General features: G+C 42.6%; 1 protein-coding gene and 1 pseudogene across 3 annotated transcripts; both read right to left on the bottom strand.

Annotated features, from left to right (window-relative positions):
- Positions 1 to 5,173: 5,173 nt before the first annotated feature.
- LOC308627009 (AP-3 complex subunit sigma-1-like) lies at positions 5,174 to 6,156 on the bottom strand (annotated as a pseudogene). The gene has a single exon. The product of its transcript is annotated as an AP-3 complex subunit sigma-1-like (transcript).
- A 41,879-nt stretch (positions 6,157 to 48,035) lies between these two features.
- Positions 48,036 to 70,756, bottom strand: SLC14A1 (solute carrier family 14 member 1 (Kidd blood group); the record flags this gene model as incomplete). Of its 2 annotated transcripts, none has more annotated exons than XM_081252237.1 (9): positions 48,036 to 49,344; positions 51,297 to 51,346; positions 56,050 to 56,184; positions 56,390 to 56,537; positions 59,456 to 59,648; positions 61,396 to 61,524; positions 64,071 to 64,260; positions 65,263 to 65,419; positions 68,344 to 68,484. In XM_081252237.1, 9 exons carry the CDS (start codon positions 68,482 to 68,484, stop codon positions 49,171 to 49,173), a joined length of 1,317 nt encoding a protein of 438 aa, XP_081108363.1. In that variant the 3' UTR covers positions 48,036 to 49,170. The 2 variants fall into 2 exon arrangements, with proteins under 2 accessions (XP_081108363.1, XP_081108364.1); XM_081252238.1 differs by lacking the exon at positions 48,036 to 49,344 and adding an exon at positions 70,693 to 70,756 and having other exon boundaries at positions 50,955 to 51,346; positions 68,344 to 68,468.
- Positions 70,757 to 72,089: the final 1,333 nt, after the last annotated feature.

The following is a 72,089-nucleotide window of genomic DNA, read 5'->3' as shown; positions in this document are numbered from 1 at the left end:
GTATTTGTCTTTTTCTGTCTGATTTATTTCACTTAGTATAATGCCCTCAAGATTCATTCATGTTATCGAAAATGGCAGGGTTTCCTTCGTTTTTATGGTTGGATAATATTTCATTGTATATATACACCACATTTTCTTTATCAGTTCATCCGTCAATGGGCACTTAGGTTGGTTCCATATGTTGGCTATTGTGACTAATGCTGCAATGGATGTAGGGATGCAGATGTTTCTTCAAGATAGTGATTTCATTTCCTTCAGATATATACCTAGCTGGATCATATGGTGGTTCTATTTTTAAATTTTTGAGGAACCTCCATGCTATTTCCATAGTGCCTGCACCAATTTACATTCCCACCAATAATGCATGAGGGTTCCCTTTTCTCCGCATCCTCGCCAACACTTGTCTTTTTGATAATGGCCATGCTAACAGACTTGAGGTGGTATCTCAGATTTGCCAGTTCTTCTTGTAATTGCAATGCAGGGAGAGACTTTGTAAAACGGCTGGTTCCGTCCCACAGTCCAGGCTGCAGGTTCCTGGTGACTCCTCTAGTGCTTTGGAAAAAAAAAAACTTTTAGTTTACATCCTTGGACATCTAACCTCTTGCAAACACAGATTTAATAGCTGAAAAATATGATATGTATATATATATATATATATATGCTTATCTGTGTGCAGCTTTTCCCCCATTTTTCTTGGTCAGTTTGCTCTTCTTTCCCCCTTTCCTCCCTTCCCCCTTCCACATCAGTGTCCTGCACCCACAATCAGGTAACCCGTGTTTATAGCTACTATTCATCACCCTGCCATATTTCTTCATATAATGCAATGACATATATGTGTGTGTATATAATATATATGTAAAAATACATGCATATTCTTATATTTACATATATTCAAACACAATTACATATACAGCATTTTGGTGTTAATTTATTAAAAGGACTCAAGTTATGACCAATTGACTGCTCGGTTTTATTACCTAACCATGCTTTCTTTTCTTCTTTCTTTTTTTAAAATTGAGGTATAGTTGGTTTACAATATTATTTAAGTTTCAGGTGTATAACATAGTGATTCAAAACCTTTAAAGGTTATACTCCATTTATGGTTATTATAAAATATTGGCTATATTCCCTGTGCTGTACAATATATCCTTGTATCTTGTTTATTTTATACATAGTAGTTTGTACCTTTTAATCCCGTTCTCCTATCTTTCCCCTCCCTTTCCTCTCCCCACTGGTAACCACTAGTTTGTTCTTTATATCTGTGAGTCTGTTTCTTTTTTGTTATATTCATTCATTTTTTAATAAAACTTTTTTTATTGAATGAAAGATATTTTAAATTCTTTAGCACTTCACAATTTACAGAAGTTTCACACACATGATTTCATATAATCCCATAACAACATTTTATTTTAATCCCCTACCCCTATTGCACCCCTCCCCCTTCCCTCTTCACACTTGTAACCACTATTTTGTTCTCTATATCTGTGAGTCTGTTACTTTTTTGTTTTATTGACTAGTTTGTTTTATTTTTTTAGATTCCATATATAAGTGATATCATACAGTATTTGCCTTTCTCTGTCTGACTTATTTCACTTAGCGTAATACCCTCAAAGTCTAACCACATTGCTGCAAATGGCAAAATTTCATTCTTTTTTATGGCTGAGTGGTATTCCGTTGTATGTATATATGTTTGTGTGTGTGTATGTGTACACACACACATATATATATATAATTACATATATGTGTGTGTATATATACATCACCTCTTCATTATCCATTTATCTGTTGATGGACACTTAGGTTGCTTCCATATATCTTGGCTATTGTAAGTAATGCTGCTATGAACATTAGAGTGCTTTTGTCTCTTTGAATTAATGTTTTTGTTTTCTTCAGATATATACCCAGGAGTGGAATTCCTGGATTATATTGTATTTCTATTTTTAGTTCTTTGAGGAATGTCCATACTGTTTTCCACAGTGGCTGCACCAATTTACATTCCCACCCACAGTATACAAGGGTTTCCTTTTCTCCACATCCTCATCAACATTTGTTATTTGTGATCTTTTTCATGACAGCCATTCTGGCAGGTGTGAAGTAATATCTCATTGTGGTTTTGATTTGCATTTCTCTGATAATTACCAGTATTGAACATCTTTTCATGTGCCTGTTGGCCATCTGTATATCTTCTTTGAAAAAAATGTCTATTCAGGTCTTCTGCCCATTTTTTAATTGGGTTGTTTGCTTTTAGATGTTGAGCTACGTGGGCTATTTGTATATTTTGGATATTAACCCCTTATCAGTCATATCATTTGCAAATATTTTCTCCCATTCTGTGGGTTGTCTTTTTGGTTTGCTTATGGTTTCTCTTGCTGTGGAAAAGCTTGTAAGTTTAATTAGGTCCATTTGTTTATTTTTGTTTTTATTTTCATTACTCTAGGAGGTGGATCCAAAAAGCTATTGCTGCAATTTATGTCAAGGAGTGTTCTGCCTATGTTTTTCTCTAGGAGTTTTATAGTATCTGGTCTTACATTTAGGTCTTTAATCCATTTTGAATTTATTTTTGTGTATGATGTTAAAGAATGTTTTAATTTCATTTTTTTACGTGTAGCTGTCCAGTTTTCCCAGCACGATTTATTGAAGAGACTGTCTTTTCTCCATTGTATGTTCTTGCCTCCTTTGTCATAGATTAATTGACCATAGGTGCGTGGGTTTATTTCTGGGATTTCTATCCTGTTCCTTTGGTCTATAAGTCTGTCTTTGTGCCTGTATCATACTGTTTTGATTACTGTAGCTTTATAGTATAATCTGAAGTCAGGAAGCCTGATTCCTCCAGCTCTGTTTTTCTTTCTCAAGATTGCTTTGGCTATCAGGGGTCTTTTATGTTTCCATACAAATTTTAAAATTATTTATTCTAGTTCTGTGAAAAATGCCATTGGCATTTTGGTAGGGATTACATTGAATCTGTAGATATGTAGACAATGCATAGATTGCATTGTCATTTTAGCAACATTATTTCTTCCAGTCCATGAACACGGTGTATCTTTCCAACTGTTCATGTCCTCTTCAATTTCTTTCATCAGCGTCTTATAGTTTTCTGAGTACAAACATTAGTTAGATTTATTCCTAGGTATTTTATTATTTTTGATGGGATTGTAAATGGAATTGCTTCCTTAATTTCACTTTCTGATAGTTCATTATTAGTGTATAGAAATGCAATAGATTAATGTATATTAATGCATATTAATTTTGTATACTGCAACTTTACCAAATTCATTGATGAGCTCTACTAGTTTTCTGGTGGTGTCTTTAGGATTTTCTATGTATAGTAAGAGTGACAGTTTTGCAATATGAATTCCTTTACTCTCTCTCTCTCTCTTTGTTTTTTTACCATGCTGCGCAGCTTGTGGGATCTTAGTTCCCTGACCAGGGATTGAACCTGGGCCCATGTCAGTGAAAGTGTGGAGTCCTAACCACTGGACTGCCAGGGAATTCCCTCCTTTTATTTCTTTTTCTTGTCTGATTGATGTGGCTGGGACTTCCAATACTATGCTAAGTAAAAGTGGCAAGAATGTGCATCCTTGTCTTGTTCCTGATCTTAGAGGAAATACTTTCAGCTTTTCACCATTGAGTATGATGTTAGCTGTGGGTTTGTCATACATGGCCTTTATTATGTTGAGGTATGTTCCCTCTATGCCCACTTTCTGGAGAGTTTTTATCATAAATGGATGTTGAATTTTGTCAAAAGCTTTTTAGCTTTTTCTGCATCTATTGAGATGATCATATGGTTTTTATTCTTCTGTTTGTTAACATGGTGTATCACGTTGATTGATTTGCAAATATTGAAAAGTCCTTGCATCCCTGTGATAAATCCAACTTGATCATGGTGTGTGATCCACTTAATGTATTGTTGGGTTCGGTTTGCTAATATTTTGTTGAGGATTTTCGCATTTATGTTCATCAGTGATATTGGCCTGTAATTTTCTTTTTTGTGAAAGCTTTGTCTAGTTTTGGTATCAGGGTGATGCTGGCCTCATAGAATGAGTTTGGAAGCATTCTTTCCTCTGTAAGTTTTAGGAATAGTTTGAGAAAGATAGGTGTTAACTCTTACCTACATATTTAGTAGAATTCACCTGTGAGGCCATCTCTTCCTGGACTTTTGTTTGTTTGGGGAGTTTTTTTTTTTTAATTAGTGATTCAATTTCATTACTGGTAATTGTGCTGTTGATACTTCCTATTTCTTCCTGGTTCAGTCTTGGGAGATTGTAAGTTCTAGGAATTTGTCCATTTCTTCCAGGTTGTCCATTTTATTGGCATGTAGTTGTTTGTCATAGTCTCATGATTCTTTGTATTTCTGTGGTGTCAGTTGTAACTTCTCCTTTTTCATTTCTGATCTTATTGATTTGGGCCCTCTCTCTTTTTATCTTGATGAATCTGGCTAAAGGTTTATCAATTTTGTTTATCTTCTCAAAAATCAGCTCTTAGTGGGACTTCCCTGGTGGTGCAGTGGTTAAGACTCTGCACTCCCAATGCAGGGGACCCAGGTTCAATCCCTGGTCAGGGAACTAGAACCCACATGCATGCCACAACTAATAGTTCACATGCCACAACTAAGGAGCTGGTGAGTCACAACTAAGGAGCCTGCCTGCTGCAACTAAGACCTGGTGTAACCAAATAAATAAATAAATAAATAATATGTTTAAAAAATCAGCTCTTAGTTTTACTGATATTTTTGTTTTTTTAAATCTCTATTCTATTTATTTCTGTTCTGATCCTTATGATTTCTTTCCTTCTACTAACTTTGGGTTTTGTTTGTTCTTTTTCTAGTTCCTTTAGTTTAACTTTATGTTGTTTATTTGATTTTTTTTTGTTTTCTGAGGTAGGCTTGTATCACTATAAAACTTCTCTCTTAGAACTGCTTTTGCTGAATCCCATAGATTTCTTTTTTAATATATAAATTTATTTATTTATGGCTGCATTGGGTCTTTTTTTTTAACAGTGATAAAATATACTTTTATTTACTTGGTTGAGTCAGAGGGTCATAAAAAAATTATTGCTAAAGTAGATACCAGGCAAACAGAATGGTGCTTTAGAAGTCCAGTTACCTTGGAGTTTATTTAAACTAAGAGAAAAAGGTCATAATGTTTTCATGTAATACATACTTCATTCTTTAAATAACAATTCTGACAAATAACAGAAAGAATTAAGGAATGCTGTATTTGTGATCCATACAAAACACCAACATTTTGGGTTATACATAATTTAAAGAAATGTCCCAAACACTTTTCAAAATACTGTAGTAGCCAATACATGGAGGCATGCCTTAGGTGGCCATAGGAATGCAGTTTAGAAAATAAAGAAAAAAATCACACTGTAACTACTCAATTTCTTCAAAATCACTGAGCAAGAAAAGCAACAATGAACTTCCATACTGATTTTACATAACTTCTATACAGTACCTTGACTTAAATCCAAGAGCAAAAGTTAAGACTCTCCTCCTCTATTTTTAGTAAACAACTGCATGGTAAACTTAGATGACATTTCCCCTGGATTTTACCTGGGAGTGGCCTTTTAAATTTTTTATTTAAAAGAGGGCAGGTTTGGCACTTTTATACTGATGTCACCAATGTTAATATTTCTTGGGTTCTCAGGAAGATTCATATTCTTTACAGCTGATACAGCACGGGCTGGAGATCCCAAGCCAGCCTCAGATTTCTCCAGTTTATTTTGTGCATCAATTTGTGTAACAATCTCATTCATGTTGGTCTCCAATACCATTCCTCCCATCACCATTTCTGCAAGGATATTGTGAACCTCGTCTACATGGAAAATTAAATCCAGTTCACAGACGTTTTCAAAACACTTGTCTAATGTTTCCACAAATACTTGAATTAGATCTAAAATTCCAAGTTCACTTTCTGAAGAATCCACCCAGAAGACAAAATATAATGTTGCATAATGTCTATAAATCAGTTTGTTGTCAGATCCTCCAACTAATAATCCTCCTTCTAGGAAATTACAAACATTTTCATCTCTCTTAGACACTAAATGGAAAGTCTCCCTGATGATTTGCTGTTGTGTATCTTCACTGTAGGGCTGGTAGAACTTGGAGAGCCACGGCTTCCCGTGGTGGTTAAAGATGAGGATCACCTTGATCATGGCTCAGCCGGGCCGACCAGGTGGGAACTGGGGGCCAGGGTGGGGGCGGGCACACGAGCCTCACCTCAGGATCTTGCTGGCGATCCTTCCCCACCCACCCCCTCCCACACATGCTGCATTGGGTCTTTGTTGCTGTGTGTGGGCTTTCTCTAATTGCACTGAGTGGGGGCTACTCTTTGCTGTGGTGTGTGGGCTTCTTATTTCAGTGCCTTCTTTTGTTGTGGAGCACAGGCTCCAGTAGTTGTGGCACGTGGACACAGTAGTTGTGGTACATGGGCTTCAGTAGTTGTGGCTTGCGGGCTCTAGAGCATAGGCTCAGTAGTTGTGGTGCACAGGCTTAGTTGCTCTGCGGCACGTGGGATCTTCCTGGACCAGGGCTGAAAACATGTCCCCTGCATTGGCAGGCGGATTCTTAACCACTGAACCACCAGGGAAGTCCCTGAATCCCATAGATTTTTGGATTATTGTGTTTTCATTTCCATTTGTCTCTAGGTATTGTTAAAATATTGATTTCTTCAGTGATCCATTGGTTGTTCAGTAGCATATTGTTTAACTTCCACATGTTTCTGTTTTTTTGTAGTTTTCTTTTCCTTGTTAATTTCCAGTCTTTTGGTTGGAAAAGTTGATTGATATCATTTTAATTTTCTTAAGTTTAGGGTTTACTGAGACTTGTTTTGTGGCCTGTCATGTAATCTATCCTGGAGACTGTTCCATGTGCAGTGGAAATGGAAATGAAAGGAATATGTATTTTGCTGCTTTTCCATGGACTGTTCTATCATCTTTCATCTATCTATCTATCTATCTATCTATCAAGTCTATCTGGTCTAGTGTGTCATTTAAGGCCAGTGTTCTTATTGATTTTCTTTCTGGATGATCTATCCATTGATGTAAGTGGGGTGTTAAAGTCTCCTACTATTGCTGTGTTACCATCAATTTCTCCTTTTATGTCTGTTAATATTTGCTTTGTGTATTTAGGTGCTCCTATGTTGGGTACATATGTATTTATAATTGTTATATCTTCTTTTCAGATTGATCCCCTGATCAGTATGTAATGTCCTTCTTTGTCTCTTGTAATAGTCTTTGTTTTAAAGTCTGTTTTGTCACATATAAGAATTGCTAACCCTTTTTCTTTTGATTTCCATTTGCATGAAATACCTTTTTCCACCCCCTCACTTTCAGTTGTATGTGTCTTTTAATCTGAAGTGAGTCTCTTATAGGCAGCATATATATAGGTCTTGTTTTTGTATCCATTCAGCCACTCTATGTCTTTTGATTGGAGCATTTAGTTCTTTTACATTTAAAGTAATTATTGATATTTATGTTCTTATTGTCACTTTGTTAATTTGTTTTTGATTATTTTTGTAGTTCTTTCATCTTCCTTTTTTCTTCTTCTGTTATCTTCCCTTGTGATTTGATGGCTATCTTTAGTGTTATGTTTGGATTCTTTTTGGGTTTTTTTCTGTGTGTATCTATTATAGATTTTTGTTTTGTGGTTACCATGACGTTTATATGTAGCAATCTCTATATGTGTGTGATTGTTTTAAGTTGCTGATCTCTTAATTTCAATTGCATTTTAACAGCCCTGCATTTGTACTCTCTTGCTCTCATGATTACTGTTTTTGATGTCATGTTTTACATCTAATTGTTTTGTGTTTCAACTGTGTATTGTGGATAGATGATTTTACTACTTTTTTCTTTTAACTTTTCTGCTAGCTTTGTGCGTGGATGATTTACTACCTTTACTGTATATTTGCCTTTACTGATGAGCTTTTTCCTTTTGCAATTTTCAAGTTTCTAATTGTGGGGTTTTTTCTTAGAGAAGTTCCTTTAACATATCTTGTTAAGCTGGTTTGGTGTTGCTAAATTCTTTTATCTTTTGCTTGTCTGTAAAACTTTTGAGCTCTCCCTCCAATCCAAATGAGAGCCTTGCTGTGTAGAGTATTCTTGGTTGTAGGTTTTTCCTTTCATCACTTTAAATATATTGTACCACTTCCTTCTTGCCTGCAGTTTCTGCTGAAAAGTCAGCTCATAGCTGTATGGGAGTTCCCTTGTATGTGACTTGTTGCTTTTCCCCTGCTGCTTTGAATATTCTCTCTTTATCTTTAATTTTTGCCATTTTAATTTACAGTGTGTCTTTGTGTGGTCCTCTTTGTGTTGATCCTCTTTGGGACTCTCTTTGCTTTCTGGATTTGGATGTCTCTTCCTTTCTCATATTAGGGAATTTTCCAGCTATTGTGTTTCCAAATATGTTCTCAGCACCTTTCTCGCTCTCTTCTCCTGGGATCCCTATAATGTGAATATTAATGTGCTAGAAGTTGTTCCAGACATCTCTTAAACTTTCCTTATTTCTTTCCAATTTTTTTTCTTTTTTTTCTGTTCAACATCAGTGATTTCCACTACTCTGTCTTCCAGCTTGCTTGTGCATTTCTCTGTATCATTTAGTTTACTGCTGATTTCTTCTAGTGTAATTTTTATTTCAGTTATTGTATTCTTCATTTCTGTTTGGTTGTTCTATTTTCTAACTCTTTGTTAAAAACTTCTAACTTCTTACTCTGTGGTCCATTCTTCTCCTGAGTTCTTTGATCATCTTTACAATCATTACCCTGTACTCTTTCTTGGATAGATTGCCTATCTCTCCTTCACTTAGTTGTTCTTCTGTGGCTTTGTCTTGTTCTTTCATTTGGAACGTGCTCCTCTGTCACCTCATTTTGCCTAACTTGCTGTTTTTATTTTTATGTATCTGGAAGGTTGGTTATGTTTCCCAACCTTGTAGAAGTGGCCTTTTGTAGGGGACGTCTTATGCATCCCAGGAGTTCACTCCCTTCTCATCACCAGTTCTATATGCTCCCTATGTAGGCTGTGTGGGTCCTTTTTTTGTGGTGGGCTGACTACTGTGGGCAGTCTGGTAGGCTTAGTTAGCCCTCAGTCTATTTGATTCCATTTTCTTTTTCACTGTGAACAATGCTGCAACAAATGCCCTAGAATATATGTCCTTATGTACTAGTGATTTTATTTCTATAGGATGGATTTCCAGAAGTGGGATTGTTAGGTCAAAGAGCATAAGCGTTTTCAATTTCAGTGATAACACTAGATGGCTATCCAAAATTGTTGTGATACTTTACATTTCAACCAGCAATGTAGGAGAATACTGTTTCTCTATGTCCATATCAGGAGTAAGAGTTTCAGCTTTTGATTTTTTTTGCTCATCAGAAAGGGCTACAGTGATATTTAGTTATTATGTAACATTTATTTCCATGCCTGATAGTGAGTTTGAACATCTTATCATGTTGCTGGCCATTTGGATTTGCTCCTCTGTGGGTTTTTAAAATTAATTTGATTTGTCCACTTTTCTGTGATGACTGTCATTTTCTTACAACATTTGTGAGCTCTCTTTGCATATTTTAAGTATTAATTTTATATCATCCACATTAGAAATATTTTTCCTTGGGCTATTGTTTACTATTGTTTTGTGGGATCTTTTACTGTTCAAATAGCTCTTTTTTTTTTTGCAATTTTTCATGACCATATATATCTATTTTTTCTTTTATAGCTTCTATATCCTCAATCTTAGATAAGAATGTGTTCTTTGTCCTTATTCCATATATATTGTGTTTTAATCTGCTCAGGCTGCCACAACAAAATACCATAGACTGGATGGCTTAAACAACAGAAATTTATTTCTCATGGCTCTGGAAGCTAGGAAGTCCAAGATCAAGGTGCCAGCAAATTTAGTTTCTGGCTAGGGCTTTCTTCCTGGCTTGTAAACTTTATTATCCAATTAAAATTTTAATTACCTAATTAAAAATTAATTATCCAATTAAAAAATAACAGTGGTATTCAAAATGGAATTACATGAGCTTTATATATTGACTTTTAGAGAAGTGGTACTTTTATGAAATCAACCCTTTATTTATTTTATAGTTCCCTTCTTATTTCTTGTGCTTTCTTATGAAATGTACCTTTTAAAAACCTGTTAATCCTTAGATCCTCTGATATACTACTGCAGTCTCTTATCTGCAAAAATTCTTCTTATCCCTGCATCATAGAGACACCCTTATTAAGAGGTGGTATTGGTCTTATGGCTTGCATTTACCCATAGAATATGGTGGAAGTGACACACTGTGACTGCCAACCTTAAACTATAAGAGTCCTGTCAACTTCTGCTTTTGCTCCTTTGGGAGCCAGCTGCCATTTATAGGAGCTTGGGCTGGACCACAGAAGGGAAAGAGACCATGTAAACAGAGGAAGGCTTAGTCAGACCCCATCCTTGCCAGCTATTCCAGTTAGGGCACCGGGCATGTAAGTGAAGCTGTTTTAGATGTTCCCAGTCCCAGCCAATCTTTTAGCTAAACACAGACTCTTGAGTGACCCCAGCCAACTCCACAGAGAGCAGAAGAAGCTCCAGCTGAGCCCAGGCAACAAGCACAATCATAAGAAAATCTTAAACCTTGTTTTAAGACACTAACTTTTGGGTAGCTTATTATGAATCAATACATAACTGAAACACAGAAGACTGTCTGAATGTATATCACAGTTAAAAACATACTTACACACACAATGAAACAGACACTTGGTACTACCATCTTGCTTAGCAATAAACATTATTAAGTAGTTACTTAATGCTCCTTGATCACATCCTCCTCCTTTCCTGCAAGAGATAGCCACAGTCCTGAATTTTCAGTTAATCCTTCCCTTGTTTTTGATTTTACCACCTATGTATGCACTCGAAAGTAAGATTTAGTTTTGATGTTTATATAAATGGAATTATACAGTATATATGCTTTGTCACTTTTTTTGCTTAATATTTTGTTTTTAAGATTTATCCAAATGGATGTATTAGCTGTAGTTCATTCATTTTCAGTGCTGTATTACATTCTGTTGGTAACATTTGGATTGTTCTAATATTTTGCTCCCATGCTATGAATATTTGTTTTAAATTATATTTCAATTTTTTTAATTTAGCTGTAGTTTTTATCAAGGTAAAAATATTGATAAATTTTATCAATTTTAAACATGCACATAGTTTAAAGGGTAAATAGATACACAAAGTTTTTTTATAAAAAAGAGTGTTTTTTTCCTTTCCAGGTCCACCTTACCTTTTTTCTTAATCCTCAGAACCATCCACTTTCAAATTTTAACTGATTATTTTGTTCATTTTCTCCACAGGTCTAAATAACATGCATAGAGTGCTACTTGATTTTTGGAGAATTTAGTTCTTTTTCATGTGAACCCTCTCATCCCAACGCATGTCTTGTGTTCCCATTCCTCATCCTTCCACATCTTGTAATTTTTTCTAGATGAATATTATAATGACATAAGTACTTTCACAGTTGTTTATGTTGCCTTTCTTGTACTTTTTGTGTTCTGTATGGTTAAGATTATTTTTTCCTTTTTGTGTGCTTCATTTTTTATGTATTTGTCACTAATTGAAACCAAACCCACCCTGGCCCCTTGGTGAATATCTGATCTCCATGTATTCAACCACATTCTTGTTCCAAAAATCCCATTATCTGGACAATATCTTTCCAGTTGTCTTCCGTCCTGCTCTAACTGGGACTGGTTGCTTGCCTAGCTGGGTCTACACCTGTTGTCTTGATAGCTTCCCTCCAGTTACCTAGCAATTTCCCTTGACTTTTTGCCTGGGTCCCATGTCTTCTCTTTCTCCCATCAATCAATTCTTTGAGCTCTTGGCTCATATTTCTCAGCAATTATTGCAGAAAGGGTACACAAAGGGTAAATTATTTTTAGATTTTTGCATGTAAAATATCTTTGTTTTACTTTCACACTTAGTTAACATGACTTAAAAAAAGAGAATTTTAGGTTGAAGTCCTTTTCTTTCATAATTTTGAGGGAATTTCTCCATTGTCTTTAGCTTTTAGCTGAGAATCCCGATGGCATTCTGATTGTTATTACTTTGTAAGTAACTCGTTTCCCACCACCCCACCCGCACCCCAAGTATCTTCTCTTTGTCTTCAGTGTCTTGAATTTTGTGTCTTATTGTGGCTCTATTACCATGTATTACTCTGGGTGTTTGGTAGGCCCATTCAGTCTAGAAAATATGTTCTTCACTTCTGGGAAATTTTCTTGACTCTTTTCATTGATAATTTTCTGTTTATCAGAATAAACTGGAATTCCTTTCCATGGATATCAGCTTCCTAAACTCATCTTCTAATTTTATTATCTTTCTCTGCTGTTTTCCATCTTTGTCATTTTGCTTTACTTTCTGGAAGAGTTCTTCAACAATATCTTCCAAACTTAATATTCAAAATTTCAATTCTACAGTTATATTTTTAATACCCAGAAACATTTTATTGTTCCCCCCAAATTACTTTTTATAGTTTCCTGTTCTTATTTCATGATTACTCTAACTTTAAAAAAACCTCTTGGGACTTCCCTGGTAGCCCAGGGGGTAAGATTTTGTGCTCCCAATGCAGGGGACCCAGGTTTGATCTGTGGTTGGGGAACAGATCCCACATGCATGTCTCAACTAAAAGCCTGCATGCCACAACTAAGAAGCCCACACACTGCAACTAAAGATCCCACATGCTGCAACAAAGATCCCATGTGCCGCAACTAAGACCCAGTGCAGCCGAAATAAATAAATAAATGTTAAAAAAAATAAAAAAAATCTCTCTGAGGTTATCAATGATAGCATTATGTTTCAAGTGTTTTTCTCCCTGCATATCTTTCTGTTTCTTCCACATTGCTTTTTAAGGAAATCTGTTTGTTTTAGTCTGTCTTTCATAATAGATGATTTCCTTAAAAATCTAGTGATGCTTGGTTGTCTGCTGGATTAAAAAGGGAATTTAAAGCCCCACTGTGTGGGTGGGACTTGCTAACTTTGGTTTTCACTATAGGATAATATGAGTGGACTGTTGCACTGCCAGTGTCTTTAGATATGTCCTCTTGGGTTGAGGATATTCTTCAGAAAAATATCCTGTGGTCTCTTTCTTGGCAGTATAGGCCTGTATCCTAGTTTTCTTAATTCAGTGCTTCTCAACTTTTTTTAAGTCACAACATACATAATTTTCTATCATAAACTGGTGAAAAATCAATGAAGCTGTTGTACCCGGAGTGACTGCTCTGGGGGCTGTAGCTGCCCAGACCCCCTGTGGCCATTCCATGTGCCTGTGAGCTTATTAAGAATTCTTTCTCTCTCTTTTTCAAAAAATGTATTTCCCCCCCCACCCCGACTCCATCTAGAGCCAAGGCCCAAGCAGGCACATAACTGTCCTGGCTCATCCAGGAGGGTGTCATCCTTTTATGCAGGCATGTCTAATATGACCCCCTGACCCTGCTTTTCCCCCAGGCTTTCATTCCCCTCTTCCCCTCGACCCCCATGTGCCTAGGCCCAAGGGATTGGCAGATATCTGGTAAACACCAGCTCCAGTGTTTTCTTAACCCTCTGTATATGCTTTTTCTAATCCTTCTAGTCTCTTGGGGATTCTCTTCCTTTCCTACCAGCTCAGATGCACCTTTTAAAAATCCACCCTTTTAATGATATGCTGTATGGAGATATTTTGCTGAGTATCTTGCTGGCCATGTGGCTGGAAAAAGAATTACTGACCACTGGTTGACATTGAGGTTTGGAGATGACAGGCACCTCTCTCAGGGTCACACAGTGGGATCCTGCAGGGAAAGGGCTGCTTATTTTGATGCGACCAACTTTTGTTCAGTTTCTCTAAGTGTGCTATACTCAACAGATTCTGTGGGACACAAAGGTAGATACAATCAGTCAGTCTCTTTTTTCAAGGAAGCTTGCACTCTAACAAGTGAGAAAACTGGGGTGCAAGAAGAGATGTGTAGAACGATGTGCTGAGTGGAAGAGGTTGGCTCTAAATTGCTCCAGCAAGTTGAGGTGTGGATGGCTGCCTCTCAGGAGGTGGCTTTGCCTGTGTCTGGGCAGTTCTCAGTGTGAGGGAGGCTTTCCTTTATCTGAGCTGTAATCTGCTTCCCCTGATCCCAGCTCTGCCCTCAGGGCCATGTTGAATAAACCTAGTCTTGCAGATTTTGAAGATATTTATAGTTAGCCTGTGGTGGTTTGTTTTTGGCTGTCTCTCAGTCTCTTCTCTGGGAGAATTCCCCAGGTTGTGGGACTTAGAGGGAGACTGGGAGTTAGGGGAAGTTTCTTTCTTTCCCAACATGGTATCTGAAATGTGCCAAGTCCTCTCCAGGACCTTGGCAGCTCTAGATCAGTCTGTGACCAAGGCTGGGTTAGTTAGAGGATCCCCCTCTGGACTGTGAACCTGGAGGGAATGCTGCGATATGCAGCAATGAGTCATTGCTGAGCAATGACTGAGCAATTGTAGTGGAGATAAGAGTTCAGAGAAGGCAGCAGTGGAACCAGCAGTGCCAACATTGCTGTCCCAACTAGACTGTCCCCTGGGGCTGCATTTGAGACAGGAAAGGGGTAGGGCACAACCTTTAAAAGAATGACATAGCCGTTGAGGACACAACATAAACTGGTTAGAACTAACTAGGTCCAAGATGGCGGACGAATTGACTTCCACTAGACCTTGAGCCTCAGTGTACGCTCAAGCTAAGTGACATCCGCAAGCTCAATGACACACTTACTGGTGCTATGACAGTTCTGAGGACGATCATAAAAGGCCAAGAAGTGAGTGTGGGGCCCGATTCCTGGACATCACTGCCCCTTCCCCAAAATAGTTGGAATAATCCTCTCACTCATTAACCTATGAAATTACCCAACCCTATAAAAACTGACAATCCCATCCCCTGGGGCATCTTGCATTCCGAGATGGCCCACACTGTCTATGGAGTGTGCATTTCCCTGAATAAGCCTTTCACTTTACTATGGCTTGCTCTTGAATTCTTTCCTGCGTAAAGCCAAGAACAGACACTTGGTGGCAGTCCCAGGGACTCACCTGAGACCTGGAATGTGACCATCCTCTCCGGCCCCACTTTCTTTCCTGCAGCACACTGGCTGCCTCACTTGCTGCCCAGTCTCTCTGTTTCAGTCTCTTTTCCAAGCTTAGTTCCCAAGCCTTCCAGTCATTTCTGTTGTTTACCAATAGGTTCTCTCTTGCCTAAGTTAGCCAGAGTTGATTTTTATTATTGACAAGAACTAAGGTTGGTACAAAAACTGTCTTACTCCCCACCTCCTCCTTACCACCCCCAAGTCTTCTGTTTTCTAAACCCAACAGTCACTTTCTAGATCCTTCACTGTTTAAATGGTGTCCCTGTAAGCAGGGTTAGAGCTGAGCACTGCTCCAAATGGTGTCTTATCAGGAACTGGTACATGGGGGACTCTCAGTGACCTTGACCTTTGTACCATAGTGACATGGTCTACTCTACATCCTGAAATGTCACCAATAGGATTGCTCTTCCTTCTTCTTAGGGGAAGCATGAGAAAGGGTGGGCAGGGGGGTATGAAAGTGCTCTTCCTTCTGCATAATGGTATGATTTGAATTTTCACGGCTGAAATGCAAGACTTCATATTAAATTTTCTCTTGTTCATTTCAGTCCATCGTTCCATCTGTGAAATAACTTTGAATATTGAATTGTCTTTCATCTTTACATCTCCCAAGTTCTGCACTGTGGCTGCCATGCAGTGGCAGGAATGAATGACTTGTTAGACATTAACTATTTGAGGAGAACATCTAGATTGTTTATGCCCACTCTGTCTTCCTTCCACAAGGTTCCTGAGAGAAATGTCCCTGCAAGGAACACTTGCAAATGACAATAAATGCACTTCATCACTGTCTGGGCCTGTGCCCAACACCAGCTACACTTTCTCCCTGAAGTGTGGCATTCTGATAAAGGAATATTGGATCATGAGTCTTAGGCAACAAATCATCCTATAATTTTGCAGGCAGTCAAATGAAACTAAAAGGTCTGTAGATTCGGGGATTTCCTTGTTTATGGGTCAGCCCAAACTGGGGAAGCCCTCCTAGGCAAACCCTCTTTTAATTCCTTGGTTGTAATGAATGGGAATTTTGAGAAACCAAGTATCTGAGGTTGGTCAAGGGGTTTCACTTACCTTTATTCCCTGTTAGTTTTAATGCCTGGTGTTGCTGCCCTGTCCTTCCACCATTCCCTGGGGCTTGCCAGCAATCAGAATGCGCTCTCAGGTTTAAAAAGAGCTCACTCCATAGTGAAGGAGAGGACAAAGGCTTGTCCAGGGCCTGCCCTGAAGCCAGTGTTGTCCCTTGACTGACTATTACTGGGGGAAGGGGTGAGAATGTTTTGAATTCTTTTATTATGGCCCTCAGGGCAGACGTTAGGGGTTGAAGATGACATCCAAACACAACCTTCTTTTATTTTTATTTGAAACACTGATAGACAAGTTTTCCATGATTTCTTTTTAGAAACATAGCCAGCATGACTTCTAAACAAAAGGGACACTGAGTGGTAGGTTTGCAGATGCTTCGTGTTCTCTGTCTCACTGCACATGTGCAACCGGTTTCTTGGAAGGGTCACAGTGGCCTTGGTGGACCTTATGGAAGAACAATAGACAATGACAACCATTGATCTAAATTTACTTCCCTGGAGAAGGAGAAGACTTTTGCATGGAAGTGTCAGGGGGAATCAGGCTCTGTGTTGGGGATTTTCCAGAGGGTCTTTCAAAATACAACTTGTTTCACTTAAGGAAATATGTCTCCGTTTGGCATGTGTTCTATTTTCTGCAATTTATCAGTCATTATTGCTGGTGAATCTGATGACACTCTGGACATTTATTCTAAAATAATAAGGTGAAAAATATTTGATCCTAAAGACAAACTCAGGTAGAGTAGTAGGAGCTTTCTGGCTCTCTTCTATTATGTGTTTATGGACCTAGGCTGTTTGTTGGCCCTGGAGATATCATCCGGGTACCTGGCCACAGGCAAACACTCATGATTTGGACTAATTGTCATGACAAAGGCTAATTGTGGAACCCACATTCTTGGCAACAGTGATTGGTTTCATCTGTGAGTACTGAAATATGGTAAGAGCCTGGGATTTGTCTATGGACACTGGGAGAGAGAAACCTTCTCTCTCCTTGAGGTTGCTCGGCTGGGGGAAGGGAGGTGTGACAGAGCCTCTGGTGGTCACCTTCCTTGTCATGTGGAGAGGGCCTTTGTAGAATGAAGGCTAGAGGCTGTCTATTTTTTTTTAACATCTTTATTGGAGTATAATTGCTTTACATTGTTGTGTTAGTTTCTGCTGTATAAGAAAGTGAATCAGCTGTACATATATATATATCCCCATATCCTCTACCTCTTGTGTCTCCCTCTCACCCTCCCTATAGCACTCCTCTAGGTGGTCGCAAAGCACACAGCTGATCTCTCTGTGCTATGCAGCTGCTTCCCACTAGCTATCTCTTTTACATTTGGTAGTGTATATATGTCCATGCCACTCTCTCACTTCGTCCAAGCTTACCCTTCCCCCTCCCTGTGTCCTCAAGTCCATTCTCTACGTCTGCATCTTTATTCCTATCCTGACCCTAAGTTCGTCAGAACCATTTTTTTTCTTTTTTAGATTCCATATATATATGTGTTATCATACGGTTTTTGTTTTTCTCTTTCTGACTTACTTCACTCTGTATGACAGACTCTAGGTCCATCCACCTCACTACAAATAATTCAATTTTGTTTCGTTTTATGGTTGAGTAATATTCCATTGTATATATGTGCCACATCTTCTTTATCCATTCATCTGTCGACAGACATTTAGGTTGCTTCCATGTCTTGGCTGTTCTAAATAGAGCTCAATGAACATTGTGGTACATGACTCTTTTGAATTATGGTTTTCTCAGGGTATATGCCCAGTAATGAGATTGCTGGGTCATATGGTAGTTCTATTTTTAGTTTTTTAAGTAATCTCCATACTGTTCTCCATAGTGGCTGTATCAATTTACATTCCCACCAACAGTGCAAGAGGGTTCCCTTTTCTCCACACCCTCTCCAGCATTTATGGTTTGTAGATTTTTTGATGATGGCCATTCTGACTGCTGTGAGGTGATACCTCATTGGAGATTTGATTTGCATTTCTATAATGATTAGTGATATTGAGCATCCTTTCATGTGTTTGTTGGCAATCTGTATATCTTCTCTGGAGAAATGTCTATTTAGGTCTTCTGTCCATTTTTGGATTGGGTTGTTTGTTTTTTTGATATTGAGCTGCATGAACTGCTTGTATATTTTGGAGATTAATCCTTTGTCAGTTGCTTTATTTGAAAATATTTTCTCTGATTCTGAGGGTTGTGTTTTTTTCTTGCTTATGGTTTCCTTTGCTGTGCAAAACCTTTTAAGTTTCATTAGGTCCCATTTTTTAATTTTTGTTTTTATTTCCATTTCTCTAGGATGTGGTTCAAAAAGGATCTTGCTGTGATTTATGTCAAAGAGTGTTCTGCCTATATTTTTCTCTAAGGGTTTTACAGTGTCTGGCCTTACATTTAGGTCTTTAATCCATTTTGAGTTTGTTTTTGTGTATCGTGTTAGGAGTGTTCTAATTTCATTCTTTTCCATTTAGCTGTCCAGTTTTCCCAGCACTGCTTATTGAAGAGGCTGTCTTTTCTCCATTGTATACTCTTGCCTCCTTTATCAAAGATAGGTGATCATATGTGCATGGGTTTATCTCTGTGCTTTCTATCCTGTTCCACTGATCTATGTTTCTATTTTTGTGCCAGTACCATACTGTCTTGATTAGTGTAGCTTTGTAGTATAGTCTGAAGTCAGGGAGCCTGATTCCTCCAGCTCCGTTTTTCTTCTCAAGATTGCTTGGCTCTTCAGGGTGTTTTGTGTTTCCATACAGATTGTGAAATTTTGTGTTGTAATTCTGTGAAAAATGCCAGTGGTAGTTTGATAGGGATTGCACTGAATCTGTAGATTGCTTTGGGTAGTATAGTCATTTTCACAATGTTGATTCTTCCAGTTCAAGAACATGGTATATATCTCCATCTGTTGGTATCATCTTTAATTTCTCTCATCAGTGTCTTATAATTTTCTGCATACAGGTTTTTTGTCTCCTTAGGTAGGTTTATTCCTAGGTACTTTATTCTTTTTGTTGCAATGGTAAATGTGAGTGTTTCCTTAATTTCTCTTTCAGATTTTTCATCATTAGTGTATAAGAGTGCAAGAGATTTCTGTGCATTACTTTTGTATCCTGCTACATTACCACATTCATTGTTTAGCTCTAGTAGTTTTCTGGTAACATCTTTAGGATTCTCTATGTATAATTTTATGTCATCTGCAAACAGTGACAGTTTTACTTCTTCTTTTCTGATTTGGATTCCTTTTATTTCTTTTTCTTCTCTGATTGCTGTGGCTAAAACTTCCAAACTATGTTGAATAATAGCAATGAGAATGGACAACCTTGTCTTGTTTCTGATATTAGAGAGAATGGTTTCAGTTTTTCACCATTGACAATGATGTTGGCTGTGGGTTTGTCATATATGGTCTTTATTATGTTGAGGTAAGTTCCCTCTATGCCTACTTTCTGCAGGGTTTTTATCACAAATGGGTGTTCAATTTTGTCAGAAGATTTTTCTACATCTATTGAGATTATCATATGGTTTGTATCCTTCAGTTTGTTAATATGGTATATCATATTGATTGATTTGCATATATTGAAGAATCCTTGCATTCCTGGGATAAAACCCACTTCCTCATGATGTATTATCCATTTAATCTGCTGTTAGATTCTGTTTGTTAGTATTTTGTTGAGGATTTTTGCATCTATGTTCATCAGAGATATTGGCCTGTAGTTTTCTTTTTCTGTGACATCTTTGTAGGGTTTTGGTATCAGGGTGATGGTGGCCTTGTAGAATGAGTTTAAGAGTGTTCCTCCCTTTGCTATATTTTGGAAGAGTTTGAGAGGAATAGGTGTTAGCTCTTCTCTAAATATTTGATAGAATTCTTCTGTTAAGCCATCTGGTCCTGGGCTTTTGTTTGTTGGAAGTTGTTTAATCACAGTCTCAGTTTCAGTGTTTGTGATTGGTTTGTTTATATTTTCTATTTCTTCCAGGTTCAGTCTCAGAAGGTTGTGCTTTTCTAAGAATTTGTCCATTTCTTCCAGGTTGTCCATTTTATTGGCATAGAGTTGCTTGTAGTAATCCTTCATGATCCTTTTGTATTTCTGCAGTGTCAGTTGCTACTTCTCCTTTTTCATTTCTAATTCTATTGATTTGAGTATTCTCCCTTTTATTCTTGATGAGTCTAGCTAATGGTTTATCAATTTTGTTTACCTTCTGAAAGAACCAGCTTTTAGTTTTATTGACATTTGCTATTGCTTCCTTCATTTGTTTTTCATTTATTTCTGATCTGATCTTTATAATTGCTTTCCTTCTGCTAACTTTGGGGTTTTTTTGTTCTTTTTTCTCTAATTGCTTTAGGTTTAAAGCTAGGTTGTTTATTTGAGATGTTTCTTATTTCTTGAGGTAGGATTGTATTGCTATAAACTTCCCTCTTAGAACTGCTTTGGTGCATCCCATAGGTTTTGGGTCATCGTGTTTTCGTTGTCATTTGTTTCTACGTATTTTTTGATTTCCTCTTTCATTTCTTCAGTGATCTATTGGTTATTAAGTAGTGCATTGTTTAGGCTCCATGTGTTTGTATTTTGTACAGTTCTTTTCCTGTAATTGGTATCTAGTCTCATAATGTTGTGTTCAGAAAAGATACTTGATATGATTTCAATTTTCTTAAATTTACCAAGACTTGATTTGTGACCCAAGGTATGATGTATACTATAGAATGTCCCATGAGAACTTGAGAAGAAAGTGTATTCTGTTGTTTTGGATGGAATGTCCTATAAATATCAATTAAGTCCATTATGTTTAATGTATCATTTAAAGCTTGTGTTTCCTTATTTATTTTCAATTTGGGTGATCTGTCCATTGGTGAATGTGGGGTGTTAACATCCCCTACTATGATTGTGTTACTGTTGATTTCCCCTTTTATGGCTGTTAGCATTTGCCTTATGTATTGAGGTGCTCCTATGTTGGATGCATAAATACTTACAATTGTTTTATCTTCTTCTTGGATTGATATCTTGATCATTATGTAATTTCCTTTTTGTCTCTTGTAACATTCTCTATTTTAAAGTCTATTTTTTCTGATATGAAAATTGCTACTCCAGCTTTCTTTTGTTTTCCATTTGCATGGAATATCTTTTTCCATCCTCTCACTTTCAGTCTGTATGTTTCCCTAGGTCTGAAGTGGGTCTCTTGTAGATAGCATATATACAGGTCTTGATTTTGTATCCCTTCAGCCAGTCTATGTCTTTTGGTTGGAGCATTTAATCCATTTACATTTAAGGTAGTTATCGATATGTATGTTCGTATTACCATTTTCTTAATTGATTTGTGTTTGTTATTGTAGGTCTTTTCCTTCTCTTGTGTTTTCTGCCTAGAAAAGTTCCTTTAGCATTTGTTGTAAAGCTGGTTTGGTGGCACTGAATTCTCTTAGCTTTTGCTTGTCTGTAAAGATTTACATTTCTCCATCGAATCTGAATGAGATCCCTGCTGGGTAGAGTAATCTTGGTTGTAGGTTTTCCCCTTTCATCACTTTAATTATGTCCTGCCACTCCCTTCTGGCTTGCAGAGTTTCTGCTGAAAGATCAGCTGTTAACCTTATGGGGATTCCCTTGTATGTTATTTGTTGTTTTTCCCTTTCTGCTTTTAATATTTTTTCTTTGTATTTAATTTTTGATAGTTTGGTTAATATGTGTCTTGGCATGTTTCTCCTTGGATTTATCCTGTATGGGACTCTCTGAGCTTCCTGTACTTGATTGACTATTTCCTTTCCCATATTAGGGAAGTTTTCAACTATAATTTCTTCAAATATTTTCTCAGTCCCTTTCTTTTTCTCTTCTTTTTCTGGGACCCCCATAATTCAAATGTTGGTATGTTGAATGTTGTCCCAGGGATCTCTGAGACTCTCCTCAAGTCTTTTCATTCCTTTTTCTTTATTCTGCTCTGCAGTAGTTATTTCCACTATTTTATCTTTCAGGTCACTTATCCGTTCTTCTCCCTCAATTATCCTGCTATTGATTCCTTCTAGAGAATATTAATTTCAATTATTGTGTTGTTCATCATTGTTTGTTTGCTCTTTAGTTCTTCTAGGTCCTTGTTAAATGTTTCCTGTATTTTCTCCATTCTGTTTCCAAGATTTTGGATCGTCTTTACTCTCATTACTCTGAATTGTTTTTCAGGTAGACTGCCTGTTTCCTCTCATTTGTTCGGTCTTGTGGGTTTTTACCTTGCTCTTTCATCTGCTGTGTATTTCTCTGTCTTCTCATTTTGCTTGACTTACTGTGTTTGGCGTCTCTTTTTCACAGGCTGCATGCTCGTAGTTACTGGTTTTTTGTGTGTCTGCCCCCAGTTGGTAAGGTTGGTTCAGTGGGTTGTGTAGGCTTCCAGTTGGAGGGGACTGATGCCTATATTCTGGTGGATGAGGCTGGATCTTGTCTTTCTGCTGGTCAGGACTGCGTCTGGTGGTGTGTTTTGTGGTGTCTGTGAACTTATTATGATTTTAGTTAGCCTCTCTGCTAATGTGTCCTGTCTTGCTAGTTGTTTGGTATGGAGTGTGCAGCACTGGATCTTGGTGCTCGTTGGGTGGAGCTGCATCTTAGCATTGAGAGGGAGATCTATGGGAGAGCTCTCGCTGATTAATATCATGTTGGGCTGGGAGGTCTCTGGTGGTCCAATGTCCTGAACTCCGCTCTCCCACCTCAGAGGCTCAGGCCTGACACCGGCTCGAGCACCAAGAACCTGTGAGCCACATGGCTTGTGGCAGGCAAATTAATGGTCCCCCAAAGACACGGATATCCAAATCCCCGGAACTGCCTGGCTGATGTGCAGTGATGGGGACCTGGAGCTGCTGGAGGCTCAGGGCAGTAGCCTGCAGTGCACAGGGCGGCCTGGTGTCCTCGGGGTCAGAGCCGGGCAATCTGTGCCACCTGCTCTGCCTAGCACGCCAGGGACTCTGCCTCCTAGAGGTTGTCTTAATGAGACAGATCAAGAGACAGCAAATGTGAGGGAAAGGACAAAACGGAGGGAAGTAGTAAGATGGAGACAGATAGGCAAGTCCTGGCTGTTTATTATTGTTAATTTCAAAACATATATATTTATATATTATATATATTACTATGAGAGTAATATTTGTTTAGTATAACAAACATGAAAATCCAGAAAATCCAAAAGAGAAAAATAACAAAATAATAAAACAATGTAATCCCTGTATCATAGAAAAATACTGTTAATGTTTTTTTATGTGGGCTTGTCATTTTTTCTATACATATTTATGTATCCACATATGTATCTTAAAATCCATCTATGTGTTTTTTTTTTTTTTTTTTGTGGTACGTGGGCCTCTCACTGTTGTGGCCTATCCCGTTGTGGAGCACAGGCTCTGGATGCACAGGTTCAGCGGCCATGGCTCTCGGGCCCAGCCGCTCCGCGGCATGTGGGATCTTCCCACACCAAGGCACAAACGCGTGTCCCCTGTGTTGGCAGGTGGACTCTCAACCACTGCGCCACCAGGGAAGCCCCCATCTATGTATTTTAAAGTCCACTGTCAACAGTAGGAGAGAAATCACCATCTCCCAAGTTTCCTGTCACTTCCATGGCCTCAGCTAGTTCTTTCTTTGTACTCAGACAGAAGTACTGAGAAGCCACACCACTTTTTTCTTTGTAATTAATTTTTATTGGAGAATAGTTGATTTACAATGTTGTGTTAGTTTCTGCTGCACAGCAAAGTGAATCAGTTATACACATACATACATATGAAACCGTGCACCTCAGATTGGGACTTGAACCCATGCGCCCGGGACTAAACCTGGCCAAAACCCAGATTGGGACTTGAATCCACGCAGCTGGGACTCGAATCCAGCCCAAACCCACGGTCTTCCAACTAAGATCACATACCTGAGTGGGAAAATCAGGAAGCAGACAGGTTGGAGGCAGGCAATAGACAGGGCCCTGGTTTCAGGACTTAACGAAGCTCAGGTTCTTGATGTCTCATCACAGAAAGAATTCAGTGAGACACAAAGTAACAGGTAAGAAGTGTATTTATTTAGAGAGAAACACACTCCACAGACAGAGTGTGGGCCATCTCAGAAGGTGAGAAAGGCACCAGGGTATGGGGTTGTCAGTTTTTATAGGGGCGGGTAATTGCATAGGCTAATGAGTGGGAGGAGTATTCCAGCTATTTTAGGAAGGGGAGGGGATTTCCAGGAATTGGGCCACTGCCCACTTTTTGATCCTTATGGTTGGTCTTGGAACTGTCATGGCACATATGAGTGTGTCATTTAGCTTGCTGATGTGAGTGTATACTGAGGCTCAGGGTCTCTTTGAAGTGACTTGTCTGCCATCTTGGGACCCATTTGGTTCTATTCAGTTTATGTCGTGTCCTTGGGCTACGTCATTCTTTCAAAGGTTGTGCCCAGCTTCCTTCCCTCCTGTTTCATAACCACTCTTTTTTATTTTATTTATTTTATTTATTTATTTTTGGCTGTGTTGGGTCTTTGTTGCTGCATGCAGGCTTTCTCTAGCTGCGGTGAGAGGGGGCTACTCTTCATTGCAGTGCGCGGGTTTCTCATTGCGGTGGTTTCTCTCGTTGTGGAGCACAGGCTGTAGGTGCGCTGGCTTCAGTAGTTGCAGCACGTGGGCTCAATAGCTGTGGCTCATGGGCTCTAGAGCACAGGCTCGGTAGTTGTGGTGCATGGGCTTAGTTGCTCTGCAGCATGTGAGATCTTCCCGGACCAGGGATCAAATCTGTGTGCCCTGCATTGGCAGGCAGATTCTCAACCACTGCACCACCAGGGAAGCCCTCCACTCTTTTTTAGGTTCTTTTACCATATAGGTCATTACAGAGTATGTTGGCACACCACTTCTACTTGTTAATATGTCTCTTTTCTAACTTAAAATTGTCAGAGAGATAAGGCAATACTTAGCAGCACATGATTGTTTATGGAGGCTCCTCCCGTATCCCCACCAGCCAGCTTGCTGCATCTAGCTCTATGATGTCTATTAGGGGAGGAAATACCAGGTCCTTCCCTTGATCTGGCCGTGTGCCTGCGTGTTTGCCTGCGTGCGTGTGTGCATATGAGTGCACCTCTGACACTCCATTTACCCTACCTGAATTGCCAGGCCTGCTCAGGAGAATAGATTTCAATCTGTGTGCATACTTCTGTCCTCTGTGGTGCCACTTCCTGTTCCCCCTGCTTAGGAGTTATGGCTGCAGCCCTTGGGGTGGAACAGATCTGAATTTAAATACTGTTTTTGCCACTAAACTATGTGACTTGGCCTTTGGAACTGATAGTGCTCATCTGAGGAATGAATTGATCTAGAAGAGTCAGAGTTGGGCTTCTGTGAAGGAGGTGATAATGCTGTTCCCTCAGGAATCCCAGGGAGGTCCCCCACCCAACCCCACACAAACACCACATAAAATCCCACATTCTCTGTGCCCCGGAGCCTGAAATAAATTTTGTGGAGGACAAACGGTTTTTTCTTCTATAACCAGAGATAAGAGACTCTAGCCCTCTGGAGCTACAGGATACACTAGCCTGAGGGTCGGTGACTGATAGCAAATCTCATGAAAGTGTGTTGAGAGAGACAGAGAGAGAGAGAGAGAGAAAGATCTTGAGGAGCAGGAGTGGGAAAATCAGGAAGCAGACAGATTGGAGGCAGGCAATAGACAGGGTCCTGGCTTTGCAAGTGCTGATGGGTGTTTCATCCTCTGCTGTTTCTCGGACTTGTTTACTGAGCCAGATGCCTTGAGGCATGGGCTTGCCCTGCCTACATTTGTTGTCCTGAGCAGTTTCACTGGCCACTCTTTGTACACATTAAAATGGGTGGTGTTAAGTTCTGTGAAGCAATTAGATTTTAAGGAGATGGCCCTGATTGGGATATGCATAAAAAGATGTTCAATGGATCTGGGCTCACAGGGCACCTATCATTTACTCAAAAGTCCTCCAGAAGAGGGTGGAATTCTCTGGGCCTGAGGCTCCACCCTGGTGACACACTGGGGGCTGGGAGGTCAGGCTGAGCTGCTGGGAGTCACAAAAGGCCTATAGTCGATGAAATGGATGGATACCGTTTCCCAGCACCTGCCACCTACCTGCTCAGTGAGGGTTAAGGGCCGGCACCTCTCTTTCTTGAAACCTGCAGGATGACACCAGGCATCAGGTTTGATGAGTATTGAGAGTGGGCTGGGTGTGAGGAGATAAATGAATTGAGGAGGATGAGTAACTGGGTAAGAGAGGCAACCTTCCTTTTCTGAAGATTTGGGTTGAGGAAAAAAGCAGGGCTGGTGAAATCAGGAAAAGAACCATCAACCAGGCTGACTTCTTTCTTTATTCTGAGCAGAGAACTTTGCTGCCAAAGAGGTAGGATAGGATTCAAGGATGGCCAGTGTTCATTCATTTATCCAACAAATAATTACCCATCAGGCACATATTGATGTGTTGAGGATACAGAGAAGATACAGTCTCTGCTCTCAAGCAACTTGTTGCGCATTTCTACCTCTGTGCCTTTGCTCACACCATTTTCTCTGCCCGGCCTTCTCTCCCTCCTCTCTCCATCTTTTCCAGGGTTTCTCAACTTCATCACTGTTGACATTTGGGGCTGGGTAATTCTTTGTTGCAGGGGCTGTGTTGTGCACTGTAAAACTTTTTAGCAGCATCCTTGGCTTTTTCCCACTAGATGCCAGCCCCTGCCGTTGGTTGTGATATCCAGATTGTCTCTAGACATTGCCAAATATCCCTTGGGGGACAATGGAACCATGGATCCATTTGGGGTTTATTCATCTTTTGTGACCTCCCTCAAGTCCCACCTTCTCCCTGAACCTTGCTCTGGCTCCTGCTGCTTCTGAAGACTTCTCCCTTCTTTGGTCTCCTGTACCAGTGATTGGTGCTGCTGCACAATTTAACACGTCATCTTCTACTCCTCTCTGGCCCTGGAGATGTAGAGGTCATTCAGGCACCGAGACAAACCTATTACATCTCCGAGAACGAGCTGCTTCAATTCTGCCAGGGAACCCCCAGTTTCCTCAATTGTCAAATCAAACTCGGTGAAAGACCAGAAGATGGGCTAACAGATGTGAAAGAACCTGGATTATAAATTTGCTATAAAGTATCGATTAAGCAATTATTGGAAATTTATAACATGAAGAACATTAAACTCTCAATAATTAGAGATGAATAAGAACCAAAAGTCATTCTCTGAGCCCTTGGGTAGCTGGTACCAGGATTCAAGTCATCCATTCCCTCATACATGCAATGTTTACTGAGATGTACTATGTGCCTGGCATTGGGTCAGGCACTGGGTGTGCAGAAATAAAGTTTCTGCCGACACCCAGCTCCATTTGCTGGGGATGAGGAATGGAATATTGACTGCCATATCATGAAATAAAGGATGTCATAGTCATCAACAGTTGCAGCCACAGCTTGTGGTGAGCTGGTGAGCCCTGAGGGAACTCAGGAAGGAAAAGAATACCTGCCATCTAGCAGCCATCAGACTGCAGCCACTACCCACAGCGAGCCCTGAGGAAACTCAGGACAGGAGAACACAGGATACTGGCCCCAGATAGCTGAGGTGCATATCAAAGGAATGATTTCAGTGAGCCCAGACTTTTGCCTCTTCCCATACATAGAAAAGCACTAAATTCCTTAACTTGAGCTATCTGGTTTTCTTTAATTAACAATAATCTTTTGCCATTCAGACTACCTGCCCTTTGTTGCAAAACTCCTATGTATCCTGGCTCCCCCCTCACCTCCTGGAGCAGTTCTCTCAGGGTTACTTGAGATGCAGCCTCCCAGGCTTGAAGACCTAAAAATTCCCGTCAAATAAAACATAACTCTCAACTTTTAGGTTGTGAATAATTTTTCAGTGACAGAGACCAGATAAAGGTGGCAAGTGATGTAACAGAGATATTTCTAAAGTGCTGAAAGAGCACAGAGGGGAGGCACCTGACCTGGAAAGGGAGGTATTAGGAGGCCTTGTTGTTTTGTTTTTATTTTTTGCGGTACGCGGGCCTCTCACTGTTTTGGCCTCTCCCGTTGTGGAGCACAGGCTCCGGACGCGCAGGCTCAGCGGCCATGGCTCACGGGCCCAGCCGCTCCGCGGCATGTGGGATCTTCCCGGACCGGGGCACGAACCCGTGTCCCCTGCATCGGCAGGCGGACTCTCAACCACTGCGCCACCAGGGAAGCCCAGGAGGCCTTCTTAGAAGAGGTGACCACTAAAACAGTCTTGAGAACAAATAGGAGATAGAAGAAAAAGGCTGTTTCAGAAGAAGGAAGAACACGTGTAAAAGGCCCGGAGTTCGCGAGAGCAAGTGTGCTTAAGGACATTTTTAGCAGTTTTATGCGTCTGAGGAGGTCTGTTGACTTAAGGGACTGGGCAGTTCCGTGAGTACCAGACTAGCGAGGGCCTTAAGTGGCCTTATTTCAGTTTTTAAAAAGGTCCCTAAAGAAGGCAACGTTTGAACCTAAGAAAATGCATTTAAGCCGTCGGGTTTTCAGCCAGCACGACGGCAGGCGATTCCCGACACTGCCTGGAAAAGCGGTCTTTGCAGACGGTGACCACCCGGGCCGGCAGGACGTCGAGACCCCCGCGCTCAAGGCCCCGCTGCCGCCCCGTCCGCCGCGGGCTCGCACCGCCGAGCGCCGGCCGCAGGCTCCGGGGGTCTTGAGTCCTTGGTCGCAAGAGCGACTTTGCAGAGGGGGTTGGGCATGGCGGGGACGGGCCTCAGCAGCCCGAGCGCCCTTCCTTCCCGCCCGCTGCCCGCCCCGTGGTTCCGCCCCGCCAGGGTGCCCACCTGCCGGCCTCCCAGCCCCCAGCGAGGGCAGCATCCTTTCCCAGAGCGGTTTCTCAAGCTGGCGGAGTTCTCGGAGTGTTACAGCTTGGAGCGCGGCTCCCGTGTCTGTCCGGATGTCCTCAGTCCACGACAGGCTTAAGCAACTAATATTATTAGTTATATTATGAACAAATGACTGAACGGTGTCATCCCCGTTCCCTTTAACCAGAAAGTACTTATCACGTGTCTGCCATTTACATTACCCTTTGCTAGGCATGTGGCAGTGCGCACTTCCTCTCCTCCGGGAACTTAATGTCGGGAGACAGTTACCGCTGGCAGAGTTCACCCTCCATTCTATTGCACCTTCTCGGAGGTGTCTCCAGGAGCTACACAAACCAAACACATGTTGCCATCTGCATTGTGGGTGTTGGAAGGAAAGGTCACTTAAGTGAGCAACAGAGGCTTCAGAGAGGAGGTGGGGCTTGTAGCGGACTTCGGAGGAACAGGCAGTCCTTAGCTGTGTGGACAGGAGGAGAGGGCTCTTCCAGGTTGGGAGTGGAGTAGGAGGCGAGCGAGGTGAGGGGTAATGAGGTATGACCAAGGCGGGGGTGGGGGGATTCTCTCGTTGGTGGGAAGTATGTGCTGGCCTGTGAGACCTCCCCTCCTCCAGCAGATACTGTGCTGCCTTTAAATTTCAAGTGACCTCGGTAAGACCACAGGGTGTGACGCCTGAGACCTAGAACAAAGACTGAGCCACTGGGGAAATGGCACCTGCCCTGGGTGGGCACAGGAGGTCCAAACTGGGAAGCAGGAAGCTGTCTGGGGTTTTATGGGCAGCTGCATAATAGAAGCGTGACATTTGTCTTCCAGGGTGATCCTTTTTATTAAGAAGGTCTGTTTAGACATCATTAATGGCTTATTCAAATGCCAGTTACGCAGGGCTGAAGGAAATCTCAGTTTCAATGGGTTCTTAGTTAATCATCAGAGCAGGGCTGGAAGAAAGAGGTTTCCAGGGAAGGACTGATGTTTCAGAGACACTTTGAAAAATACTTATATATACACTAATGTTTTATTTATCCTAACAGACTTTCTCCCTGAAAAGAACACCCCAACTTCAAAGGAAAGGAAGTGGCAAGTCATTTTTTAAAACATGTTATTTATTTATTTATTTAATTTTTAGCTGCATTGGGTCTTCGTTGCTGTGCACAGGCTTTCTCTAGTTGTGGGGAGCAGGGGGCTACTCTGTGTTGCGGTGCGCAGGCTTCTCATTGTGGTGGCTTCTCTCGTTGCAGAGCATGGGCTCTAAGAGTGTGGGCTTCAGTAGTTGTGACGCACAGGCTTAGTTGCTCGGTGGCATGTGGGATCTTCCCAGGCCAGGGCTCGAACCTGTGTCCCTTGCAGTGGCAGGAGGACTCTTAACCACTGCGCCACCAGGGAAGTCCCTGAGTCATTTTTAGATTTAGAAGGTAGCAAGTATTAATGAGAACCTACTGCTGGGGGTGGGGTGTGGGAGTAAGTATCTTCTCACAGATAGTGTAAAATTGATGGTCTTCTGGTTTGTGTAGGAGGCTATGGGCAGAAGATGGAGAAGACACACCAGGGAGACTGCTGATTGCTCAAGCACTCTCCTCCCAAACCTCCCCAAAAGATGCCGTTTGAATTTACCTCTTTCTAGTCTCCAACTTGGAGTCTCTTTGGGGTTGCCAAAGTCTTCCTTTAAAGCACAAACACCTGGAACACTCCTTAAAGGAGAGAGGGAAAGGATGACAGGAGATTGGGAAAGGGAGGTAAGAGGGATGGAGATAAGAAGGATTCTGAGGAGTGGGGCATCTTGAAGGAGGGGGATCTGGGAGGGTGTCTGTAGGGAGATACTTGGCTGTGGCAGTAGAAGAGCACTGAATCTTGAGAAAGGGCATTGACAAGGAGCTGGGAGGGCACTAGACACAAACTTTGCCTAATGAGCAGTCAGTGATTATAAAAAAGTAGCATTAGTGCCACCTATGAGGAGGAGGCTTTTTCAGACCTCCTGAGGGTGTCCTAGATTTCTGTTGCTGCTGAACAAGCTACTCCAAAACTCAGTGGCTTAAATCAATAACCATTTATATCCGATGATTCTGTGGGTCAGAAATGGGGGTGGGGCTCTGCTGGGTGATTCTTCTGGTCCATGTGGAGTCTATGAAGGTCACTTGATGGTACTTGGTGCCTTTTTAAGAGGAAGAAGAAGAAAAAGAAAAAGTCAGCCAATAAATATTTATTGAGCACCTCCTTAGCGCAGTAGTTGAGAGCACAGACTCTGGAATGAGCGTGGTGCCGTCTCTTCCCACCCACGTTGTCTTGCCAGAATCACTTAGCCTCTCTAAGTGCCAGTTGTCGCATCTGTAGATGGGGTTATTATGAGTTTCAAATGAGATCACATATGAATTCTCAATAAAATCTAAGTTGGTGCTGCTCTTGTAGCTTCTATTTCTCTGGAAAGAAATCTTGCTCCACGTTTGGGGGCACAAAGATGTAAGCAGATGCCGTCCTTACTCTCAAGCAGCTTAGTGAGACGAATTGTACACCACAGATGGATAATGTGACAACCCAAAGCAGCTGTGACAAGTGCAAGTTTAGTACAGGAGCTCAGCAGAGGGGAGATACTGCGAGGGCTTCGTGGAAGGTGAGCCTGTTTCAAAAAAATGTTAGAGGAAGGAGGGCATTCCAGGGCTTCAGGGAAAACAGGAGTTGAAGGGGGACCAGTTGTTTTTCACAGTTTTCTTCTGAAATATTCTATACAGGAGCTGGTTGGAATCCAATGTGGCAACCACAAGCAAGGCATTTCAGGTTTTATCTCAGAAATTCATGTGATTTTTGTGTTCTAGTTCACAATTTCTCCATTTTTATTTTTAATATAAAAACGATCTTTTAAATGACTTCTTATTTAGTAGGAAGGAAGGACTTAGTTACCCATTATCTTCCCTTCTCCCAGGCACGTCAGCTCACTGTGCTGCTGGGCTGCTGCCCCTGGGTGAGACCTGGGGTCACATGGGTTTGAGTGAGCACAGACTGCGGTAAAATCAACACTTGTAAGCAAGCAGCCTGATGTGGAGGGCGTGGAGGCCAGGTCGCAGTTGCTGGAGGAGAGGCCTGGGGACCTGAGATAAAGGGCTCGCTGCAAGTGGTGAGAACACTGCAGGTCAATGTCTGCAGATCAAGTTCAATTCCAGATGCTGTCACTTACTGGCTGTGTGACCTGGTGAAGATATAACATTTCTCAGCCTCAGGGTTCTTTCTCATGGGTACCGTGAAACTGTAACTGTGCCGGCCTCAGAGGGTGGTGGGATTTTATTGAAGGGGATAAAGAACATAAAGTGTCTACCAGCTCCTGCACATAACAGAGACTTTAGGAGTATGAGTCTTCCTTCTCATCTTCCTCTCCTTGCTCTCCACACTTCCTGCCTTGGCTTCCAGCGTGATGCAGAGGCAGCCGGAGTACAGGGAAGGAAGGACTGGCTGTGTCTTTTCCAAACCCTACCACTGATCTCCCTGTCCTTCTTATAGTCATTTAGCCTAAGTTCCAGATTCCACATCTGCAAAATGGGAAAACTTCCTCATGGGGTTATTACGAGGTTCAAACGAGATCATATATGAGTGCTCAATAAAATCTAAGTCAGTTTAAATTATCCCAAGTGTCTCCCATCTTTAAGATAATCACTCTCTCATCTCTCATCCAGCTTTAATTGCTACACTCTTCCTCTTTTAAAAAACTATTTACAGGGGCTTCCCTGGTGGCACAGTGGTTGAGAGTCTGCCTGCCGATGCAGGGGACACGGGTTCGTGCCCCGGTCTGGGAAGATCCCACATGCCACCGAGCAGCTGGGCCCGTGAACCATGGCCGCTGAGCCTGCGCGTCTGGAGCCCGTGCTCCGCAAAGGGAGAGGCCACAGCACTAAGAGGCCCACGTACCACACACACACACACACACACGCAAAAGTAACCTGTAAAAACTATTTACAGATTAGCAAACATTTTCCAACTCACTGTCTCTACTTCCTGTTCCCCACTCTCCCCTAAATCCAGGGCTCTCCAGCTTTTGCTCCCACCATGCCAAGCTCTTCCTCCCAAGGTCATCAGGGACCTCTTTGTTGTGGAATCTCATGGACAACGTCTCAGAAACAGAAGCCACTATTAGCACTCCCTTCTTTAAATCTGTTTTGCTTTGGATTCTGCGGTACCCACTCTCCTGGTTCTCCTCCCACCTCTCTGGTTACTCCTTCTTGGCCTCTCTAATGCTTTTTTTCTTCTGTTGCAGCTTAAAGGCTGGTTTTCTCTGGGGTCGCTTGTTCATCTTCTCACTCCTTGAGGTCATTTTATTGATTCATGGTTTGAATTATCACCTGCAGTCCAAATCACTTTCCTAAGGCCCAGACCACTATGGCCAACCGCCTCCTGGAAGCCTCTACTAGGATTTTGCTGCAACTTGCTTCTTTTCTGTGTTTCGCTTTTCAGTGAGTGTCACCACCACCTCAGTTGTCCAGGACAGTCATCCTTGACGACCTCCTTTGTCTTATTCCCCACATGAAATCGATCACTAAGTCTTAATTCTATCTCCCAAAGTGCTTTATTTTTTAAAATTTATTTATTTTTAATTAAGTTGAGGTTTACTCAGAATTATTTACCTGCTGTCTTCACTGATTCTTCTATCTCCCTCTATTCCGCAAACAGAAACAATCCCAGGGGCTCGCCAGCTCCCTTTTTCCTCTCCACTCTCTCCATTTGGGTCATTTGCACTTTTTCAGCTTTTTTTGTTCTTTTCCATTATGGTTTGTTACAGGATACTGAATATAGTTCCCTGTGCTATACAGTAGGACCCTGTTGTTTATAATAATTTGCATCTGCTAATCCCAACTCCCAATCTACCCCTCCTGCCACTTAGCAACCACAAGTCTGTTCTGTATCTCTGTGAGTCCGTCTCTGTTTCATAAATAAGTTCATTTGTGTCATATTTTAGATTCCACATATAAGTGATATCATATGGTATTTGTCTTTCTCTTTCTGCCTTACTTCACTTAGTATGATATTCTCTAAGTCCAACAATGTTGCTACAAATAGCATTATTTCATTCTTTTTTATGGCTGAGTAGTATTCCATCATATATATATATACATGTATATATATACACACACAAGTATATATATATATATACACACACACACACGTATATATATATATACATGTATATATATATGCCACATTTTCTTTATCTATTCATCTGTCCATGGACATTTAGTTTGCTTCTATGTCTTGGCTATTGTAAAAAGTGTTGCTATGGGGCTTCCCTGGTGGCGCAGTGGTTGAGAGTCCGCCTGCCGATGTGGGGGACGCGGGTTCGTGCCCCGGTCCGAGAGGATCCCACGTGCCGTGGAGCGGCTGGGCCCGTGAGCCATGGCCCCTGAGCCTGCGCGTCTGGAGCCTGTGCTCCGCAGCGGGAGAGGCCACAGCAGTGAGAGGCCCGCGTACCGCAAAAAAAAAAAAAAAAAAAAAAAAAAGTGTTGCTATGAACATTGGGGTGCATGTATCTTTTTGAATTATAGTTTTGTCTGGATATATGCCTAGGAGTGGGATTGCTGGATCATATGGTAGCTTTATTTTTAGTTTTTTGAGAGACCTCAAAAAACTGTTTTCCATAGTGGCTGCACCAATTTACATTCCCACCAACAGTGTTGGATCACAGGTGTTATAGCTAGATTTAGATAAGGTTTCCCTGCCCTGACACTATTCACACTTTGGGCTTGTACGATTCTCCAGGGTGTGCTGTTGTACAACATTTGGCAGCATCCCTGGCCTGTGCTCTCTAGATGCCAGTGGCACCCCTCCCCTCCCCCCAACCCGGGTGTGACAATCAAAACTGTCTCCACACACTGCCTATTGTTCTCAGGGGGGAAATGCCGTTCATTGAGAACCGCTGATCTAGAACAGTCACCCGAGACCGGGAGGTTCCCTTGGGAATGACAGAAGGGGCCTGGGTCCCCGAGCAGTTGGGGGCACACAACTCTGGACAGCCTACCTCTAGACTTATCCACGAGGAGACAGAAATATCCCTCCAGTCATACTTAATTCTAACTAAGTCAATTATCTATTTTCTTTTGAAATACAAACTATTGAAAATAAAGCTCAGTAAAATTTATTTGGTTGGCAAAGACAGACAAACAGAATGAAAAAGTATTGTAAAAGGTCATGGTTTAAGAAAGTTCAACTCAAATCTTCGGGGTTGGTTGATTAGCTGGGAGTCTTAGGTGAAAGAGACAGTTATACTTTTTACACGAGCTTAAGCAGAAAAGGTGAGGAAGCTCACAGAATCAAAAGGTGAGGCAGACACGCAGGCATCAGTGAATTTATAGGGACGTCAGGGACTTGAGCCTTCTAGAGCATACTCTCTGTCTCTCTCTACCTGTTCCTCATTCTCTCCTACTCCCAGGGGACTTTCTCCACACAGCAGGGAACGTGGCTACTGACAGCCTTGAACTCACATTTCAGCAGCTGCGTCATCGTGAAAGAAAGGAGTTCTTTCTCACCGGCTCCAGCAACTGCTGTCATATGACCTCCTGAATCAATCACTGTGGTAAAGTGCAATGATTGTCCTAACCTGGCTCATGGGCCTCCCTCAGCGGCCAGGGGTTCAAGGTCTGTAACCAGAGGGTCAGGGTTGGGAGGTGGGCACAGACTGGACAAAGACGACAGTCACTTTGCCACTCAGCTCACACACCCTCTTCTTCCCATATACACAATTCCAAAAATGTCCCTGCTTAAGAGAAAACTGCATTGTTCAGACCTCCTTCTCATGGGAGGCATCCAGAAGTCTATTGAATACCCTTCCCCCTCGGTCTGGATGTACTCCTCATGACCTCGCGAAGGGATAAATGTGCCACCCACAACACAGCCAATATGTAGCCATTATGGGGAGGAGCAGGAGAACGATAAAAACGTCCACTTAAAAAGGGGGAAAGGGAACAGGAGATGATGGCTGCTGGCTGGTGAGTAAGTGGGTACACATGTTTGTTGACTCACTGCCCTGGCCACAGGTGAGTCCTCGGTCAGCCAGTGTGGTCTCCCTGCACTCTGCTTGCTGGACCCTCCATCCAGGGCTCACCTCGGCCACACCTGAGGGGCACTGGGCAGGTTTTGTTGCTGGGGCTAGCCTGCCTTGAGGCCCACTCCCTCCTGGCATGGGCTCTGGGGCCTGAGTTTGCCTTAAGGTTGATAATCATAAGCTTCTGCTTGTCCAGTCTGTAGTGTCTCTGGCAATAAAGCTTAATAAAACTCTCACTGGTTACAGTTAAGGGAGCATCATTGACTGGTGAGTCATGATGTTTGAGTCTGGCTCCAGCCTTGCATTACTGTCTCTTAGCCCATCCCCCCAGTCCTCAGTTTAATGGCTTTGTCTGGCCTTTGCCTTGGATCCAGGGACAATTTACTTTCTGCCAGGCCCTCCCCTAACATTTGTGGGGCTGGAGCAAGAACACCATGGTCCCCCCACTTTTTCTTTCCACTCAGCTCTCCTCTGCCTCATGCCCTCAGGTGGTCAACTCAGTGAGCACATCCAAGCTCTGTTTGCCCCTACCCTCCATCAGCGATCTCTCAGCAGCAAGGGGTCAAGGGGTGTGTAACTTGGGAGCATAGGATCTACTCAGAAGAATAATGTAGGGAAGTGGCCTTCACGGGCCCAGGAAGCAGGCTGTAGGACACTTGGGAAGGACATTCTGTGATCTGAGGTGCTTGAAGCGTGGTCTAGAAGAGGGTCCCAGGCTCCAGGTGGTCATATCCCCTGGGCCAGTGTTATTAGTCCCATGGGGAAGGATGTGGCCAGAGGAAGGTCAGATTAGGACACTTTAAAGCATGGGGTGGGGTGGGGGAAATCAGGACAGGACCTTTCTTGCTCAGGTCTAAAGCCAGTACTGCCTCTGTCCCCAGGTGGCTCCCTAATAGTTGACACTTAATCATGGCTAGGCATTCCTAAGCTTTTTTGGCAAGGGATGAATTTATAATAGAAGGTATTTAGCCTGGGGATCAGACTTCCCCATTTCTCTTCATCCTCCCAGATAGCTGTTTCCTACTCAGGACATTAATTTCAGCACAGGGACAGAACTCAGCTAAGGAAGGGACCTCCCAGGGAGCCTGCTGGGTCAGAATTTGGGGAGTGATAAGAAACTGGAGACTGCTGATGAAAATAGCGAATCCCTCTCCCTTCATCTTGTCTCCCAGTCTCCCTCTGATCTACTTCATCGGTAGAAATCAACAGGCAAGGGAGAAATGGGGGTTGCAGAGTCCCAGCCCCGGCATCACAGAGCAGAGTGCAGAAGGGTGCATTTGGAACTGAGAACCAATAGCTCAATAAACGTGTACAGGAGGAGTGCACAGTTATTCAACCCCAGGGATCTGTTGCATTTGCTAAAGGCAGAAAGACAATCTCAACATGCCCGTGCATCCTGCTTTAATGTGAGCCCCCCAAAGTAGCCAGAGTACTCCAACGTGCTAACGTTTTTCTGCCAAAGCCTTTTCTAAAGCTTTCACCATGGGGACATATAGTTTGGGTCACAGCATACATCAGTTAATAGTTTAACCATGTATCAGGGATGATCAGATTCCCAGCCTGGGATGGGGATCTATGGGGGTGAGGGTCTTCCCTCAGCTCCCCACCCCATCTTAGCTTATTTCATCTTCTAGGTATTTCACTTGCAATATTCTGTATCAGTTTTGGCTGTTGGTTGCAACAACAGAAACAGATTCTGACTCACCTAAGTACCAAGTGAGTTTAATGGAAGGATATGGGGATAGTTCACTATGTGAAAGTAATAGTAACCTGGCCTCAGGGGGTTAGCTGTGGGGAGAAGCCATGGTGACTCTGAGTATTTCAGAGCCTTTCTCCAGATCACTGTTGACAGACCCAGCTCCAATTTCCTTCTATCCTGGATGTCTGCTCAGATTTCAAATTCCTGCAGTGCAGAATCTGATTGGCTCAGCTTGGGTCAGGTGGCTATTCCCTGGGCCAATCCCTGTGGCCAGGGGATTGGAGTATATGATAAACCAGGTCTGAGTCCTTTGACTTTCCTGTGCCTGGGAGCAGGGTGTCGAGGCTGGCAGCCCCAAGAGAATGGGGATGGGGAAGAAACCGATTTCCTAAAGAAAGGGAGGTGCTGTTACCAGAAGAAGGTGGGAAGTATGCTGGGGAGATGAAAACAGCAAATGGTCTTTAGGGCAGGCAAGCTGGGATCTCAAGGAGATCCCTTGAAGAGGGAGTAGGAGAAGAGGAAGTAACCACGTTCTAAATGGCATGGAGGAGGAAAGCTGCTTCTTAACCCACGTGGACCCCGTACACTGCCCTGCTGGCATAGGCACACACCTGATTAAACTCCCTGGTCCTCGCCTACTGCCTTTTGTCTCTTTTGTTTTCTACTGCCTTTTCTCTTCATGGTGATGTGCTCAGTGGGGAATGTGTTTTAATCGTGCATTGTCCTTGCTTTCTTTTTATTTGTCTCTCCTCCTCTTTCCCTCCCTTTGCATGATCACCGTCTTAGTTCTGGATGACCACCTTCTTGGATTTCCCACCAAAACTAATCTGTCTAGAATCTCTTTCCTATAGGATTTGCTCTTACCAGCTATTAGGTGGGAAGAGACCAGATAAACTAATTCCACTAGGGCTTTAATATTTGAGATCTTAATGAGTTGCTGCCGTCACAGTGTAATGCTCTTTTACTGAGACTTCAATGGAGAAATTTCAGGCTTTATGGGAGGGGGCTGCTGGTGAAGGCATCTTAGGGTCTTGGTACCTCTTAGATCATGGAAGTGTTGGCCTGATCCAGTCCAGGTGTGACTGTGCTGATCCTGATACCAGGTGCATGCATGCCCCTCAGGCACCTAACACTGATCCTTAGACTTCACCTCACGGCCTGGAAAGAAATAATGCTTTGCATCAAATTATAACACAGCATTAAGCACACAAAGTCTGTCTGCATTGGACTGTTTGACCAAATGTATTCCAGGGTGACAATCAAAAATGTTATCCAAGGGCCTCCCTGGTGGCGCAGTGGTTGAGAGTCCGCCTGCCAATGCGGGGGATACGGGTTCGTGCCCCGGTCTGGGAGGATCCCATATGCCGCGGAGCGGCTGGGCCCGTGAGCCATGGCCGCTGAGCCTGCGCGTCCGGAGCCTGTGCTCCGCAACGGGAGAGGCCACAACAGTGAGAGGCCCGCATACCGCAAAAAAAAAAAAAAAAAATGTTATCCATTGGTCTGGTAAGGGTATTGATCCATCAGATCCAGGATGCTGAGGAAGGGGCTCCTCAGGCTGCAGTGGGCCTGTGTCTTAGGGCCTTTGAGGGCCTTGTGATGAGCAGTGATGGGTGGGGCTGCAGGTGATTGGATGAGGAAAGGAAGGTCAGAGGCGGGACAAGTGGGACAGGTGTGGATGTTGAGGGAGGGCCCCAGTAGAAGGAAAGAGAAGCACAAGCCTTCCTCACACAATGAGTGGAGAGGTAGAGGCAGGGGGAGGGGCAGGACCTGGGGAATCACAATGTCAGCCTTCTTCTCTTGGCTTTATTTGTGTCTATGTAAAATCTGGTTGGCTATTTCTAGCTCATTCTTACAGATGAAAAGCAGTAGCCCATTAGGGTGGGCAAGATGAACTCTGTGCCATCGCCTTGGCTAAGGGTAAGAGTGAGATGGGAATGACAGTCAATATGGGCTGACTTGGTGCATGTAAGTTTTATGCACCTGAAGGAAATAGATTCTCCACTACAGGCACTTCCTTTTGCCCCTGACCACCTTCTATATACACCGCCTACACTGTCAATCTCAGGGCCCATCAAAACATGGCCCCTTGGTAAGAGCATCATTTTCTGGGACCCTAGCAGTTTTTCTGGAAAGGTTGGTAGTCAGGGGATCCAGGAGGAACCCAACTGAGCTTCCAAGACCAAGTCCAGGTGAGTCAGGGAGGGAATGTGTCAGAAAAATAGCAGAGTCACACCTCCTCCAGGAAGCCATCCTTAATGACTCCAACTTCCATGGATCTCTGAGTTTTCTGAGTTTGCAGTCACTTTTACATAGGAAGGCACACTAGAAATATCTGTAGAGTCACTAAAGATTCAGTAGGTCCAGGATGGGATGGGAACAATTGCAGTTTTCAAAGGCTATTATGCACAATTCTGATAAATGCCCTTGGTTGAGAAGCATTGTAGAGCATTTATAAGAGGTGCCTAGGGACAGAACTTGCAAAACGGAGCCCACTGAAGAAATTTAGCTGCCAAATGAGCTTTGTTTGGCTAGCATAGTGTTAAAAAAATCTGAATGTGAATGCTTTTAGGTGGGGGTGTGCAATCTTCAATTTGCCAGTCTCCCACTATTCCCTAGTGTTCCACTCTTTTCATTGCCTGTGACTGATGGGCACTAGTACATCTGGGTGACGGCATCCCTTACATGGGCACATTGGGAAGCACCCCACTTCTTCCAGTGGTGCTGCCTTAGCTCTGAGTGTTTCTGAGGGTCCTTTTCAGGTACTAACTTCAGAATAACTTCATACCACACACAAGAAAATCAGTCTCCTCATTCTGTAGCTATATAATAATTATTTTAAAAAATGACACACTTGCTGTGCACAGGGTAGTCCTGGAAATGTATAAAATTTTACCTGAAATTGACATTTATAATCTTTGAACTCACAGATTTGAGATAAAGACTCCAGAATTAGCTAGCAATGTAATAGAGGAAAGGCTTTTTACCCATTCATTCTTTCAAAGGGAAGAATGAATTCTCCGGAAGTGAACTCTGACAGCAACTCAGTGCCATTTGAGTTGCCATGGAGGCTTTATAAACCATTAAGAGCCCAGGCCTTGGGCATGGTCTAGCCCAGCATTGCCCAATAGAAATATAATGTGAGTCACAAATGCAAGTCATATATATAATTTAAAATTTTCTAGTGGCCACATTAAAAAATTTTTTAAAGGTAAAATTAATTTAATAATATATTTTATTTAACCCATTGTATCCAAAATATTGTCATCTCAAATTTTAATCAATATAAAAAAATTATTGAGGGACTTCTCTGGTGGTCCAGTGGTAAAGAATCACCTTACAATGCAGGGGACACTTTTTTTTAAATAATTATTTATTATTTACGGTTATAGGAAACAAATTTTAAACAAATTTGCATACATGTTTTGTTGCTGTGATATATGAGAGAATGATCAATAAAAGACTGTCAAGCATAAAAATATCAATGTATTACATCAGGATAAAATTCTGTGGGAGAAGTGAAATGGAAATATAATTTCAAGGAGTAAAAGGAATGATGTAAAATGTCTGATTGTTAAAGAGCTTGTCTTGTGCTTTTAAAATGGATGATGGGGGCTGTCACACCATAATGATTTTTTTTCAACATCTTTATTGGAGTATAATTGCTCTACAATACTGCGTTACCTTCTGCTGTATAACAAAGTGAATCAGCCATAACTATACACATATCTCCATATCCCCTCCCTCTTGAGTCTCCCTCCCACCCTCCCTGTCCCACCCCTCTAGGTGGTCACAAAGCACCGAGCTGATCTCCCTGTGCTATGCAGCTGCTTCCCACCAGCTCTCTATTTTACATTTGGTCGTGTATACATGTCCATGCCACTCTCTCACCTCGTCCCAGCCCACCCCTCCCCCTCCCCATGTCTTCAAGTCCACTCTCCACGTCTGCGTCTTTATCCCTGTCCTGCCCCTAGGTTCTTCAGAACCTTTTTTTTTAAGATTCCATATATATGTGTTAGCATACGGTATTTGTCTTTCGGGGATGCGGGTTTGATCCCTGGTCAGGAAACTAAGATTCCACATGCTGCAGGGTGACTAAGCCTGCGTGCCACAACTACTGAGCTCGCGAGCCTCAGCTAAAGCCCGTGAGCCACAAACTACAGAGCCCATGTGCTCTGGAACCCACACGCCACAGCTACAGAGCCCACGTGCCCTGGAGCCTGTGCGCCACAACTGGAGAAGAGAAAACCCACACACCGCAACTGGAGAGAAGCCTGCGGACCACAGCAAAGAGCTTGTGCGCTGCAACGAAAGATCCTGCACGGCTCAATGAAGATCCTGTGTGCCTCAACTAAGACCCGACGCAGCCAAAAACAAATATAAGTAAATAATAAATCTTAAAAAAAATTATCGAGATATTTTACATGTTTTCTGTCCTTCATGTTTGAATCCAGTGTGTATTTTATACTTAAAGCCCACCTCAATTTGGGCTAGCTTTATTTCAAGTGCTGTGTGTGGCTAGTTGCTATTACAGATCTAGCCTCTTGCTGAGAGGACAACCTAGGGTCTCAGAATGTAGAAAGTCCTCCTTGTTGGATTGGCTCCTCCTGTGGCCGGCCCGTGTTGGTGCCCTAAGATGTGCTTGCTCTTGGGTCACTAACTCATGTCCTGGCTGCTATTGTTTCCTTGATCTGATGGACTTAATTTTAACCAGGTTTCCTGGTATTGTGCCAACTTTCCTCTGTGCTTCATTTCTATCCCTTCAAGTCCTTGCATGTCACTGTGCTATAATTCAAAGCTTCTATGGGCTAGGATCCCACGGATCCAACCCAAACAGGAAAAAACTGGCTTCCTCACTGTTTATTTGGAACCAAGAAGTAGAAAATGTAGGACATTTGTTTTCAGTGTTTCATTGAGCTGGAACTGAACTGAAACTCAGTTGTTTCCAAAAGGGCCTTCCAACGTGGAATGATTTAGAGGGTCCAATTGTTGGATTAAGAGGACTGATTAGAACATGAATGGACCCTAAGCTTTCCTGCTTTGATCATTATCACTGGTTGTCTCACCCTTTGTTTAGAATCCTAATTGTCAGAGGCTATAAAACCTTGTATGAGGCTGGGGTATCTAAAGTACTGTGGGAATATTTCAGTAAGTATTCAACAAAGTATCACTGTGTAAAAGGTATTAGTTTAGGTCTCTGTCCCAAATCTTTGTGAATCCCAAAATAGACAGTCTTATCTGTCACCATGGCCTCTCTCCAGTGTGGTCTGGGCACAAAGGTACTGTATGCTGTATAGTGGTACCATATACCACTGAGGCAGGCATGTTGGCACCTGTCCCGTAGCCATTCCTCTTGCTTTTGCTGCAACATGGCAGAGCTCACTTGCAATAATAGAGGCTGACAAGTGTCCTGCAAATAATAGAAGTGTGCCAGATAGATGCTTTCCCAGACTCCTTTGTAGCCAGGAAAGGCCATATGACCCAGTTCTGCCAAAAGGACTCAAGGGAAAGTATTTTTATTTTTTTAACAAACTATTTTATTTATTTTTGGCTGCATTGGGTCTTAGTTGCTGCAAGTGGGCTTTTGTTGCTGCGTGTGGCGAGTGGATGTGCGGGCTTCTCATTGTGGTGGCTTCTCTTGTTGCAGGGCACAGGCTCTAGGCGAGTGGGCTTCAGTAGTTGCCCACTGAATGGGGGCTGTCCAGGAGGTAGCTCATGGGCTCTAGAGCGCAGGCTCAGTAGTTGTGGTGCACGGGCTTAGTTGCTCCTCGGCATGTGGGATCTTCCTGGACCAGAGATCAAACCTGTGTCCCCTGCATTGGCAGACAGATTCTTAACCACTGCGCCACCAGGGAAGTCCCAAGGGAAAGTATTTTTGGAGAGCTTCTGGGAAAGATTTTTCTCCCTGATAAGAAGAGAGAAATGTGAGAGAATGACTCTCTTGCAGCTCTGGTTTCCTCCTTCTTCCTGATGTGGTTGTGATGTTTACAAATAAGGCAGCTGTTTTGGAACCATGAGATAACAAACCTGAGGATGAAAGTGAAGTCATCTGAGGATGCTGAGAATGATGATGGGTGGAAAGAGGTCACATCCTTGATGACATCGTTGAGCAGTCACATCGAACTTGGAACAGAACTTCCTACTTTTAGGATGCTGTGTAAACCACTTTTTGTCAGGTATTCTGTTGCTGGCAGCCGAAAACATCCTGACTGGTATGCATGCCTGATATTTAATGATATGTTCCTGCTTTCTGTTTCTTGGAAAGAAGAGGTTAGTGGAATACTCTTCCCTCAAACTTGTCACTTGGTATCTCTCATCCTCATCACCACACTCCTCCATCTACTCATTTACTTGTCAGCTCACCTCATAAGGCTCTTGTTGAGGGAAGAAATTATGACTATCTGGTTCACTGTTGTAATCCTGGTTACTATTATGTAATAAATAGTCATTCAATAAATATTTGCCGGGCTTCCCCGGTAGTGTAGTGGTTGAGAGTCTGCCTGTCGATGCAGGGCACATGGGTTCGTGGCCCAGTCCGGGAAGATCCCACATGCCGTGGAGCGGCTGGGCCCATGAGCCATGGCCACTGAGCCTGCATGTCCGGAGCCTGTGCTCTGCAACGGGAGAGGCCACAACAGTGAGAGGCCCGCGTACCGAAAAAAAAAAAAAAAAAAAAAAAAAAAAAAATTGGCCAATTGATGAATGAATGGGTCTGTCCAGGAGGTAGAATCCCTAGAATGTGGCTGTCGCCTAGAGGTGAGGGAATGAGTCAGGGCTGGCACAGTGTTTCTGGCTTGTGCGGTTGGCTGGAGGGTGCTATCTCCACCATGAGCCACCATGGGAGGGAGCAGAATAGTTGAAGGAGTTGAGTTTTGTCCTAGATGTGTTGAAACTGAGGGGATATTTTTGGCATGGTCCCTGTAGACAGTTGGACATAGGGTCTGGGTTGGAGCTTGAGAAAGATGGGCTTGTGGAGCATGGGAAGAGAATGACCCTCCATTCCCATGGACTTCTCTCCATCCCCCCTGCCACCACTGGAGTCCAATCCAGCCTCCTCTCTTCCGCACTATTGCAGTGGCCTTCTAACTGGTTTTCTGAGTTCACTCTGATGCTTTTCCCCTTCATCATGCTCTAGCCACACTGATCTTCTTTCCCTCCTTGAGAGCACCAATCTCCTTCCCATCTCAAGGCTTAAAGGCCACGAGGACTTCTTCCACCAAGAACTCTGCTCCCTCCATCCTCTACCTTCCACCACCTGCACGACTCCAGTCTATTTTTTAGGTCTCAGCCTAAATGTCATGTCCTCAGGGAGGCCTTCCCTGACTACCCCCAACCCCACCCACCTTTGTAGCCTCAGAAATTTAACTTTGTTGGAACACCATGGGTGATTTGCTTTTTGGTGACATATACTGTCAAATAAAACTTTAAAAGACTTATGTATCTGAATTAAATTATTAATTAAAAAGAGAAATGTAGCTATCGAGGATCAGAAACTCATGAGTGTGGACAAGTACATTTTTCCTCTGGAAGACAAATCTACACAGGAAGCCAGATAGCTTGTGCATACAGGTTATATAAGAGGCATTTGTTGCTTAATTAAATGATCATTAGCTAAACCATGATACCCCAGTGCATCCTTTTCCACCACAGAGATCTCCCTTGACACCTGTTCTTGGACCACCACCCCCTGTGCTGAAGACCCCTGCGTATGTTTGCCTCCAAATCCTAAGTTTCAGTGGTTGACCTGCTATGCATGAGATGTAAGCTTGCTTCAGCTACGTTAACACCTACCTGGTTAATACTTAATAAGGTTAAGGTCAGATCTGGAAGTATTCTTTTCTTTTAGATGACTTTGCATATGTCTGCTCTGACCTGTTATATGTATTTCATAGTTCAATTTTAAGAGCTGTGAAAGCAGACTATTATAGGACTTATATTCACTTCATTAAAATCTTTCATTCACTATATTTGTTTAGATTCCTTCAAGATCTGCATTGCAGATTGTTTTAGCAAATGGAACTCTGTAGCTGTGAATCTACAAGCCTTCTAATGGTCTGGGGGGTTGTCAATGCATGTTCAAGAAGGGTATTTAACTCTAAAGATTAAAGCTTTTTGGAAGAAAGCTGTTAGATCAGGGGGAGGCTGAACACAGTCACATATATAAAACCTCGTTCTACACTTAACAAGCTTGAAAATATTCTTGCAAGCTTGTTTGTAAGAATCCTCCTTGGAAATTCCTGATCTCCTGGAACTTAACCTTCCAATCTCAACATATTCCACAGTAATCAAGTGTCTGGGTAGCAAGAAAATTGGCACCTGTAACTCAGAAATGTATATAGTGTCTGGAGTCTTTAGCAAAAGAGGCTCAAAACCTTCTCTCTGTTTTCTACCTCATACCAAAGGAGGCAGATCACTCTTGTAAAATTTATTATCTTGAAACGATAGGTGGAAGTGGTTTTGTTTTGACAGAGAGCACTCCAAGGGTCCAAGTCATTGTGGCTTCCTTTTGCTTCCTGCTTGGGCAGCTTTTTGAAACTGGTTGGACTAACTGTCCATTTTTAGTGTGTTTTCTTTCAAGTATGCTAACCATGGGTGAAAGGAGGCAGAGACAAGCACTGGCCTTCACCCTGGGGGGATGACATTCTGAACAGTAGTTTGTCCTAGAACACTGACCCCCGAGGCAGGTCATGGCCCAGGGTCAGTCCTGATGGGTACCCAGGGCCTGTCTGGGAATGCATGGAAGCTGGCTCTCAGGATATTCTTCTCCAAGTGTTAGGAGAGTGCCCTGAACATCTGTAAATGTCCTCAGTAATGCATTTTAATTCTTGAGTGAGGAGGTCAATGGATAGTTGAAGGGATAACCAAGGGGATGGGCTCATAAATCTGAAATTAAACAGGGTTTTCTCAACTACGCATCTGGTGTGACTACGAAGTATAGGAAAAGAATAAGGATTCTAGTACATTGAAATATATAAGCCATACATACCTATGCGTGTGATTGTTAATATACACAATGGCTATAAAAAGCATATATGACTTCTAAACAAAATTTACACAAAACTGAGCTGTGTGTATAATTTATTCATATTCTTACATAGAAATTTGTCATACAGGCAATAGAAAAGAATACAAGCGCTCCCTAGGAAAATCAATAAAATATTCACTAAAATTATTAGGATAATACTTAGCAACAAAAATAGCTTGAGAAAATGCATACTATTTAAATTAGACAATGTACAAGGTTTTAACATGTTCCTATTTACAAGTCTGTGTGAGCGCATGGGAAAAGGGTGTGTGGTCAGCCCGCTAGGGCTTCCCTGTGAACAGGGACTTGGAGACACTGAGAGGCTCTGGTTCCCTCAACCATGCCCCAGGGTTTCCAGTCCTGGTGATCTTTGGTCAGCTTGCATTTTTGTACCCCACCCCCCAACTCTTCTTTTACAAATTCCCTAACAAGGGAGATTTCAGTTCCAACACTGAAAATTTAGTTTTTCCACAGGAATATACATGACTCTATGACAGCTGCAAAGTCATGGTTTCAAAAGGCTTTGGTCACAGGGTTTTTAAATTGGAAAAGTGTTTCCCTGAGAAAATGAAGTGAAATTCTCCCTAAAATATTTGTAGGTTTACTTCCCTTCTTCTGTTTGTTCATTCAGCAAACTGTATAGTTTGCACTGAGTATTTCAAACCCAAAGAGGAAAACACCTTTAGGATTCCAGTGTCATTTTCCAATTCTCCAAAATTTCGGAGCTTCCCACTGCTGTCTTCAGCATGTTTGGTTATAAAATCTTTATAGGACTGATAACTTAAACAAAGCAAAACACGAGACTCCTTTACCTGTATTTCTCTTTTTTTTAAAAAAATAAATGTATTTATTTTATTTTTATTTATTTTTGGCTGCGTTGGGTCTTTGTTGCTGCACACGGGCTTTCTCTGGTTGCAGTCAGCAGGGGCTACTCTTCGTTTTAGTGCGTGGGCTTATTGTGGTGGCATCTCTTGTTGTGGAGCATGGGCTCTAGGTGTGCAGGCTTTAGTAGTTGTGGCACATGGGCTCAGTAGTTATGGCACACAGGCTTAGTTGCTCCACGGCATGTGGGATCTTCCCGGGTCAATGCTTGAACCCGTGTCCCCTGCACTGGCAGGTGGATTCTTAACCGCTGTGCCACCAGGGAAGCCCCCTACCTGTATTTCTTTTTGATGGTTCAAATACCATTGGTTTCTGAGTGAGAATATTGTAAGTGTGCAGAAAATAGTGATTTTTTTTAAAAAGAATTAAACAACTTCTAAACACCCAAAAGCAATCTGGCATTAACTTTCAGTCTTTATAATATACGACATCCTTAAATGAACTGAAAATGTGACTTTAAAGAGCCCTTGGATGTTGATGATTTGGTATTCGATTCTCTGCTTTTGTGGCATTTACAAAGTCAGTTTTGGTGGATTAAAGTAAAAATAGCTATGCTGAGTATTTTAGAAAAATATAACTTTTTTTTTTTTTTTTTTTTTTTTTGCGGTACGCAGGCCTCTCACTGTTGTGGCTTCTCCCATTGCGCAGCACAGGCTCCGGACATGCAGGCTCAGCAGCCATGGCTCATGGGCCCAGCCGCTCCGCGGCATGTGGGATCTTCCTGGACCGGGGCACGAACCCACGTCCCCTGCATTGGCAGGCGGCCTCTCAACCACTGCGCCACCAGGGAAGCCCGTAACTTTTTTTAATACCTAGGAACTGGTAAAGCCAGGAACTTCTCTTATTTTACCTCATTGAAAACAAATATATTCTCCTTAAAAAAAGATAATAAACTACCTAAAAAATCCTTTGCCATATCCAAGAAAAGTGACAATACAGAATAATTTTGAAGGATGGGATCCCATTCTCCCTCCTGCAGCTCTGCCAGCCTGAAACAAACCGACCATCTCCTGTAAGAGAATGTCACACACATGGGACAGCATGGAGGCGGTTCTGCTGAGGAGCTGGGGAAAGAGCTCAGTGACGGGCCCTGCGATGTTGACCACTGCCATAATGTGTAACTTGCATTGATTTTAAATAAGCCAAATGGCTTATCTGAGAATTCTGGGTTGACTTTGATTTTGTGACTCTGAATTCCATTCACTTAAGGGTTAGTTGGTTTATAGAGATTAATTTTTTAATACTGTTAACATCATGTGCAACCAAACACCAAGAATATCAATAAATATCAATAATTAGCTTTGGTCTTACTTCCTCTTTCTGGTGGACCATTCTGACTTTATAAATACAGTACAGTCTCAGTGCCAATGCCCCACTGGGGTTTAAAATTCCATAGTCAGAACACATCACCTTAATGTGTCTTGTCACTTGTTTGGGCAAGTTTTGGAGTCTGAAAGAAAAATACAAAATGAGCAAAAGAACAGATCGCTGATGGCTTAGTATAAAATTTGTTACTAGGAAAAACAACAGTTTTGAGACCCTTGAAGTCAACTGGGGCAGTTAGTCAGAAATGACTTGTGACCATGGCTGTGGATGGGGGTTGCATTCACAAAGGGCTTTCGACCATCCTTTTCTTGGCTTGTAGGTAGAAGATGCGGTTTTCTTCAGGATAAGTGACTTTACTGAGGGGCATCTTATAAATGTTGGGGTTTTTCGTGGTCAGCAGGAGGAACAGTAGTGTCGCCAAACAGAAGGGCCAGGTACAAGATGGCAATCCGACCTGGGAGCAAAAGAGACAAGTCACATGTTCCTTTGAGATCCTGTCGAAGGATCTCAAAGGGACCACGCTTCACTCCACTGTCATTCAGCTCAGGGGATGACTCGCTGGGGGCACTGCTCTGGACTCTGCTTGTCCCTGTAGAGACTGAGTCTAAGATCTCAGGGCATTCTGCAGCTGAAATGTCAGCATGCATTCCTTAGGGTTGATGCATGTCTTTCCCTCCCTCTCATACAGTCAGACTTCCTACACCGGATGTGCAAACATGACACCTTGCTCCCAGAGATGACACTTCTCCACCAATGGCTCCTGACCACTCATTAGGTCCACAAAGCCATTTTTGATTAGTTCAGCCCTCTCTCCCCTTGACCTCTACCCAGACTAGGTCTTGGTCTCTACTTGCTTTACTTCTTTTTGTTCCATCTCTCAAAAAGACTGTAAGCTCCTTGATGGTAGCTCTTCCTTCTGTGCGTCCATGGCAATTCACGCAATTCTGAGCACACCATGTACTTGGTTGGGTTTGGCCCTATACATGGACCCCCAGGGTATCATGGTACACAAACCTGACTTCACATCACATCTGGAAGAGTTTAAAAAAAACACAGATGCCTAGGCATCATACAAGATCTACTCTACCAGAAATGCCAAGGGACAGGGCCTGAGGATCTGCATTTTTCAAAATCTCCCTAACTGACTCTGTTTCACAGCCTGCCTAATTCTGGCCCACAGGCCAAGGTCTGTGAACCTTTGTTGGGATGTGAAGGGCCCCACAAGCTCTAAGGCATGCCATCATGCCTGTAACAGGGCTTTGACATTCCACCATAAAGATACTGTTTCTCCAGAAGGACCCTCCCAGGTAAGCTCTCGAAGCTGCTGTTGAGAGGGCTAGATGCTGTCCTAACCCAGTGGCAGCCATGACCACATCTACATGGATAGAGTTATCATGAACCAGTCCTGCGTCACGTGCAGTGGTCGGTGAGGAAGAGCACTGAGAGGTGGGGGACCCCAGAATACTCTGGGGATACTGGGCTCCTCAGGGTAGGGGAAGGACAAAGTCAAAGGAAGGAGAGAGTAGCAGGAGGCTCTTAATGGGCAACCATTTTGGCTACTAAATAATTCAGCCAGGGACTTCTCTGGTGGTGCAGTGGTTAAGAATCCATCTGCCAATGCAGGGGACACAGGTTTGAGTCCTGGTCCGGGAAGATCCCACATGCTGTGGAGCAACTAAGCCCGTGCACCATAACTATTGAGCCTGTGCTCTAGAGCCCACGAGCCACAACTACTGAGCCCATATGCCGCAACTACCAAAGCCTGCGCACCTAGACCCCGTGCTCTGCAACAAGAGAAGCCACCGCAATGGAAAGCCTGCATGCTGCAACTAGAGAAAGCCCGCACACAGCAACGAAGACCCAATGAAGCCAAAAATAAATAAATAAATTTATTTATTTTAAAAAAAATTCAGCCAGGACATGGGTCTAAAAAAGTCTTACTGATGACTGACTGGGGATTAAAAACAGATAAGGGGCATGGAAAACTGTTGGCTTAATTAAAAAAAAATCTGGGTCTTTAACCAACTATCCTTTTCCTCCCTTTTCTTATTTATCAACTAATACACAGTCCCAGTTTTCTGTTTAAGTGAAAGATATTCTAAAGTCAACTTCTTGACACTCAGAGTTAAAGTATGAACTTGATAATATACTATACACCCTAAGTTTCACTTCTTTAAATCAAACAATCTGATATTTTTAGCAAGCCCGGTGATTGTACTTTGGACTAAGGTTTACTGTGATGCTGGAGGGTACGTGAGGACAGGTGAGTCTGGCAGATAGACAGTAGTGGCTGTCTGTCATGGAACCTGCCCCGGGATGCCACCGAGGTGGACTTCAGGAGGACTTCCATATCATTGAAAACTGATCGATCACACTGATGAGAAAATGAGATGAAAGCAAACTCACCACAGCCATCAGGTTGGACACGCTGGCTCCAACGTAGGCAGTGAACAGGGCTACAAAAAAAGAAAAAAGAAAAAAATAAAGGAAAGAAGAATGCTTGGTAGGTGCACTTTTCATTACAGGAAAGACTGCCTTTAGGTATAAATCCCTGGAATGTAAACTTGTGCGTTTCACCAGTGAGCCCAGCATCCTGGTTACAGGTATGAGCTTAGAGTCAGTGGCTCTGGGTTCAAATCCAGCCTCCACCCTGTAGGAACTTGGTGCCTCCTCTCAAAGTCCCCATTTCCTCACCTGTACAAGGAGGTAATAGGAATCTCTCCCTCACGGGTTGGTGTGAGTGTGAAGAAGATAATGCTTGGACTTAGCACACAGTAAGTACTCAATAAAGGTAGCTTTTCTGTGGTACTATTTTGTTGTTATTATTGATAATACTTAAGGAAAAGCCTTCCACAGTAAATAAACTTCCCCATTATTTTATCCAAGCATAATAATTAAAATTAAACTTATGAATGTTCCTTGAGACAGCATACAATCTCATGGCATCTGGGATTCTCAGATCACTGGTTCGAATTCACAGTTCCAAAAAATCATAGTATACATACATATATATATATATATATATATATATATATATATATATATATATATATATATATATATATATATGTAGTAACTCAGGATTCCTCCCCATAATAACATTTTCCCAAATACCATTAAGGTGGGCATACAGGTCAATGAATTAATTAACATCCTGTTTTTATTTACTTTGAGCACAAATTAGAATAGGTAATTTGAGTTATATGTATGACTTTCAATGTAAAACAACAAAAACAAAGATCTCAACTAGCTAACTCAATTCCTGGCCCCAAGGGGGCTCGCAGAAGCCCTTAGGTTTCACAGAGGCGGCCTGAAGAATAGCCTTCTTATGATGGCCACATGGTCACTTGGGCCAGCAACACTCAGTGTTAGACACACTCATCAGCTGGTCCTCAAGTCCATCGAGAAATCACATCTGCTACTCTGGGGAGTTGGGCAGCAGTGGCGGGAGGGACCTTATGACCCTCCTTTACTTTACTATAGACTTCCATCCTTTTATTGATATTTTATATTTTTATCCTGATATTTTTTGTTCAACAGTATACCTAATTCTTTCACATCTGAATTGTCTCATGCTAATGGGAAAGACTCATATGTGGAAATGATCTGGGCTTCAAATCCCAGTTCTGCAATTTTGTTTGCTGTGCAACACATCACTGAACTAGGAATCTAGTTTCATCATCTGTAAAAAGGCAACTTGAAGAGATGTCTTACAGGGAGGTAATGAATCTCAAATGAAATCATATATTTTCACAAACAGCAGCTGTAAACTCATCTCTGTCACCATGGGTTGGAAGTACTGCTGAGCAGAAGGGTTGGAAGATTTTCTCTGCTTGGCTTTGATAATTTCATTCTTTTCCCCCCCATTTAGTTCATTCATTCATTCACTCATTCAAGAAATATTCACTGGCCATTGGCTAAGCACACGGGACACTCTGTCCCTTCTCTCCTGAGTACCAGCTTTTCTATGACACTCCCTTGAGCACATGAGACCTTATTTCTCTCCTAGAAGCTCAATAGCTTACTACCTATTAACGCACTTTTGGTGCTCGAGTCTCATATTGTAATGCTCTTTCAATTCCCTGTTGCTTTTCTTTCTATAGTAAGAGCATCAGATTGTCTAACAGTTGCTGCCCACCACTTAACACTAGCTGGATTGGGCTGGGAAAGCCTTACATTAGAGGTGAAGTTCTGTACACCATGGTTTGGAGGTGATGACCCTGACAGCGTTCTGAGTAGCTGAGGGAGAGAAAAGGCCTTTGAGTGTGGAAGGGAGGACTGGATCCTAGGTCTTCATAGACAACTTCCCTCCCCACAGACCACCATGTATGAGTCCTACTATGATAACCCAACCTGTAAGAAGAGATACAAAATGTGTTTACAGTTTGCACTGATAACATAACAAAATTGAGGAGTCCCCTGGCCATGCAGTTTCTGGCTTAGGGACACAGGGAAGGCAGCTTTACCAGGCTCTATCAGTGACTCCGAAGTCCTCTTTCCGATAAAGCCATAGGAGCTAATAAAAGAGCACCTCTGTGATAAATGTCTGCTATTTATTTACCTTGGCTGACAAGGTTGATCTTTTGTTTGGCAGTATCGGGGTGATATGGGCAAGCATAAACTTGCTGTGTGAGTTTACAGTGAGATTTGCTTTATAAGAGGGACTAGAGGTCTGTCTCAAAACTTTATGCCCAAAGATGAAAAAGACTGACAGTGCCCAGTGTGGATGAAACAGGCACTCTCATATACTGTCAGTGGCAGGGGAAATTGGTATGGCCTTTGTGGGGTGCATTTGGCATCTATTGAAATTAAAATAGGCAGAGCTGGGATTTGGGCACCAGGGAGGGTCTGGGCTCTTAACTAATTCAATATACTGACTTGACCAGTATGCTCTACTACTAATGAAAATCTGATCTATCCAAAGGAAGGGAGATGTGATAGGCAGAATAAAGGCCCCCAAAGACGTCCATGTCCTGATTCCCAGAACTTGTGAATATGTTACCTTACATGGCAAAAGGGACTTTGCACTTGTGATTAAGTTAAAGATCTTGAGATGGAGGATTATCCTGGGTTAGCCAGGTTGACCCAATGTGATCACAGGGTCCTTATAAGGAGGCAAGAAAGTTCCATCTAGGGAGTAGGATGGAGTGTTTTCATTTTCTGCTTTATACTCTTCTGTATTGATTGAATTTTTGTTTGTTTTGTTTGGTACAATAGGCCTGTACAGCTATAGAAGTATAGAAAGAAAATAATGATAATATCACAGCTTTGGGAAACACACATCTGTAAACATCTTTGGCTTTTCCTTTCCCATAGTCTGTGAAGAGACCTTCACAGACCTTATCAACAACTCCTGTGACCAAAACAGTTTCTGCTTATCTTTAAGGATGTGCTCAGACTGTCCCTATGCTGGCCCAGACCATGCTTTCTACTAACTGGAATTCCTCCTCTTACTTTTTAGGACTTACAGAAAAGCCACCCTTTCTAGGAGGTGCTTTTTAGTGATTCTGAACTATAATGTTCCCCCAGGGACTCACTCTGCACTGTAGGTGTTTCCTGGCTCTGCACCTTGTGGCCTCTGTGGGCTTCTCTCTCTTACTCACCTGGCTTCTGTTCTCTGTACAGAAAACCACCTGGGATCTAAAGCTTCTGAACCTCTAGCTCTTCCTTGTACTGTCTGGGTTGTACCATGAGTGTTTAATACATATTTGCTGCTACTGCCAATACAGAAAAAATAAAGGTTTGAAACCTCAAACCAACCTCAGAATAAAGAGTCTAACCCAGGTGAGGTCAGGAGGCCACATAATCTGTTTCTACCCTTCTCCTTTGCCCTAAGCTTTAAACAAGTATGGGAAAATGAGCAAAAATTTTGACAGGACTATTAGGTGAAATAGTTATGTAACTATAAAGAAATTGACAAAATGAATGGCAACACCACAGCAACCTGAGTTTTGTTAATCTTCCTACAGCATCAGACAATCAAAATTGGATTAGGCCTTAGAAATCCTTGGTTCCATCCCATGTCCTGCCCAATGCAGGAACTCACTCTAAATCCTGCCTGACATGTAGCCCACTACTTTAATAATGGCTGGATTGATTAATCTGGTGATAAAATGACTCTAGACAAATATTCCCATGAGATTACAAAAGTTTCTGCATGTTCCAATAGCCCTCCACCCCTTTGTCCCCAAGGAAGTGTCATTTCCTTCATTCTAGCACATTATCTTACACACTTTTATTTGTGTTGAATTAGGGATGCCAGAAGCTATAAGTGAATAAGCTCCCCTTCCAATGGCCAGAGAAATCCATGGTAGCTTTTCAAATCCAAAACACTTGAGGTCTGTTTTCACCTAAATGCCTAAAGGGAAGGAGAGTAGTGTAGTGGGTGTCACTCTGGAAGTTGTTAGCAAATGTGGATTCTGGACTTATATTTACCCCTAATGGATGCCTTTCAGTGTGTCACTTTCTCTCTCTGCCCTTATGTAGAACCCCAACAGTAAAATGAGAAGGATGGAGTGGAGATCTCCAGAACCCTTTCTAGCTCCCAGAGGCTGAGTCTGGCTAGAAAACAGAGTTTAGAAAGGATTAATATAGCAGTTCTCAAAATGTGGTCCCCAGAGCTACAGCATCAGCACCACCTGGCACCTTGTTAAAAATGCAAACTCCTCCCCCTACCTCTAACAATGAGTCAGTGACGGGGGGTGAGACCCAGCAATCTGGGTTTTAACAAGGTTTCCAGGTGATTCTGATGTTTGCTTCATTTTTGAGAACAGCCAGATTAAGGTGATTCTCTAAGGGCCCTTTAATACCACCTGATTCACCAGGGGAACCGACTCTATACTTAGCTTTTTTCCTTTTAGTTTCTTGGGTCAAACAATTAGTATGAAGAACATAGGACAAGTCAAGTTTCTATCCCTCAACATACACATATTGTAAAATGGTTCTCTCATCTTCAAAATGAGTAACGAGGTAGACAGAGCAGACCCAAATCCTCCCAGAGAGGGGAGGCCAGTTGCCCTGGTCCCACCCTCAGCATATAGCAGGGGACTCAAACTAGAACTCCTGCTCTAGTTTCTCACACTGTCCTTTCTGACGGTTTGTCGTTGATGTTGATCCCATAATCATAAGCAACCATTCCCCAGATGCACAGGATACTCACCGCAGGCAAGAGCCAGGAGGTGGGTTTGCCAGGTGAGCGCCATGAACATTCCTCCAATTGCAATGCAGGTTAGAGAGCTGTTGAAACCCCAGAGTCCAAAGTAGATGTTCTCAAATGGAGCTGAAAGACTGAGTCCTATTAGGCAAGACAGGAGGAGTCAGAACTTTGGACTAAATGCAGGATGCTCTGGAAGGAGGCTGGGGGTGGGGAAGTCATCCGAGAACTCCCACTGGTCCCTTGGAAGCAGACCTTCAAGAAAAGTCTGGGATATAGAAGATGCCTGAGACAATGGATGAAGCAGAGGAGGTGCTCAGTATCCGGTAACAAGTCTTACACTCACCTGCTGCCATCCCCAGCAACGACCCGATCGCAGCATGTAGGCACATGAGTGGAGAGGAGAGGAGGATGGCGCCTAGGAAGATGCCCCCTGTCCACGGATTATCACAGCCATATATCTGACCAACACCCACGGGCAGGGACTTCAGTAACTGCAGAAACAATTTAGAAAATGCGATCATTAAAACTACTGTACAGAAACTCATAGGGCACCCACAAACACAATGCGATGTCATTTTAGATTTAGCGTATCTTATCTTTCAAGATCAGTGCTACTAATTTTTAAAATTCTCTCTCTCTCTATGGAAAAATCTCAGTCATTCTTCTGCTTTATCCCCAGAGATACACCAGCCCTTCCCTGCTGCATGCTGAGCACGCCTTTCCCAGACCCTTCACTCACTGGCTCTATTGCTTGCACTGACACCTGGCTTTGGTCACTGATAAGCTCCCAGTGCTGTGTCACTGCCCCTAACTGATCCTGTGAGGATCGGCCATGCCTCCCAGTGAGGATGGCAGGGACCACAGCTTACACTTCTATTGCTTTCAACTCTCCATCAGTTCTGAGGCCAATAAATCACTGCATCTCTATGGTCAATACAAGTATTATTACTCCCACGTAATTTAGGTATTAGTACTAAGGCCAGAGACCCAAAGTTGGGTTATCCTATCCACAACTCAGAAGCAATTATTGGCAGGTTCATGAGTCAGGATCATATTTACACTTCTATTGTTAATAAGAACATGTATTAGTTAATTAATTTTACTTTATTTTTTGTTTTTTAAAACTTATATTTATTTATTTACTCTTAATGTTTTTTATTTTTATTAAAAATTTTTTAAATTAAAAATTCTTTTTATTTCTTTTTATTTTTCATTATATATATATTTTTAGAGAGCTTGTATTAATTTAAACCAAGATAACCTTAGCTTATTCCAGTTATCAACAACTGCCAGTCCTCAGAACACAAAAATACATGTAAATATCACAATTCTAGCTCTCTGGCTGAGTTCCGAATTCAGGTAATGTGTTCACAGAGTGGCAGTTCTTAGGAACAAGGTATAGGGTTTGATTCAAGCTAACAAATGATAATTCCTTATAACAACACTTCTGGTAGGGCTAGGATAAGCATAATTAGTTGTGTTAGTTCTGTTTTGACCAAGGCTATCACTGAAAGGGGCCCTCCCCACCTCCCATCTCACTCCTTCCACCTTTTGGCAAGGACCTTTGGGAGGCAGTGACTGATGCAGGGAGGCCAGCTTTGGCACGAGGAAGTGTCCACTCCTTCCATGAATTAGGCTGGATCCAATGCTGGTTTCTGATGCTAGTCTGGTCCTTGCTCAGGGCACAGGATCATAATGTGAGCTTGATTCTAACCTAAGATGGGCCTAAATTCTTCCAGCCCATGCTGGATCTTCACATCTACACAGGATCATTTCCTGTTTCTTGTAGACAAGGGAACTTGACACAGGCAAAGACCGTGTGGTCTTTTATCGCAGAACTGGACAGCAGAACTATCCCTCAGGTAGCCAGGGAAATGGGGAGTTGATGAGATGGGAAATAAGTATGCTGATGTTGGAGAGGTAGTTCAGAGTGAGGAGAAGGACAAGACCCCCCTTCCCCATGTCAGCACTGTCCACTAGCACTTTCTGTGGTGATGGAATATTCTGTATCTCTGCTGTCCAATACGTGCAATTATTCAGCACCTGAAATGTGGCTAGTGAGGCTAAAGAAGTAAATTTTAAATTTTATTTAATGTTAATTATGTTTACATTTAAAATAAAATAGCTACTGTATTAGATAGGGCAGTTTTAGATAGTTTAACTAATGCTATTTTTTCATGGGCAGTTCTGATACATTTTTTTAATTTTCCTTCTGAGTTATTTCCAAATGCTCCCATTCATTTTCTGGGCAAGAAGCTAAATAAAAGGCTACTTGAACTCCTCACATGTTTTGACTGCTCAGCAAAGAGGACAACAAAAGGTATTTTACAACCTGATAGCAGAAAAACCAGTCTCTTGCACCCTAAAAAAGGTAAGGTTGGTTTTCTTCTGATTTCAAGTGTTTTCTTTTTCTTTTTTTAAATAATCAAGAAACCTTAAACAGATTTATTAAATAAACACCAATACAAAGAGCTGGAATTTGATTTGGGTTAACCAGGCTTTTAAAAATAGTGCTCTCTCTATGCACAACTGTAATGAAATACACAGCACACATCCTAGGATAGTGGTTCTCAAACTCCGGCCCTTGTCACTATTATTTGGGGAGTTTGTTAATACAGGCTCCTAGGCTCCACCCCGATGATTATGATTTAGGGAGTCGAGATGGAGCTTGTATTAAGTATTTAAAAAACAGTGATTCTTATGCCTCCAAAGCCTGAGAAATCTGAATTACTGTACGTATTCTATGAGATCCACCGTAAGAAAAAGCAGAATAGAGAGGTTCTGCCACAGGATCTAACAGTAAGCAGCCAGTTCTTTTGATTGGAGGAGGCAGGTCAGGGGGGACTTAACACCAGGCTGGAGGCCCCTGCCTCAAGGGCTGGCCTCCACCATACCCCACAAATAAGGGCCAAGTTTGAAACAGTGTCTGAATTTCAGTGGGGATATATTCTGGAGTTAGCACTGCAGATTTTAGGAAAAGAGGAAGAAAAGTTAGCTTTGACCAAATAGTCATTTAAAAAATCCCTTAGAGCCCAAAGCTTTGGAGGAGAACAAATAAGCATTTAGACAGCAAGACGAAGGCGTTAAAGGACTTCCTGGTGGTCCAGTGGTTAAGACTCTGCTCTCCCAGTGCAGGCGGCCTGGGTGTGATCCCTGGTAAGGGAACTAGATGCCGCATGCAGCAACGAAGATCCCGCGTGCGGCAACTAAGACCTGGCGCAGCCAAATACATATTTAAAAAAAAAATTCTTAAAAAAAAAGAGGAAGGTGGCAAGGTCCCCCCAGTGCTGAGTCTCTATAGGCTTCTGATGCCCATGAATAATTAACCAGGAGGACACGGGGTGTCTTCCAGAGCCAGTGGCGGGGGTGGGGTTGGGGGGAGGGGGTGTAAGAAGATAGTGTATCTTACCTGCAGGGCACTGAGGTCAGACCAGGTGACATTGGGAACTGAGGTTACAGGTGTGAACAATTTGCTTGGGAAAAATGGATTGTAATGTCCCGTGGCAGAAAGGTACATTGACAACGCCATGTTGAAGGGCAGAGTGAAGACAGGGAGGTCCCATTTGCAGAACACGGAGTTCAACGCACTTGAGAAAATTGGACTGAAAACAACAACAGAACAGAATGGAAGAATATGCACGTGAAGCCTTCCAAACTCCCAATGCCCTGGAATGGAAGCCAGGTTGACGAACTGAATCTCTATACTATGGAGGGGCTTTGTTTCATTGGCAAATATGTCCCTAAAATGTTGTATGACCAAACTTTTCCCAGGAAAAAAAAAAAAAAAAAACCCAAACCCAAACACACCTGGAATAAATCCTGTCATAGAATAATTCTTACATTCAGTCAAAAATAAACTCTCAGCTTATTTGGCTTGTGGAAAATTATGCTCTGGGTTTGCTCACAGTGAGTCATAAATCTAGGTTTTAAAAATATTTTTGAAGTATTTAAGACATCTGAAAAAAATATTGTCTAAACAGTTAAAGCCCCTTCTGTAACCTACTTGATCATATGCACCTCCCTCCCCACCAGAGGCAAACTTGATCTTGAACTTGTATACCATCTCCACGAGTCTTAGTATATTTAGTCTTGAAAAAGAAAAACAAGGGTCCCAGGAAGGATGCAGGTGGTGTGGACTGGAGGAAAGGGATCTTACACTCAGCAGGGCAGAGTTCTAAGTCCTTGAGCAGTTGAACTGTGTGGTCGAGGGCAGGGATGTACTTTCAGTTCCCTCATCTGTAAACTGGGAGATTGGATTATATGGTCTCTGGGCCCATTTTGTTCCCTCACTTGTTGATCCAATCAAGGAGCCTTCACTTTAAGGTCAGAATCCCAGGTTTCCGGAATTGGGGGAGAGGGTGAGTGACCATGTGCAGGTGATTCCTCTTGCCCTTGAGCCTTATCTTAAGAATAGGTGGGAAGTCCCTCCTGAGCAGGTTGGCCGTGCCGGCAGGTTCTCCTCCACACATCTGTGCTGCAGCCAGAGTGGGCACACTGTCCATAGTGGGCTACATGTATCATTTGTATGGATCCTAGTATTTTATATTCTGAATATACCATGGTAAGAAGGAAATGTTTGTTTTCAAAAAAGAAAAAAAGGATTTAAGACAGTGTCAACGTAGAAACTAGTTTGAAGGATTTAGGGTTAAAAAAGGAATCAAATTTAGTAAAGAATTATTTTGAAGGGGACAGGGGCAGGTATTAAGGGGAGTTCACACAGGCACAGGGGTTCTCAGTGAGGTCCCTGGATCAGCCACATCAGCATCATCTGGGAAGTTGTTAGAGATGCAGATTCTGAGGCCCTGCCCCAGATGGACTGAATCAGGAAGCCTGTGGGGGGGGAGCAGCAGTCCGTGTTTTAACAGGTGAGCCCGATAGTGTGCATGTTTGAGGACCACTGATGTGGGGAGTGGTTCTCAACTTTGGTTGTACTTTAGAACCTCCTGGGAGCCTTCAAACTCCCAATGCCCTGGAAACACCCCAGACCAATTACATCAGAATCTTGTGTGTGGGGGGGTGGCTGTGAGGTGTGTGTGGAGGCCACACGCATCGGTGTGTTTGAATGTTTCCAATAGACATATCCTGAATCTAAATTTAAAAATATATTTTTCTAAAAATTGTTTTATATACATAACATAAAATTTACCATTTAAACCACTTTAAAGCATTCAGTTTAGCAGCGTTAAGTACATTCACATTTTTGTACAACTATTACCGCCATCCATTCACAGAACATTTTTCATTTTGCAAAACAGAAACTCTATACTCCCTAAATAATAACTTCCCCCCTTGCCTCCTCCCCCTATACATTTTTTCAAAAAGGCATTTCGAAAACCAGGTACAACTTACCAAGTCATGGACATAGCAGACACAGGGAATAATAGCCACCAGAAATAGTCTCCCTTGTCTGAAAAGACAGCCATAAGGATTCCCACCAGGGTGGCATTGTAGCCCTGGAGCCCTGCTGCAATGGCGGACCTGTGGGCAAAAGGCACAGCTTGGACAGCTTCCAGGAGGATGTTGGCTGGATGTGCACATAAATGACACTTATAACTTCCAGATAATATTTACATTTGAAAATGAGATTATATTTAGGATTTTATTGCAAAGTCTGTAGAAGCCAAATACAAATAAAAGCATGAAAAAGTAAAATATACATAGATAAAATGCAAATGTGCACATAGAACAACCCCTATTGAGGTGTCATAGCTAAAGATAGAATTCCAGCATCTAGAGGAGGAAAGGGAAATCAGCAATCCAACCTATTCTGCTTCCTTTTACCCTTTTGTTCCAAAAGTTATTATTTCTTTTAAGTCATTAGGACCTCTGACTTGAATAGAGCTTTGATGTGAAACTGTTTCCTAAGTCTGATTTTCTTGGTGAGAGATGTAAGATTCTTAAAATGTAAATTTACTTCCATGGTGTCTTTGATCTTATAAACACAGATCTTCCAACTTAGCGTATATTTTCATTTGCCTGTGCTTCCATTTTGTTGTCTCCAGATATACATTTCCAAGTTATTGCAAAGAAAAACAACTACTTTTACTTGGCAAATTACTCCATTTAATTATGTGCATATTTAGCACCTAATTCTTTCTTGGGTCCTTTTTGCTTCCCAGCATTTAACCTCACTTCTAAATGTTGTCCTGGGTAAGTTTCTACTCCTGGCCAAAATGGTTCCCATTTCATATTTGGGGACAAGACGCTCCAAGTGAGAAATGGAATGATTTCTATAGAATAAGCCCCGGGGCTGACAAGCCAGACCCTCCAGGGCTCTGAGAATTGGCACCTTGAAGGTACCCAGCATTCAAGGATGAAGTCTGTAGGAGTCACAGGTTTGCAGATGGTGAAGTGGATGGGCGAGGTTGAACACAGGGCCTGAGGGGGAGGTGATGTAGCAATGAGTCACGCTACAGGGCAGTACAGGATGGTGTGAAAGCTTCTCCTGGCCTGTTTGTCACTTTAGCAGGAGGCGCCAGTTCAACAGCAGGGTGATATTCATCTGGGCAAGAGTATTAGAGGTGAGACTTCGCGCTCAAAAGCCCTTTGTCTCCCTTAAATAATCCTTCAGGATATGTGGCAGGTGATGCGACTTGTATTGGTTTAACCCAGGAAATGATAATTGAGGCCATACCTGATGGCAGTGGGAAGCTATGCAAGGCTTGTGCTCTCAGCAACTGACTTTCAGATTTAAGGCTTGAGTTTGATCAACAAAAAATTAACTGCAATGCCTACATGTTGTGGAATGCCATAGTTTCAGCAAGAGGAAGATGTGTATTCACTTAAAGCAGAGGATTACCTTTTCCATGTGCCCTTTAGGACCGAGGGGAGTAAAAGAGATCTGAAAACTAACACATGTAAAGATGGCTGGTCTTTTAAACCATTGGTCCCCAACGTTTTTGGCACCAGGGACCGGTTTCATGGAAGACAATTTTTCCACGGACTGGGTTGGGGGGGGATGCTTCAGGCGACGGGGAGCGGCAGATGAAGCTTTGCTTGCTAGCCCGCTACCCACCTCCTGCTGTGTGGTCCGGTTCCTAACAGGGGGTGTTGGGGACCCCTGTTTTAAACCATACTTGATAAGGACAATGGGTCAACTTCTACTGGGGCAAAACAATGAAGAAGATTTGATATGATACAATCCTGGACCACACCTCCAAACTGGACAGATTGTTTCTTGATGTGCATTAGAACAGAATTTGACCTCAAGTACAAAATCACCCTCCATAGAGAACAAGTCAGGCTCCTTGGACCTGATAGGAAAGTGGAGCATTTTCGGACTCTCTCCCTGAGAAGCCCCTTAGGCAGTTTACAGGAGCTTAGCTGTATAATTACCATCCACTGGGGATGATGCATGGATCCGGGACACCTAGAAGACCAGCAACCTCCCTGAAGGAACTGGTCAGGCAGGAGCCATCTCCTCCCATGGTAGGAGTCAGCTCATCAATTCTTCAGTGGCAGATAGTTTATGAAGTACACACTATTTTTAGCCTAACACATAGTTCAGAAGACACACTAACATTACTTAAGTCAGAACTTGCTTACTTGGAATTTATGTCCATTTGTCTCTCTGGAAGCTGAGCTAATCTTTGCACACTGTCCATGAAGAATGAATTTACTAAGCTAAGCATGGAAATAAGATATAATGGGATTAGTGGGATTTTTAAGCCACTAAAACTTTTCTTGAGCCCATATTCATTTTTTGCAAATAAAAAAAATGCTGATGATAAATAATTGATCAATCATTAAAGCAGATCCCTTTGGACCCTACCCTGGGAATTACTTATAGCTTTGTTCTGGTTACCATGTAGTGCCAGGAGGATCTGGCATCATTCAGACTGGCCGCTTATTCAGGTACCACAAATAAGAGGCTATAAATGATTTCCTGACCTCTGACTAAAGGCACATATAAAGCATTCTGTGGAATAAAGGTTGTTTCTCCTGGGAAGGGTGCGGCCCAGAGTAACTGGTTGGCTCCTGTGCTCTAAGAAGCAAGAAGCGGAGGCTTGGAGGGACGCGCCTACCTGTCCTGACCGAGTAACAGGGCTGTCAGGGTGGAGACCACAGTTCCCACGCAGCCACTGAGCGCCCACCAGGGGTTCTGGACCAGGAGTCCCACCAGAAACAGGATTCCGCTGATGGGGTTGCTGACAAACACCACTTGGGATATGCCCCGAAGGACCCAGTCGACAAACTGGAGCACCTGGGGTTTGTCTGGAAGAGATGAGATGGGCAGAGCTAAGGAAACAGTGAGGCAAATGGGGCTCCTTCCCAAGTCCAGGGCCCACCCTGAGCAAAATCCCCTCTCATGAAGGTGAAGCTAATTTTTGATATTCCTTTAAGCTTTTTCTCTGAACCCTTTCCCCTTAGTGACCTTCAGATCCCTGAAAGCAACCAGTTTCTTTCCTCTCAATCCAACTGCCCCTACTAGAATCTCAGTTCCAGAAAGCATCGAATGAACTTATTTACCACGCTTAGAGGTTCAGATTCATACGCCAAAGGAATGAATTACCAATAGTAAAATTTCAGGGTTTTTTTTTTTTTTTTGCGGTACGCGGACCTCTCACTGTTGTGGCCTCTCCCCCTGCGGAGCACAGGCTCCGAATCCGCAGGCTCAGCGGCCATGGCTCACGGGCCCAGCCGCTCCACGGCATGTGGGATCTTCCCGGACCGGGGCACGAACCCACGTCCCCTGCAACGGCAGCGGACTCTCAACCATTGCACCACCAGGGAAGCCCTTTTTAGTTTTTTTTTTTTTTTTTTTTTTGTGGTACGCGGGCCTCTCACCGCTGTGGCCTCTCCCGTTGCGGAGCACGGGCTCCGGACACACAGGTCCAGCGGCCACGGCTCACGGGCCCAGCCGCTCTGTGGCATGCGGGATCCTCCCGGACCGGGGCACGAACTCGCGCCCCCCGCATTGGCAGGTGGACTCCCAACCACTGTGCCACCAGGGAAGCCCAAAATTTCAGTTTTTAAGTACCGAAATTATAAGGAGGAACCAGGTGCCTTCCTCTGATATCAACCGGACTGCGGCCCTGACCACTATCTCCATTAAAAAAAATTTGAAGAAGTTTGCTGGTTAGAAGATAAAAAGTTAAAAAAGGGAGAGGAACGAGATAGATAGAAGGTAGGGGAGTATAACTAAAGATATGACTAGAAGAACCAGCAAACCATTTCCCCCAAAGCCACTGTTCCAATGGATGGAAGCGTAAATACCTTTAAGCCAGTTGGCAAATTCTTTCATATCACCAGTTATGTAGCCAAGTGCCTTGGGGAGGCTTCTTCTCTTGCGAACTGGTGGACCCTGATTTCCACCCTGGTCCAGTTTAACCACAGTGGGGCTGTCCTCCATGGATAGCTCTTCCTCTGGCTCCTTAAGGAAAGAACAGAGCTCATAAACATCCTAATGCAGAACACTTCGGACTGGCCAGTGTGGGACCTGGTCACAGTAGCCACAGAGGATGAGTTTAAAGGCACTTCATCTGTACCATGACATCCCATGGAACTAAGAAAGCACCATTTTCCTCTTGAAATGTTGTCACGGAGATTATTACCAAGACCCAAACCCCATACTACTTTTGTCATCACTGTTTTCAATGCCACCACAAAAAAAGGCTCTGGTCTTTAATTTCATAAGGTTCAGTTTCTAACTCAACAAATATTTATTGAGTACCTATATCCTACACTTAAAGAGCTCAGTCTAGTGGGAAAGACTGAAAAATAGTTAATTTCAACATAAGGAGTCAAATAATGATATAGAAATAGCTAAGATAAGTACTTAAGCTTCTTGCTGCCAATGAAAGGAGCAGACCAATCAGCTACTTTCCAAGACAAGCAGCCACTTTAAATTAAATTTTTATTTTACAAAAAAGAGTTTTGTTTTTAAAAGTTTGAAAGAGAAGGCATGTTTACAAAACAGTGTGTGTGTGTGTTAACACAGCCTAAGAAAACCGCCTCTTACTCACTCTCCAAATCAAAGATTGCTTGACTATGTCGTCACATCAGGCAACTGCCTCAGATATTCTTTATTTTTGGAATTTGTTATTTAAATGTTTAAAGACTGGAAAAATGATATTCCACAAAGGTGTAGAAAATGGGAAAGGTGGAGGCGGACCAAGCTGTTGAAAACCAAAGAGTTACAATTTAAGAATTGTATGCTATAAGAATGTACAGGGCATACTTATAGTAAGCATGCCTCGGGGAAATACTAACAGTATAACCGTGACTGGAGCTCACTATGAGACTCTTCACTTCTCATGATAAGTGTTAATAGGAAAGCACCAGCATCAACAGAATATGGTACCCTGTAGACAAAAATGAAGGTTTTATGGTGCCGATGGTAGATATGAAAGAATACCAATGATGTCATCCCAGAAGCAGGCAAAGGGAGAAGGACAATAGAAAAACTACCTTGAGTTTGCAAGGAAAGCAAGGAGCACAGCCAGGCCAGTGTGAAGTAGGGGAACACCAAAACCATCAGACCCCAGAAGGCACAAGTGTGGAATGTGGAAGCCACAGGCACGTAAGACATGACCAAGGAAATACCCCAAACTCGTGCAGTTAAACCAGCTCTTCTTCTCTCTGTGGCCAGGCTGTGAATAAGGGGTTCTCATGGCTATTTTTGGTCCCATCGTTGTTCCATTTACCATAGCCAACAAATGGCTATTAACAGATAATAAAAGTTATGACTTTTTAAATTTTTATGTTTTGCAGTCCAGATTTTAGTTTTGGTTTCTATTAATCCCAGTACAGAAATCAATGTAACATTTTTTATTGAGTCACAATTTCACTTCAACTGTATTATTTCATTGCCCAACTAACCATTCTGCTTTTGAACAATGGCCAACCATTCCACAAAGTAGAAGCTGCTTATGCAATGCATTCTAGACCAAGGTCATTTTGTCTTGGCAAAATAGTGATAGAAACCAGCATTTGTGAGACTTCCAATGAACATTTTCATTAAGAAATTCTTAAACTGAAAACTGCTGGAGGTCAGGAACCAAAACTAAGTCTATATGGAGCTCAGCTGGCCCCAAAGTTAAACAAGGAAAACTGTTTGAATTATTAAGCAATTGTGAAAAATTGGATTTTATTTCATAATCTAAGTGATGACTATCATTTATTTTTATTTATCTCCCTCTTTAAACATCATAACTGAAAATATTGCTTTGAAAGCCCTTTCCTCAGCTACAGTGACCCCATTCTCAAAGCCATGCATCTTATGAGAGGCATCAGCCTCCAGGCCAGGCAATGACAAGAAATTGCCTTGAGTTTCTGTAACTGAGTAGATCTGGCCCTACAGAGGCAGCACCGAATGAAAACATTAAAGTGGACATTTTCCATCGAGTACAGAAACAATTAGGTATACGGGTTATTCCAGGGTGAACAAATTCATGTTTTCAAAATTTCCGGCATTTATTTATTTATTTTAGAGGGTTTTAAATACATCATCACCTCAGAGATTTTGGAGATACAGATATGAAACCTGATATTCTAACTGGCCAGACATGACTGAGAACCTGACTGGCCAGAGTTCCCTGCCTAGCCACGTGAAGCTGGATGAAGATTGAATCATTTACCTGAATCCACAGCCCAACATATAGAAGGCTTTCTGTGCTTTGTCTTTCCAGTATCCACATATTGGGGTAGGTTGTGCGGTTGCCATGTCCTAGAGAGAGGGGTCTTCTCATGAGTTGAGCAGACAGTTGCTGCTGTGGCCGAACCCCCCAGGAACCATTTATTCTGAACTTCTGAATACTCTGGAGCCCTGGGAACCCTGACTACTTGCTCCAGAACTTAGGCATGAGAATTGGTTATGAGAAACCAGTAACTTAAAGGTTGTGGTTTACCCTAGAATTTTATCATGCTAGACTGTTTGCATTTCTTTAGGGAAATTTAAGAATCCACACATCATAATTGGAAAAGCAATGCAAGGTGATAAAGCAGGAACTTAAACTGATGCTCAAGCTTCTCAAATCTAAGAAGGTCATTAAACTTCAACCAAAAAGACAGGACCAGAAAATAAAAGGAAGAAACTCTATAGAATAGGAGGAGCATAAGTTAAAAATCCCAGACTACTTTTTCCTAGCTTTTCCATGGTTGTCAAAACTCTGTAGCACAAAGGTCCATCATCCAACCCCAGATGAGTGTCTTGTGACTTTCTTGGCCAAGACCCCTGTGCATCTGGCTCATCCCAAGCTGCACTGCTCAGCAGAGCATAAGGACCCACTTCCCAGGCTCTGTTCAGAAAAGACACAGCAGAGTCGCAGAGACAGAAGCTGCACAAAGGTAGCATACCTGTTCTGGTGGCCCATGGGCCATGCGCGCTGCCTCACCAGCTTTTTTTCCAAAAGGGTCCCTCCGAAGAGGACCAGGAGGGGCGTCACCAGCGGCGCCAATCAAAGACCGTCCATTCATCCTTCCTTTCTTTCCATACATGACAAAGGGCAAAAATAGATGAATCAGCAGGATTCGTGCCCTGGCTGTGGTGTGAAATGCAAGGTAGAGAGAAGCAGGAGCTCTCCCAGGGAGTTCCTGGGGAGAGGAGACCTTAACAGAGAAGACCAACTTCTCCATAAACAAGAGCTCCATCAGCAAAGAGAGATGATGAGCTGACTGCAGACATTGAATGTTCATTTTACTTCACTTAGAACAAAAGAAAAATATGGCAAATCATCCTGCACAGAGACCTATGCATAGATTTTGTTCTGCTGCGTTTCTCCACTATCAGGAAGCTGACAGATCTGAAGCCTGTTCCAGAAGGAGGGGTGGGCTTCAGGCTCTGAAACACTTCAGGCAAACTGTTAGGGCTCCATCTTGGGGGTCAAAGCCAATGCCACAATTTCCCTCAGCCTTGATCTTTACAAATGTGAGAAGGGGAAGGCCTGGTATGGGTTCTATTTTCTGTGATAAGATGCTAGCCACACTTTGTATGCACAGCAAAAGCCCAGTCTAAGAAACTGCTAAATGGCATTTTTCCCCCTTGTATCTGAATAGGAATTGTTAAAAATTGGACATCGCCTTGTTTATAATAAACAATTATTAGTTGAATTCAACAAGTGTGGCAACTTTTTGTTTCCTTTTTTTTAAAAAAAAAAAAAACTTCCATTGGGCTTCCCTGGTGGCGCAGTGGTTGAGAGTCCGCCTGCCGATGCAGGGGACGCGGGTTCGTGCCCCGGTCCGGGAAGATCCCACATGCCGCGGAGTGGCTGGGCCCGTGAGCCATGGCCGCTGAGCCTGCGCTTCCGGAGCCTGTGCTCCACAACGGGAGAGGCCACAACAGTGAGAGGCCCACGTACCGCAAAAAAAAAAACACAAAACAACAACTTCCATCACATCCAAGGATAGTATTCTTCCTTCAGAGGTCCCAGGAAAGTCGTATGTGTGGTATTTCTTTATTTTTTCTTCCTCTTTTATTTAATTTTTACTTTCTTCTACTGGCTTTGTCTGAAATCTGAAAATTTACACTCTACTAGAGTGACTCAGAAAAATCCACAACCATGGAAAATATTACTGACATGTCTTAGGAAAAAACTGTGTATGTGTATGTTTATCCATGGTTAAACAATCTGGCTAATACCTGACCAGTGGGTTGCCTTATGTATATTTTTGTTTGATAAAGAACAACATCCAGAAACCCAACTGTAGGGCACTCATACACAATTTAAAAAAAACGAAAGAATGAATGAAATAAAAAGGAGAGAAAGAGACAGGTAGGACTGTCACATTCCCCTTTCACATTTCCCCACCACCAAAATCACCACGTCTTGGAGAATGACATCCTTGAGCTCAACAACGATATTTCCTTAGCCAGGAGAGAGAGAGAAAAAGTTGAGAGAACATATAATTCGAGGCTTCATTTTATAGAAGGGAAAACTGGGGTCCAGAGTGGGGACCATCCACGTTCACTCAGCAGGGTCAGCCTTATGGAATAGGTAAGCCCTGGTGGCTCTTCGTCTTCCAGGTTGGAGCCACACACATTGATGCCCCCAAGATTCTAATCAAGTCAACACACAGTGAAGGAGCAGCTTCTGAATGCCGGGATGCAAGGGGTGTTAGGGCTCAGTGGCACAGTAGACACAGCCTGTCTTCGTGGCCTCCCTGACATAACCCTGGGGAGGGGGTGTTGAACAGCAGCAAAGGGCTCTGCTATGCCTGGCTTCACCCCATGCCCTTGCCCGAAGCAGTGACTCTTCTGACAAACAAACATCTCACCGTGCCTCAAAGTAAGCCTCACTCTCCTGCATCGCTGACATATCTACAACAAGGCCTATATGTGCTGAAGTTAACATCCCAAGAATGTTCTGGAAGCTGCACCCGATGAGCTTACAGCAGGAGTCAGAAAGCACTTTTCATAGCCCAGATCACTAGTACAACAAAGCAGTACTCACCATTCTGAAATATCAAGATTTCAGTTCACCTACACTCCTTGTTTTATTACAGGAAGTACAACTCATTCTATTGTCAGCATATATTAGAAATCTGTACAATTAGAGAGCCCTGAAAGTTGTTAATTTTCTATGCCTCAAGTATCACTTTTAAAAATAATATAAAGTTTTGGATATAGATATAGAAGAAAGCATATAAATGTTCATGCTCTATCATAAATAAGAGAATTTTCAGCATTGACATTTATCTGATACTTACAGTAATCTTTATTTTAGGTAGTTTTTGATTCTAAGCAGTGGGAGGTGCTCAGGTTTCTCTAAAGCTGTAATCAGAAACAAAGAAAATGCTGTCAGCTATCCTGTCTCCTGATTAAAACACTTTTCTCCTCAGAACACACTCCCCTAGAAGCCTTGAGGTCTGAATTCCACATCAGAAAGGGTAGCTGCAAAGAAGCTGCCAAATTCGTGCCTGTAGTGGGACTGACTCGTTCTCCCAATGGGTGTTCCAGCACACTCCCTCCAGCACGACAGGACATAAAACCACAGTTGGAAAGGGCCATTCCCAGTACCCACTTTTTTTTTTTTGAGTCGTATTTATACATCTCCAATTTTACTTATTTCAAAAACACAGCCTGAAACTCCTATAGAGCTTCGGTGAGCTCAGAGCCCTTTAGCACCTCAAGTGGACTCCTTGCTGAAACCCTCTTCCACATGGAACTCCGGTGCTGATCCACCCTGCTGTAGAAAGCATGAGCCAAGACGCTGCTTGCAGGCGTCCAGGAAGAAGCCCGTGGTTTAGGTAAATGGCTTTCTAGTATACAGAACTCTGTCTTTGCTGCTTTTACTCAGTTTCAATCATCTGAACATATTTCTCCATTAAAAAAAGAAATGCAAAAAAGAGCAAAAATTAGAGAGGTCTAAGAAGACAACCCCCTGACAAGGAACAGTTAGAAATGAACAGAGGTGAGGAGAGTACTCACACTGCAGCTGGCTTCCTGGGCAGAAGGCACTGGCTGATAAAGCCCTGCTGGGCTCTATTAAAAGGGAGGTGCTTAGGAGGAGGGTGCTGGGGGAGGCACCCAGCACTTTGATACTCAGAACCCACTCTGCATATCTGTGCTTCTTTTTTTCTCCTCCCACTTCAGGCACCAGGGCCAAAGTACTGCCGGGCAACTGGCCCCCTGTGCTGTGCCTTCTGTCTGTCTCTGTTCTTGATTGGGTGCCAGCAGCTTTGCCATCGTTTCTGTGGGTTCCCAGGTCTTTGTCCAGCAGCAGTCCTGCTCAAGCTCATTGTGTCTTCCTCGTGCTGTTTCCTCTAGCGCCTACCCTCACCCTGAGATATTCTGGGGAAGATCTGTAACTTCCCCAGAAAAGGATCAACGAGTCTCACTTAAACTAAAAACCGAGAGACACGCTGCTACACAGTAGACTCTGGAGCTAAGTATCGGCTCCTGGGGTGGAATGTTCTCTCAGACTTGACGTGGCTTCTGCACAGGTGTAGGAATCCAGCAAAGCCTTGCAGGGTGTGGTGCGAGTGTGGGGGAGAAGCGGGGTCCACAAGTTGTTTTCTGGAAACCAACCTGCCCTTGTCTCCAGTGAGGAGGAAAACAAAAATAGAAATGTTTCCCTGGAATTGTCCGCCTTTCCAGGTGAGAA

Source organism: Mesoplodon bidens, assembly GCF_964165515.1.
Source record: "Mesoplodon bidens genome assembly, chromosome: 13".
In the NCBI taxonomy this organism is placed as follows: domain Eukaryota; kingdom Metazoa; phylum Chordata; class Mammalia; order Artiodactyla; family Ziphiidae; genus Mesoplodon; species Mesoplodon bidens.
The sequence above is the reverse complement of the archived record's forward strand: the minus strand, read 5'-3'. Positions and strand labels throughout refer to the sequence as shown.